Source organism: Pseudorca crassidens, chromosome 3, assembly GCF_039906515.1.
Source record: "Pseudorca crassidens isolate mPseCra1 chromosome 3, mPseCra1.hap1, whole genome shotgun sequence".
In the NCBI taxonomy this organism is placed as follows: domain Eukaryota; kingdom Metazoa; phylum Chordata; class Mammalia; order Artiodactyla; family Delphinidae; genus Pseudorca; species Pseudorca crassidens.
In genome coordinates this window covers 139,245,688-139,317,776 of record NC_090298.1, presented here as the reverse complement: position 1 = coordinate 139,317,776, position 72,089 = coordinate 139,245,688, and the positions used below count along the sequence as shown (strand labels likewise).

The following is a 72,089-nucleotide window of genomic DNA, read 5'->3' as shown; positions in this document are numbered from 1 at the left end:
CTAACACAACATTGTAAAACAACTATACTCCAATAAAAAAAAAAAGCTACAATGAGGTGTCATCTCACACCAGTCAGAATGGCCATCAAAAAATCTACAAACAACAAATGCTGGAGAGGGTGTGGAGAAAAGGGAACCCTCCTACACTGTTGGTGGGAATGTAAAGTGGTACAACCATTATGGAGAGCAGTATGGTGGTTCCTTAAAAAACTAAATATAGAACTACCATATGATCCAGCAATCCCACCCCTGGGTATATATCTGGAGAAAACCATAATTTGAAATGTTACATGCACCCCAATATTCATTGTAGCACTATTTACAATAGCCAGAACATGGAAGCAATCTAAATGTCCATTGACAGAGGAGTGCATAAGAAGATAGAGTATACATATACAATGGAATATTACTCAGCCATAAAAAAGAATGAAATAATGTCTTTTGCAGCAACATGGATGGACTTAGAGATTGTCATACTGAGTGAAGTAAGTCAGAGAGAGAAAGACAAATATCATATGGTAGTGCTTATATGTTGAATCTAAAAAATGGTACAAAGGAACTTATTTACAAAACAGAAATAGAGTCACAGATGTAGAAAACAAACTTATGGTTACCAGGGGGCAATGGGGGAGGGGACAAATTGGGAAATTGGGATTGACATATACATACTACTATATATAAAATAGATAACTAATAAGGACCTACTATATAGCACAGAGAACTCTACTCAGTACTCTGTTATGACCTATATGGGAAAAAAATCTAAAAAAGAGCAGATATATGTATAACTGATTCACTTTGCTGTACAGCAGAAACGAACACAACATTTTACATCAACTATACTCCAATAAAAATTTTAAAAACAAACTAACAAAAAAAAAGTTTCTTGTTGGAGAACATTCCAAGGACAGGTGATATTATATGCATAGGTCCTGAAGTGGTATGAAGATGATCTGTTCAATGTATAGAAAGAAACCTAGAGGCAAAGGGCAATGAGGATTTAAAAAATATTATAGTTATGTCTTATTTTTTCCCTGAATTCTGTTAAAAAATGGACAAATAAATTCTTTCCCCAAGTTCAATGGTTGTTTTGGGGGTTCACCATATATAAAGGTTCATGATGACAACCTTCTTCCTCTGAGCTATTATACATGAATTTTTAAAAAATAATTAAAATTGACAGCATTTGTCTCAGTTCAAAAGTAAAATACTTCAGTTCCAACAATAACAAGAATAAATTAATCAATAGAAGCATATCCAGAGAAGACACTGATGACCAAATTAGACAAGAGCCTTATACATCAGTTATAAATATACTATTTCCTTTGTACAGGATAGAGGAAATTATGAGCGTAGGTCAGCTGCTCCTGAGACACATCCTAAAATCTAGGGCATCTTGACTCCCCTGACTGGTTTCTGGGGGAATGTGGGGTAAGAGGTGCCCTTGACTTCTGGGTCATCATGCCAACAGGGCATCATGGTATTCCACTGAGGCTCCTGGAGACTTCCATGCCCTCAAACAGTGTGAAGTTGTTGCTAGCATCCTGTGGCAGATGGGGAACAGGGAGAGGGGGAATGAGGGTTAGGGTCATTCCATCCCAGGAAGCTCCCTGCCCATAGATGAAAACCCCAGTGGCAGCCCCCAGAGCCCTTGGTGAGCCTGGGTCTGCTTCTTCTGTCTGCTCTCTGGAGGAGAGCCACTGAAGGTCTTGGCATCCTTGGGGGATCTGGAGCTCTTGGGCATCTACCTCAGGGCACAATGGCTCCCTTCAGCACCAAGAGTTAGTCCCATGGGGAAGGGCCACTGAGCCCAGGTTGGAGTGCTACAACCACATCTTGGTATGCCAGTGACTACACTTTCCTAAGTGGCCTATCAACGTGTCCTTGGCACACACCCAAGGGACCTGGCAGAGCCCCACCAATCACCTGGGATTTCCCAAACAAGCCCAAAGATCTCGACCTCCTCGAAGGATTTTTCACCTTCAGGACTAGTGAATGGAACCCTATAGTTGGCCACACATTCAAGTGAAGTTCTCACAAAGCTCATAATCTCCCCTGGAAAGCAATATTGGACAAGTGATGCAATTCTCATATATTTTTTGCCTTATATTCTTTATTGTTAGAAAAGTGAAAATAAAGTGACATGTTTGTGTGTGTGCATGTGTGTGTGTGTGTGTGTGTGAATGACAGTAAAAGTTAAGAGGAAGACTTGTGAAAGTGGGATCGACACAGAGGAGAAGTGTTTTCTTTTTGACAAATACCTCCTAGGACATGTGCAGAAAGCAATGAAAGAGACACAGAGATAATAACATGTTATTATGTTATGTTATGATGGTCAAAGAAACTGTGAAGGAAGAAGCACCTGCTGCAACTTTGCCAAGAGGGACAGGAGGCCCAGTAATGCTCAATCAAAGCATGATGATGCCTGTAAAAATTAATAAACAGGGGAATTCCCTAATGGTCCAGTGGTAAAGAAATTGCCTTGCAATGCAGGGGACGCGGGTTTGATCCCTGGTTGAGGAACTGGGATCCCAGACGCTGCGTGGCAACTAAGCCCGCATGCCACAACTTCTGAGCTCATGCACCTCAACAAGAGCCAGCGTGCCGCAAACTACGGAGACCACATTCCCTGGAGCCCATGCACAACTAGATAGAGAAAACCCGCACACCACAACTAGAGAGAAACCCGCGCACCACAACGAAGAGCCCGCACACTGCAACGAAAGATCCCACGTGCCCCAAGCAAAGATTCCACATGCCGCAACTAAGACCCGACGTAGCCAAAAAAAAAATAAATCTTAAAAAAAATTAATAAACAGAAACCTCAACTAAAATAGAGCCAGGAGGCCAGAAGGGGGAGCTCTCACACTCTACAACCATAGTGGAACCCCAAAGGAAGACTTCCTCCTCTTGTCTGGCAAGAGCTCAGCCAACGAACGATTGTCACAATTCAGTCAATGAGAAGTCACTATACTCTTAATTCTCAATTCCTCCAAGGAACTCTTTGTTTACTAAAGCCCTCCCAACTTCCTTTTCCCCTCTCTCCTTATGTGAAAGACTTGCATGTGGCTTGCCATGGTTGCAGACGCCAAATTGCAGTTCTTTGATGATCATGAGTAAACCCATTTTTGCTGGAGAAATAACTTGGAGTCTATTTAAGGTCAATATTTTTGGCCCCCACAGGGACCCAGAGAAGACCCCCAACAACTGGAAGGTGGGCAAGCAAACAAGTGTGATACCAACCCTAACCTCATTGATGCTTGCTGGGACTCTGGGGTTTGAGGGTAATTCTTTCTCCTGGATCTGAGCTTCTGCCCTCTTTGCTTTGAGGATCTCCAGGTTTTATTCAGGATCTATATTAAGGCTTTGTCCTTTCTGATTAAAGCCTTGTTTATTTGGCACATTGACCCGGCTCTTGAAATCAGGCTGCTCCAACTGGAATGCCCTTGCCTTCAGCCTGATTCCCATTGGAACAGGGGCTCTTCTGTTGGATCTATGCTGTTAAGCATTCGGCCTGAGTCTTTCAGAACTAGGCCGTGCCCTTGGAACTGGCTGGTGTTAGGCCTGCAGGCTGTTTTAGCTGTTAGGGTTTTTTGTAATTTATCCTTCTATTCTAGAGAAAGACCTCTGGGAAATAGGATCCCAGTTATCTAAACATTTTGAAGGAGCATTTCCCCCCCATCCCTCAACCACAGGGACCCTGGCTGATTTTATGTTTAAAATCTGTGGTCCTTCCTCATGTGCATTTCTACATGGACCTGAGGCAGGAGATAGATGAGCCCCAGGCCAGACATTTACAACTAGCCTCCTGTACATATTTCTTGAGGCAGGGTATAGATGGGCTCCAGATTAGACATTTACAGCCAGCCTCCTGTTTATACTTCAAGATAGAAATAACAACAGGAATAGGCTAAGCACTGCCTGGGCAAAAGATCAAGAGGTCACATATTTCTCATCCTTGGGATCAGGGAGATCTTGACCGCACATGCGCAGATAGGATCCTTGGGGGTCAAAAAGGGAGGGGACACCAGACTATACTAAGTTTTACTAACATCCCAAAGGTCCTTGTGCTAAAATCCATCTTGGCTAAAGTATGCGTGTGCACATAGGGGCGGGCCCTGAGTCAAAGGACAAAGCAGGATGACTGGCCAGAGAAAAACAAAGACCTGTAAGACTGCCCCCTTAAAAATGATTTAAACTTCCCAGAGGCGTGACTTTTCTCTGAAATCAACCTTGCCTCTGTCGGCATGTACTCTGCTTTTCTAATATACGCCTACTTTCCTCTCTACCTTCTGTCTCCTTGTCAAAATTTTTTTCAAGGCAGACAAGAAATGGGGCTCAGAATTTATCCACTGGCCCTCATGGTCTAGTGGTTAAGATTTGGCACTCTCACCGCCGCAATCAGGGTTCAATCATGGTCTTGCTTCCAGCTGCTACTCACTGCACTCTGAAATTAGACTAACCTAACCAAAGGCAGTTACGGGAAACCTTTGAAATCCCCAAACTTACCTTTCTTAAAACCCAATTGGACAACCTTACCTATAAAACTTCTAAAACTGAACAAAACACTTATTTTTATTGGTATTTTGAGGTTTCCAAATGTTATCAGGAGCCTAAAATTGCCTCTCTGCAAAATAAGATTTTAAGATTAATTGAGGCAAACAAATGATTAAAGAAGGATAAAATAGCTTCTGAAGACTCACATTCTTCTTCTGCAGCCTCTTTGTCTCAGGCTCTGCCTTTAGCACCATCTTGTTCCCTTCCTCTGGGACCCTGTGCTCAGGCCCTGCCTTCAGGGCCATCTTTTTCCTTCCCCTTTATACTGCCTATTCCTCCTCTGTACCCTCAGTTCCTCCACACTAATTCTCTCGCTGAACTTCCCTTTTCCCCTGAAAATCTCCTCACCCCATTTTCCTCTGAATCTATCAGAACCTGTCCCTTTAGAATTTAGCTTTCTGAGGATCCAGAGGTTAAACCCTTAATTTTAAATATTCCTTGGGCTAAAACTGAACTGCGATCCATAGTTAAAGAGTTTCCCAAAGTAACCAAAGATCCTCACAGATTTGCTGAGGAATTTAATATAACAATCTTACTAATCTTGTTCTCTGACTTACATCAGCTAGGTCATATGCTTGTTGGTGAAGGCCACGCCCAGCACTGGATGAAAATTGCTGACTGGGAAAGTCCTGAAAGGTCTCTAGAATTACAACAAGGAAAGCAACCTGCTAACTTATATGGTCAGGCCAAGGCAATTGCTAGGTGACTTCATCGGGCAATTTCTAGGGCTTTTCCAAAGCCTACTGATTGGAATAAAATTCAGGCTTACACACAAAAAGCTGATGAATCTGTTCATAGCTATTACAATCAACTTCAGATTATTTTAAAGAAAATTCTGGTCTTCCTTCAGATGTTGATCCCACCCAGGTAGATTTAACTCTATTTATTAATGGTCTGAACCAGGGTCTTTCCTTTCTAGTAAAAAAGAACAGGATGGAATGGGAAATGATGTCCACTCCAGATTTAGTTAATCTTACAAACCAGCTCTCTCACACTCTAGATGAGTCACCTAAAAGGAAAACTGCCAAAATTCTTAATCTTAAACTTCAGCAAATAAAGTTCCCTAAATGAAACAAAAACCTCCTAGTTTCTGCTATTAGAGCAAAGAGCCAGGGCATTGGAAAAGAGATTGTTACAGATTCAAGCCCTTCAGTCACCATCAGCCCTCTAACCAGGCTTTCCAACTTCCTCCCAATTCCCAGTAGTGGGGCTCCAAGGAACTACAGGGGCTCTTCCCAATTCTCCCTCTTAATCAGCTTGGAGAAACATTCCTTCAGATTTGGGATGGATCTCTTCTCATCCTAATTGACACTGCAGCCACACTCTCGGTGCTCAACCCCACTACTGTAAAGCAGCCCCTGCCTCGGAGTACTAATACAGTTCCAATAGTGGGGATCTCTAATGAACCTCAAGAGGTTCCTGCCTGTGAACTGATTCCCTTTTGTTTAGGCCCTTTGAGAAACACATACTCTTTTCTCCTTAGTTCCTCTGCCGCTATCCATTTATATTAGGCTGAGACTTCTTACAGAAGCATCATGCTAAAATTTCTTTCCCCTGAAAGGGGAAAATAATTTTGGAATTAGACAGTAGTTATCAAAGCAGCCAACCAGATGAATTAAATGACTTTGACATCTTTTATCAGCTCTGTCTCTGAGCTGATTCTGGAAACACTGATCATTTGTCCCTATTGAATCAACAACCACCCCCCTTATAGGCAAAATCTCCAACTGATATTGACAAAATTCACAGTGCATCAATTCAAATAGATCCCTCAAAACCTCTCCCAGAATTAATCAATATCCTATAAGTAAAGAAGCCTTTAATGGCATAAAGCCCATAATAGGACATTACAAGTCTCAAAGACTCATTATTTCTTGTAATAGTACCTGCAATACCCTTATTTTACTAATGAAGAAACCCAAGGGCTGAGGGTGGAGCTTTGTTCAGGACCTCAGAGCAATAAACAACATTGTCATCCCTCCACACCCTGTTGTTCCTAATCCTCATACTTTACTAACATCCATTCCCACTGGATGTAAATTTTTTACTGTAATTTGATTTATGCAGTACATTCTTTAATATTCCAGTTGATGAAGATGGACTATTGTCTATCGTTTTTGCCTTCACTTGGAAGAAAAATAATTCACCGCGACAGTAATGCCTCAGGGTTTTACTGAGTTCTTATTTTTCAAAAATTCTCAAGGCTGATCTGGATAATGTAAAGTTCCCAGAAGTTCTATTTTGTTGCAACATGTGGACAATTTGCTTCTTTGCTCTCCTCAGACCTCTTCACAGGAAGACAGCACCCACTTCCTAAAGCTTTTAGCCTTAAAGGGACACAAGGTTGCCAAGGAAAAATTGCCATTTGCCCAAACCCAGGTTTGATATTTGATATTTAGGGCATGTGATATCAGAACAAGAGCTATACCTAGTTCCAGATAGGCTTCATGGTGTCCTGAGTTTCCCCAAACCCCAATCTAAGCATTGACTGCAAGGTTTTCTCAGGCTAGTCAGTTATTGCTGAAAGTGTATTCCAAATTTCTCTATTTTTTTAATTTAATTTAATTTATTTATTTTATACAGCAGGTTCTTATTAGTCAAATTTCTCTCTTATAGCCAAACCTCTGTATGTTTTACTCAACAACAACAACTCTGACCCAGTTTTATGGGAAGAGCCAAACAGCATAAACTTTCAGGCCTTAAATGAGAGCTCGATAAACCCACCTGCCCTTGGGAATCTCAGTTATCAGATCCTCTTTTTCTTTTTTGTATATGAAAAGGAAGGGAATGCCCTTGGGATACTCACCCCAAAACACAGGGACTACCATTGACCCATAGGGTATTACAGCCAGCAGGTGGACCCTGTGGCACACCTTAGAGCCATTAGAGCCACTGTCCATTTGGTTGAGGCCACCAAGAAAATCATTGTGGGATTCCCTTTAATCATCCTTGTACCTCATGCAGGAGAAGCCCTCCTGAATTCTCATCACACTCAACATTTCTCAGTTAGCCACCTCACCTCCTATGAAGTCCTTTTGTTAACTGCTCCTCATATAACTCTTTTATGTTGTAATAACCTTATCACTACTACTCTTTTCCCCTCCATCATCACCAATGAAGTCCCTCACAACTGCTTAACGCTGAAGGATCTCCTCTTTCTCTTTTTTTAGAAATTTATTTTATTTATTTATTTTTGGCTGCATTGGGTCTTTGTTGTTGTGAAAGGACTTTCTCTAGTTGCGGTGAGCGGGGGCTACTCTTTGATGCGGTGCACGGGCTTATCATTGTGGTGGCTTCTCTTGTGAAGCATGGGCTCTAGGAGCGCGGGCTTCAGTAGTTGTGGCACATGGGCTCAGTAGTTGTGGCTCACTGGCTCTAAAGCACAGGCTCAGTAGTTGTGGCACACAGGCTTAGCTGCTCTGTGGCATGTGGGATCTTCCTGGACCAGGGCTCGAACCCGTGTTGCCTGCATTGGCAGGCGGACTCAACCACTGCACCACCAGGGAAGCCCTGAAGAACCTCCTCTTGACTCCACTTGATGATTTGCAGGAAATTCCTTTGGGTAACAGTGGTTTCTCATGGTTCACTGATGGTTCTTATTTAAAAGGTGACAGTGGCAAATATCGTGCTGGGTATTCTACTGCAACTTCCTTTGAGATTGTTGAGGCAGCATCTTTACTTATGGGTAATTCAGCCTAATAAGCTTACACAGGCTTGAGCTCTTACACAGGCCTGTACTTTGGCCAAGGGAAAAACTGCCAATACTTATACTGATAGTAGATATGCTTTTGGTGCAGCTCATGCTTTTGGAATGTTGTAGAAGCAACATGGTTTCTTTACTTCCAGCTGAAATAAAATTTAAAATGGCCCCGATGTTTAGGTGTTATTGGATGCAACACTTTTACCTGCCACTTTAGCCATTAAGATTTCAGGACATTCTAAACTTGACTCTCTAGAAGCTAAGGGAAATTTATCTTACTGACATTTCCACAAGGAATGCTGCTATTAAAGGGACCAAAACCAGCCAAACCTCTGTCATGGTCCAAAGGGACATTTCCCCAAATGATAACTGAGGAAAACTGGACCAGAGAATTTCAACAATTGGCCTCAGAAAAGGAAAAACAAGATTGGAAACTCAATAATTTTTTTGATAACAAGAGAATGCTCTGGTTAGGACCAGTAACAACCCAGTCTTACTGAAGACTCTAAAATTCCCACCCTGGCTGGACCTGCACATCATCTGGTGACCTGAAAGTAAAGATTTCCCAGAATTGAAGCAGATGATGTCTGAGTTCTACTTCTCTATTTGGGGGACTTGCATGTGACTTGCCATGGTTGCAGACCCTGAATTATAATTCTCTGCTGAATAAACCTATTTTTTCTGGAGAAATATCTGGCAGTCTATTTGTTTTCAGTCAACACAATTTGGTGACATTTAGTACAACCACTTTTGCACAACCCTCACCACTATGTAGCCCCAGAACATTTTCATCATCCCCCAAAGAAAACCCTGTACCAATTACGCAGTCACTCCCCATTCATCTGTTCCCCAGCACTGGAAACCACTAATCTACTGTCTCTTGGATTTGCCTATTCTGGATATTTCACATAAATGGAATCATACGTGGTCTTTGTGTCTGGCTTCCTTCACTTAGCATAATGTTTACAAGATTCATCCATGTTGTGGCATGTATCAGCATTTTATTCTTTTTTCTTGCTGAATATTTCATTGTATGGATATACTATATTTTGTTTATCCATTCATTGAGTGATGGATACTTGGGTTATTTCCATCTTTTGGCTATTGTGAATAGTGCTTCTATGAACAGTTGTGAACAGGTTTTTGTGTGAACAAATGTTTTCAATTCTCTTGGGTATATACCTAGGAGTTGAATTTCTTGGTTTATGGTAATTCTGTATTTAACACCACCAAACTGTTTCCCACAGCAGCTGCACCATTTAACATTCCCACCATTAATGCCAAAGGGTTCAATTTCTCCACATCCTTACCAACATTTGTTATTTAAAAAATAGCCTCCTAATGGGTGTGATATGATATCTCGTTGTGGTTTTGACTTGCATTTCTTGCATTATGACTAATGATGACAGACATCTTTTCATTTGGTTATTAGCTATTTGTATATCTTCCTTAGGAAAATGTCTATTCAATTACTTTGCCCCTTTTTAATTGGATTGTGTTTTTTACTTGGATTATGAGTTAAAAAATATTTCAGACATGTGGCTTTTAGAAAATATTTGCAAATATCTTTTTCCATTCTGTGAGTTGTCTTTTAATTCTCTTGATAGTGTCTTTTGATACACAAAAATTTTAATTTTGATGATGTTCAATTTATTGAATTTTTGTTTGCTTGTGTTTTGTGTCATATCTATGAAAATGTTGCCTTATTCAACGTCATGCAGAGTTTCACCTATGTTTCCTCTAAGAATTTTATAGTTTTTAAAATAGTTTTAGCACTTACATTTAGGTTTTGATTCATTTGGAGTTAATTTTTGTATGTGTTGTGAGGTATGGGTCAGATTCATTCTTTTGCATGTGGATATCCAGTAGTCTCAGCACAAGTCATTGAAGAGACTATATTTTCCCCCATTGAATGGTCTTTTTAGTCTTGTCAAAAATCAATTGCCCATAGATATGTAGGCTCTCAATTTGATGCCACTGAGCTATATGTTTTTCTATATGCCAATACATAACAAATACAATACATAACAAAAACAATACATTGTTTTGATTACTGTAGCTTTGTAGTAAGTTTTGAATCTGGGAAGCGTTCTTCTTCCAAAAGTGTTCTTCTTCTAAATTATTTCCACTATGTGGGACCCCTTGCAATTGCATATGAATTTTAGGATCTGCTTTTCCACTTCTGCAAAAACGCTATTGGAATTTTGATAGTGATTTGCATTGAATTTGTAAATCATTTTGGTAGTATTTTAACTATACTATGTCTTCCAATCCATGGATATCAAATATCTTTCCATTTATTTAGGTCTAGGTCTAGATCTTCTTTAATATATTTCAACAGTGTTTTGTAGTTTTCAGCGTGCAAGTCTTGGACCCACTTGGTTAAATTTCTCCTTAAGTATGTTATCATTTTTGATGCTATTATACATGAAATTGCTTTAATTTCCTTTTAAATTTTCTATTACTAGCATATAGAAATAAAACTGATTTTTACATGTTGATCTTATATCCTGAAACACTGCTAAACTCATTTATGGGTTCTAATTGAATTTTGGTAGTTGTTCAGCTTTTCTATATATAAAGTCATGTCATTTGCAAATTGAGAAAATTCTTCCTTTCTAATTGGGATGCCTTTTATTTCTTTTCCTTGCCTAACTGCTCTGACTACAACTTCCAGTACAGTGTTGAATAGAAGTGGCAAAATCAGGCACCCTTGTCTTGCTCCTAATCTTAGGGGGAAAGCTGTCAGTGTTTCACTATTCAATATGATGTTAGCTGTGGATTTTTCATTACTGTACTTTATCATGTTAAGGAAATTCCCTTCTATTCCTGGCTTGTTCAGTAATTTTACATGATTGGATTTTGCATTTTGTGAAATGCTTTTACTGCATCAAGATGGTTTGTGTGTGTGTGTGTGTGTGTGTGTGTGTGTGTGTGTGTGTGTTGCCCTCATTCTACTAATGCAATGTATTATATTGATTGCTTTTCTTATGCTGCACACATCTTCAATTTCTGGGATAAATCCCACATGTTCATGGTGCTTTATCCCGCTAGATTTAGTTAACTTGGCTAGGAGTTAGGCAACCATAGGTGCCAGAGACTTCAAATTCCTCTAGTATCCTTGTTTTTGTCTCCACTATTGACAAAACACTAAACACTCCCTAAACACTCCTCCTCAAGGAGAGTCTGTACCTCTCTTTCTGCTATAATCCAGTGTTGTTGGTGTGTTGGCAAGCTGTGGGGGTGGGGGTGGGAGTAGGGGTGGGGGAGGAGGATTCTATAATCTTCCAATTAAATCTCAGTCTTAGTAGGCCTATGTCTAGAGCAAATGTTTATGGGGTGGTATAGCTTTTTCCCAAGCTCCTTGCCCTATATTCCCTCCTCTAGTTGCAGCATTCCCAATCTTTTTCCTTGAATCCCCCCCCCAACCCCATCTCTTTGACTGTTTTCTCCTCCTTAGTGAGACACGAAGGTTAGAGGGGGCTAAAGTGGGAGGAATGTCCTTACCTCAGCTAGGACAAGACTATGAGAAACTCTTTTCCCCAGGAGAGTAGGCATTTTTGGTGGAGAAGACTCTGAGTGTATTTCACAATGGTTACCCTTCCTCCACTAGAGCCCTGAGGGAATATTTCTCAGGTCACCACCACGCAAATCCAACCGGGTTTCTGGATCTAATGACAATGGAAATATGGGGGACTCTTAAGACTGTGGCCCCCCAGGAGTTTCTCACTCTCAAGACAGTCCACACAACCTTCAGCAATTTATCAAAATGAGCATTTAAATATTTCTACCAGTTTATGGCTCCAGTAATTTCTGTTCCAGGTGAGCAGATCTCAGCTATATCTTTCTGGATATGCCTGTCTCTCCAGATTTCAGTGTTGCAATTTGCCCACCAACCTCAGTTCTCAGGAAGATAAAAGAAAAGTCACTGATTTTCAGCCTGCTCCAATTTTTCTTGTTGTAAGGATACAAGCTATCACTTGCAAGCTGTTTACATGTCATAGCTGAAACAGGAAGTCCAAACAAGTTTTTGAATGCTAGAAAGTTGAAGATTATGAAATGCAAACAAAATCACAAAAATTCTTTAACTGCTCAAATGTTTAAATGCTGAAGTAATGCAACAGTTTCACAATAAGTACTCCAGTGTCAACAGAAAGAATATCACGGGTTGTCTATGCAGAATTATGCAGAAATGCAGAATATGGGCAAGATAGCCAACACCCTGCATAGAATCCATTACACTTTGATTCAACTTTGAATAAATTGTTTGCACTTTTGCACATCCACCATAATTTGCATTTGTATTATCTCTATGAAAAGCAGTACACTTATTAATTCAATAAGTGAGCAGCAGCCTTCTAAGCAAGTCTTTTTCACGAGAAGAACATACAAGCAAAGGGAATTTTTTTTTTAGTATTGTGATTACTTGCATCTTGGGCTGTGTTGTAAAAAGACAAGGCATTTTAGATCTTTAATAATCTCTGTAATAGTAAATAGAACTATTACATTCTTTATTATTGCAGCATTTTATCCTGGCACTTAAAATTTGTTTGCAATTTTAGAATCAGAAAATACTCCTGGTATGTTTGATCAGTCATTTGTGCTGAAAAGATTGATAACGATGATACACAATGTGGACAGTCATTAGAACTTCTGCTGTGATTATTTTCATCTGAATTTGTTTTAATTAGAAAATGTATTTTATCTGTTTATAGCTAAGATAATCATATATCTCTTAGGTTTAGCTGTTAATAGATACTGGTTTATAAATGACTATCACTTTTTTATATTGAATGAACAGTTTCATGCTGTGGAAAAGGTTTCAAAAGGATTTTTTTCCTCATTTAATAGATAACCAATGTTCTAAAAATTAATCATGAATTTACATTTGCATTTGGGATTCAAATACTAGATGATAGCAAACACCACAGGAATTGAAAATATTGAATTTGATAGTCTCATGGCATCATTATTATGTTTGTCACTTACGAGGCTAAAGTTATAACAGTAAATTGGGGTTGAACTGTAGAAGTTGTTACAAACTAACAATAAATTGAACTTTGATATGTGATGCGGAAAAGGTGAACTTCATGTATGGCTGCAAGTGAGAGCTGTATTTGCAAGGAAGAACCTCCCCAAAGAAAGCCACAGCTGATCTCATACAAGGTTTTGGGAAGCTTGGTTCAAGGATTGGTGGATTTTCAGAAGCAGGAGTGTTTATTGGATTGACAGACTTTCAATTATGTTAGTGTGATCACTGAAATAAGGCAGTTATTGACTGGCATACTTTCATAAGTATGGTCACTGACTTTCAGAAGTATGGTCATCTGGCATACTTTCAGAAGTATGGTCATCTGGCATACTTTCAGAAGTATGGTCATCTGCTGACTTGTCTACAGGCATGGGATCGTAACAAATTGGCTTTCAGAAGCTGAAGTCTCTTTAACTTGCTAACTGTCAGAAGCATGGCCACTGTTGATTTTCAGAGCATGTGTACTGATCCAAAGTAATCTCTAATTAATGGTGATTACTTGCTTACAACTTGAGACTTTGACAAAAAGAAATCTTTTCCTTTCTTTAATATGGAAAAGAAGACTTTCAATTCTCATTTACCTTCTCCTACCCCCACTCGGCCCCCCAACTTTGGTCTTTCCTCAGCCAAAAATATGAGAGAGACTATAAGGGACTGTTTCAGTCTTTGTGGAGATATAATTTTCAGCTAGCATTGCCACCTAAGTAATTTAAGTGCCAATTATTGAAGCAGAAAAATAGCTTCAACTGCTCGATTTTCATTATTGGGTAAAAGCACAACTGATTACAATAAGGGTGACCTGACAAAATCAATACAGGATGCAGTTCAAAATCATTCAATACGAGACATATCCAGTATACAGAGGATACCTGGCAACCCTACCTTCGAGTCAGCTTAGCCTTCTCATTCACCAACCTCATCTGTTTGCTTGTGAACACCATGTCTTATTTCTAATACATTATCTTGTCTCCTGTTCTCCATATATGCTGTCCCTGCTTGAGTTTGGACTCTCATTCACCTATCACTTGAATTACCATAGCCCAGATTTCTAGGCATCAGTCTATACAGCTTTAATATATACTAAATACACCCTCTACACATCGTTGCCAGAACAATGTTCCTTGCTTAACATTTTTAACTGACTCCATCAATTTCAGGATAAAATCCAAACTTTTCAAGGCAAATAGGCCCTTTGTAATCTGGCCTCTGCCTTTTACTCAGACTTTAACACCTGCCATTCTCCTGCTCATTAGTTTTATACTTGAGTTTCCATAAAGGTGTCATGGTATTACTCACCTCTACCTCTCCTATTTGGAATGCTTATCTCATCCTCTGGAGAGTTCTTATTATTCTTTCAAAACCTGGCTCAGGCATCATTGCCCCTGGAAAGCTTTCTCTGATGTCACAGGTTTCCTTGGTTACATTCAATCTCTCCTTCATCATGTCTAAATCTCTACAACATTCTTGCACTGCAACATATTGTCACAACCTATCTATTTGCCTGTTAAAACAACCACACTTACATACAGTGACATAATAATTTGCTTTACTCATCTGATTATCTCTTAACTCCATCCCTTTTCCTCCATTCATGGTTTCCTGAAGGCCTGTGACTTTTTTCTTAAAATTCCCAGTGTGCAGTATAGTACTTGCCCCAAAGCTGGGACTCAAACAACCAACCAACCAAACTACTGAGTTGTTTCTAAATTACTCCTTTTGTTTTCTTAAAACTGTTGGACACTACAGAACACCAAGTAGGAAAAACATACGCTTTATTTCATGAAGTGATTGATGTACCTTTCAATATTTTGGCACATATGCTAGATTCATTAAACTACTTTTGACAGCCCCTTCTGTTGTGAATTTAGAATATATGTTACTAAACATATATGTATAATATTATATTAAATATACATTTAATAGCCTTAAACTTGAAAATCACTTATTTTTCCATTTAATATACTTAAGATGACAGCTCACAGTATATAGCATGTATAATTTCATAATAAATGACTTCAGAGCAAAAAAAATAATTCTGAGAACAGAATTAAAAATTGGGTAGAAAATTTTCAATTCACAGCAATTACTAGAAGAACAAAGGAAGAGAACACTTTTATTTCTATTTTTAAATGAAATCCATGCACAAAGTTTGCCATCAAGTCAGAAAAAGGACAAACCCCAGAAAGTGAGAGGTAGTTTACATTCATTTTAATCTTTTATTTGGTCCTTTTCTCTAAAAATGTATAATTTCTTTGACCACATCTTTTATATACTATTACAATGTCAGTTATTTTTTAAAAAGTATTAAGTTTACAGTTTAACAGGAAATCCAGTGCACACTTCCCTTCATCACCCAGATGTTTATAACAATTACATATGATATGCAGCATATGATGCTGTAGAGAAAACAATTATTTTACAAATGCCCAAAGTCAATGTCTCCAGTCAGGAATTCTTCATTTTAGGTTATTATAAAGTGTCTGATAGGACTGAACAATTTCCACTTTCCTCATTATCTATTACATAGGTTTACCCTTGGAATTTATTATTTGATGACTAAACCATAGAATAGCTTTTCATATCCATTACATTTATTACATCACTTTCATGTATTCTGATGAGCTTTGGTTTCAGAATTTCACACATGCAAACCTACTTTCTAGGGGTTCTCTTCAATATGAATTTTATAATGATTAGTAAGAGATGACCTGTGATTGAAAAGTTTCCCACATGTATTACATTCATAGGGTTTCTCTCCAGTATGAATTCTCTGATGGGCAATACGTGATGAGCTCTGTCTAAAAGTTTTCCCACATGTATTACATTTGAAGGGTTTCTCTCCTGTATGAATCCTTCGATGTTGAATAAGAGCTGAACTTTGGCCAAAAGATATCCCACATTCTTCACATCGATATGGTTTCTCTCCTGTGTGAATTCTCTGATGATTACTAAGGGATGAGTTACACCTGAAAGTTTTCCCACACTCATTACATTTATAGGGTCTTTCTCCAGTATGCATTCTCTGATGTTGAATGAGAGCTGAACTTTGTCTGAAGGCTTTCCCACACACTTTACATTTACATGGTTTCTCTCCAGTATGAATTCTTTCATGAATGATAAGTGTTGAGTGGGAACTTAAGGCTTTACCACATTCATTACAATTATAAAACTTCTCACCAGTATGAATTATTCGGTGTCTGTTAAGTCGTGAAATAGAAGTGAAACCTTTTCCACATTCATTACATCTATAAGGCTTTTCTCCAGTGTGAATTCTTTCATGTTGAATAAGAGATGCACTCTGACTGAAGGCTCTCCCACATTCACTACATTTAAAAGGTTTCTCTCCTGTGTGAATTCTCTGATGATAACGAAGGGATGAACTAGACTTAAAGGTATTGCCACATTCATTACATAAATAGGACTTCTTTCTGGAATTCATTCTCTGACATCCAGGAAGGGATGTGTTGCAACTAGATGCCTTCCTACCTGGATTATATTTATAGGGGTTTTCTCCAGCATGGATTTTTTGATGTATAAAAAGGCCTGACCTTCTGCTGAAGGATTTACCACATTCCTTACATCTATAGGATTTCTCCACAGTGTGTGTTCTTAGGTGTTTATAAAGGGATGTACTGAGAGTGAAAGCTTTCCCACATTCTTTACATATATAGGGTTTCTCTCCAGTATGAGTTATTTGATGTTGAATAAGAGCTGAACTTTGGTTAAAGGCTTTCGAACAGTCTTTACATTTAAATAATTTCTCTCCACTATGGTTTTTCTCATGTTTACGAAGGGATGAAGTATTAATGAAGGTTTTCTCACACATACTACATTTATAACGTTTCCCGGCTGTGTTGATTTTTTGTTGATTAAGTAAATTGGAATTCTGTTTGAAGCTGTTTCCTTGTATTTCACATTTTGGTGGGGTTTTTTCTCTGGGAACCATCTGTTGCCTAACAAGGACTGACTTTAGGCTGAAGTTTTGGCCAAATTCAGTATTTTTATGTTTTCTTTCTACAGTGAAGATTTTTTTGTGAGTGACTGAAACTATCTGAACACTTTGGTTTTTTTTCTGCTTTTTCTCTAATCTGTCTTCATATTTGCAAGGTTTTTCTGATTTGAAGTCCCAGGGTCCATTCCTTTTGGATCTTTTCATTATCATCTCCTGAAATGAAGAACCTTGTGTTTGAGTTGACTTTGTGGTTTTATAACTGTTCTTCCATCCTGGAAGGGACAGAAAAAACTGGAGATGTTTCATGTGATACAGCATTTGGTTACTGAGACTAAATGTATAGACTGAATATTGATAGTATTTAAATAAGGTCTTGGGAGACGAGGGGAAGATGGCAGAAGACTAAGACGTGGAGATAACCTTCCTCCCCACAGATACACCAGAAATACATCTACACGTGGAGCAACTCCTACAGAACACCTACTGAATGCTGGCAGACCTCAGACCTCCCAAAAGGCAAGAAACTCCCCCACGTACCTGGGTAGGGCAAAAGAAAAAAAGAAAAAACAGAGACAAAAGAATAGGAATGGGACCTGCACCAGTGGGAGGGAGCTGTGAAGGAGGAAAGGTTTCCACACACTAGGAAGCCCCTTCACGGCTGGAGACTGCGGGTGGCGGAGGGGTGGAGCTTCGGCGCCACGGAGAAGAGCGCAGCAACAGGGGTGAGGAGGGCAAAGCAGGGATATTCCCGCACAGAGGACTCACCAGCCCAAGAGCCTTGTCTGCTCACCCGCCGGGGCGGGGCTGTGAGCTGAGGCTCGGGCCTTGGGTGGATCGCAGGGAGAGGACTGGGGTTGGCAGAGTGAACACAGCCTGCAGGGGTTAGTGCACCACAGCTACCCAGGAGGGAGTCTGGGAAAAGGTCTGGAGCTACAGAAGAAGGAAGAGACTTTTTCTTCCCTCTTCGTTTCCTGGTGCACGAGAAGAGGGGATTAAGAGCGCTGCTTAAAGGAGCTCCAGAGACGGGTGTGAGCCGCGGCTAAAAGCGCAGACCCCAGAGATGGGCAGGAGACGCTAAGGCTGCTGCTGCTGCCACCAAGAAGCCTGTGGGCAAGCACAGGTCACTATCCACACCTCCCTTCTGGGGAGCCTGTGCAGCCCGCCACTGCAAGTTTCCCGGGATCCAGGGACAACTTCCCCGGGAGAACGCACGGCGGGCCTCAGGCTGGTGCAACATCACGCCAGCCTCTGCCGCAGGAGGCTCACCCCGCACTCCGCGCCCCTCGCTCCCCCTGGCCTGAGTGAGCCAGAGCCCCCGAATCAACGGCTCCTTTAACCCTGTCCTGTCTGAGCGAAAAACAGATGCCCTCTGGTGACCTACACACAGAGGTGGGGCCAAATCCAAAGCTGAGCCCCTGGGAGCTGTGAGAAAAAAGAAGAGAAAGGGAAATCTCTCCCAGCAGCCTCAGAAGCAGCAGATTACAGCTCCACAATCAACTTGATGGAATACATGAATAGACAGCAAATCATCCCAAATGGAGGAGGTGGACTTTGAGAGCAAGATTTATGATTTTTTCCCCCTTTCCTCTTTTTGTGAGTACGTACGTGTTTGCTTCTGTGTGGGATTTTGACTGTATACCTCTACTTCTACCATTTGTCCCAGGGTTCTCTCCGTCTGTTTTTTTCTTCTTTTTTAATAATTATTTTTTATTTGAATAACTTTTATTTTACTTTATCTTCTTTCTTTCCTTCCTGCCCTCCTTCAGACAACAAAACATCCCAAATTGAGGAGGTGGACTTTGAGAGCAAGATTTCTTATTTTTTCCCCTCTTCCTCTTTTTGTGAGTGTGTATGTGTATGCTTCTGTATGAGATTTTGTCTGTATAGCTTTGCTTCCACCATTTGTCCTAAGGTTCTATCCGTCCGTATTTTTTGTTTAAAAAATTTTTTTTCTTAATAATTATTTTTTTAATTAAATAACTTTGTTATATTTTACTTCATTTTACTTTACCTTCTTTCTTTTTCCTTTCTTCCCTCATTCCTTCCTTCCTTCCTCCCTCCCTCCCTTTCCTTCTTTCCTTTTCTTCTTCCTTCCTTCCTTCCTTTCTTTCTTTCTTGCTTTCTTCCTACTTCTACTAATTCTTTCTACTTTTCCTCCCTTTTATTCTGAGCCTTGTGGATGAAAGGCTCTTGGTGCTGCATCCAGGAGTCAGTGCTGTGCCTCTGAGGTGGGAGAGCCAACTTCAGGACACTGGTCTACAAGAGACTTCCCAGCTCCACATAATATCAAATAGAGAAAATCTCCCAGAGACCTCCATCTCAATGCCAGCACTCAGATTCACTCAACGACCAGCAAGCTACAGTGCTGGACAACCTATGCCAAACAACTAGCAAAACAGGAACACAACCCCACCCATTAGCAGAGAGACTGCCTAAAATCATAATAGGTCCACAGACACCCCAAAACACACTACCAGATGTGGACCTGCCCACTAGAAACACAAGATCCAGCCTCATCCACCAGAACACAGGCACTAGTCCCCTCCACCAGGAAGCCTACACAACCCACTGAACCAACTTTAGCCACTGGGGACAGACACCAAAAACAATGGGAACTACGAACCTGCAGCATGCAAAAAGGAGACCCCAAACACAGTAAGACAAGCAAAATGAGAAGACAGAAAAACACACAAAAGATGAAGGAGCAAGATAAAAACCCACCAACCTAACAAATGAAGAGGAACTAGACAGTCTACCTGAAAAAGAATTCAGAATAATCATAGTAAAGATGATCCAAAATCTTGGAAATAGAATAGACAAAACGCAAGAAACATTTAACAAGGACCTAGAAGAACTAAAAATGAAAGAAACAATGAACAACACAGTAAATGAAATTAAAAATACTCTAGATGGGATCAATAGCAGAATAACTGAGGCAGAAGAACGGATAAGTGACCTGGAAGATAAAATAGTGGAAATAACTACTGCAGAGCAGAATAAAGAAAAAAGAATGAAAAGAACCGAGGACAGTCTCAGAGACCTCTGGGACAACATTAAACACACCAACATTAGAATTATAGGGGTTCCAGAAGAAGACGAGAAAAAGAAAGGGACTGAGAAAATATTTGAAGAGATTATAGTTGAAAACTTCCCTAATATGGGAAAGGAAATAGTTAATCAAGTCCAGGAAACACACAGAGTTCCATACAGGATAAATGCAAGGAGAAATACGCCAAGACACATATTAATCAAACTGTCAAAAATTAAATACAAAGAAAGCATATTAAAAACAGCAAGGGAAAAACAACAAATAACACACAAGGGAATCCCCATAAGGTTAACAGCTGATCTTTCAGCAGAAACTCTGCAAGCCAGAAGGGACTGGCAGGACACATTTAAAGTGATGAAGGAGAAAAACGCGCAACCAAGATTACTCTACCCAACAAGGATCTCATTCACATTTGATGGAGAAATTAAAACCTTAAAAAAAAAATTAAAACCTTAAAACCTTTACAGACAAGCTGAGAGAGTTCAGCACCACCAAACCAGCTTTACAACAAATGCTAAAGGAGCTTCTCTAGGCAAGAAACACAAGAGAAGGAAAAGACCTATAATAACAAACCCAAAACAATTAAGAAAATGGGAATAGGAACATACATATTGATAATTACCTTAAATGTAAATGGACTAAATGCTCCCACCAAAAGACACAGATTGGCTAAATGGATACAAAAACAAGACCCATATATATGCTGTCTACAAGAGACCCACTTCAGACCTAGAGACAAATACAGACTGAAAGTAAGGGGATGGAAAAAGATATTCCATGCAAATGGAAACCAAAAGAAAGCTGGAGTAGAAATTCTCATATCAGACAAAATAGACTTTAAAATAAAGACTATTAGAAGAGACAAAGAAGGACACTACATACTGATCAAAGGATTGATCCAAGAAGAAGATATAACAATTGTAAATATCTATGCACCCAACATAGGAGCACCTCAATACATAAGGCAAATACTAACAGCCATAAAAGGGGAAATTGACAGTAACACATTCATAGTAGGGGACTTTAACACCCTACTTTCACCAATGGACAGATCATCCAAAATGAAAATAAATAAGGAAACACAAGCTTTAAATGATACATTAAACAAGATGGACTTACTTGATATTTATAGGACATTCCATCCCGAAACAAGAGAAAACACATTTTTCTCAAGTGCTCATGGAACATTCTCCAGGATAGATCATATCTTGGGTCACAAATCAAGCCTTGGTAAATTTAAGAAAATTGAAACTGTATCAAGTATCTTTTCCGACCACAACGCTATGAGACTAGATATCAATTACAAGAAAAGATCTGTAAAAAAAACAAACACACGGAGGCTAAACAATACACTACTTAATAACAAAGTGATCACTGAAGAAATCAAATAGGAAATAAAAAAATACCTAGAAACAAATGACAATGGAGACACAACGACCCAAAACCTATGGGATGGAGCAAAAGCAGTTCTAAGAGGGAAGTTTATAGCAATACAATCCTACCTTAAGAAACAGGAAACATGTCGAATAAACAACCTTACCTTGCACCTCAAGCAATTAGAGAAAGAAGAACAAAAAAACCCCAAAGTTAGCAGAAGGAAAGAAATCATAAAAATCAGATCAGAAATAAATGAAAAAGAAATGAAGGAAACGATAGCAAAGATCAATAAAACTAAAAGCTGGTTCTTTGAGAAGATAAACAAAATTGATAAACCATTAGCCAGACTCATCAAGAAAAAAAGGGAGAAGACTCAAATCAATAGAATTAGAAATGAAAAAGGAGAACAACTGACACTGCAGAAATACAAAAGATCATGAGAGATTACTACAAGCAACTATATGCCAATAAAATGGACAAACTGGAAGAAATGGACAACTTCTTAGAAATGCACAACGTGCCAAGACTGAATCAGGAAAAAATAGAAAATATGAACAGACCAATCACAAGCACTGAAATTGAAACTGTGATTAAAAATCTTCCAACAAACAAAACCCCAGGACCAGATGGCTTCACAGGCGAATTCTATCAAACATTTAGAGAAGAGCTAATACCTATCCTTCTCAAACTCTTCCAAAATACAGCAGAGGGAGGAACACTCCCAAATTCATTCTACGAGGCCACCATCACGTTGATACCAAAACCAGACAACGATGTCACAAAGAAAGAAAACTACAGGCCAATATCACTGATGAACATAGATACAAAAATCCTCAACAAAATACTAGCAAACAGAATCCAACAGCACATTAAAAGGATCATACACCATGATCAAGTGGGGTTTATTCCAGGAATGCAAGGATTCTTCAATACACGCAAATCAATCAATGTGATAAACCATATTAACAAATTGAAGGAGAAAAACCATATAATCAGCTCAATAGATGCAGAGAAAGCTTTTGACAAAATTCAACAAACATTTATGATAAAAACCCTGCAGAAACTAGGCATAGAGGGAACTTTCCTCAACATAATAAAGGCCATATATGACAAACCCACAGCCAACATCGTCCTCAATGGTGAAAAACTGAAAGCATTTCCACTAAGATCAGGAACAAGACTAGGTTGCCCACTCTCACCACTCTTATTCAACATAGTTTTGGAAGTTTTAGCCACAGCAATCAGAGAAGAAAAGGAAATAAAAGGAATCCAAATCGGAAAAGAGGAAGTAAAGCTGTCACTGTTTGCAGATGAAATGATACTATACATAGAGAATCCTAAAGATGTTACCAGAAAACTACTAGAGCTAATCAATGAATTTGGTAAGTTGCAGGATACAAAATTAATGCACAGAAATCTCTGGCATTCCTATATACTAATGATGAAAAATATGAAAGTGAAATCAAGAAAATACTCCCATTTACCATTGCAACAAAAAGAATAAAATATCTAAGAATAAACCTACCTAAGGAGACAAAACACCTGTATGCAGAAAAATTATAAGACACTGATGAAAGAAATTAAAGATGATACAAATAGATGGAGAGATATACCATGTTCTTGGATTGGAAGAATGAACATTGTGAAAATGACTCTACTACCCAAAGTAATCTACAGATTCAATGCAATCCCTATCAAATTACCACTGGCATTCTTCACAGAACAAGAACTAAAAATTTCACAGTTTGTATGGAAACACAAAAGACCCCGAATAGCCAAAGCAATCTTGAGAATGGAAAACGCAGCTGGAGGAATCAGGCTCCCTGACTTCAGACTATACTACAAAGCTACAGTAATCAAGACAATATGGTACTGGCACAAAAACAGAAAGACAGATCAATGGAACAGGATAGAAAGCCCAGAGATAAACCCACGCACATATTGTCACCTTATCTTTGATAAAGGAGGCAGGAATGTACAGTGGAGAAAGGACAGCCCTTCAATAAGTGGTGCTGGGAAAACTGGACAGGTACATGTAAAAGTATGAGATTAGATCACTCCCTAACACCATACACAAAAATAAGCTCAAAATGGATTAAAGACCTAAATGTAAGGCCAGAAACTATCAAACTCTTAGAGGAAAACATAGGCAGAACACTCTATGACATAAATCACAGCAAGATCCTTTCTGACCCACCTCCTACAGAAATGGAAATAAAAACAAAAATAAACAAATGGGACCTAATGAAACTTCAAAGCTTTTGCACAGCAAAGGAAACCATAAACAAGACCAAAAGACAACCCTCAGAATGGGAGAAAATATTTGCAAATGAAGCAACTGACAAAGGATTAATTTCCAAAATTTACAAGCAGCTCATGCAGCTCAATAACAAGAAAACAAACAACTCGATCCAAAAATGGGCAGAAAACCTAAATAGACATTTCTCCAAAGAAGATATACAGACTGCCAACAAACACATAAAAGAATGCTCAACATCATTAATCATTAGAGAAATGCAAATCAAAACTACAATGAGATATCATCTCACACCAGTCAGAATGGCCATCATCAAAAAATCTAGAAACAATAAATGCTGCAGAGGGTGTGGAGAAAAGGGAACACTCTTGCACTGCTGGTGGGAATGTGAATTGGTTCAGCCACTATGGAGAACAGTATGGAGGTTCCTTAAAAAACTACAAATAGAACTACCATATGACCCAGCAATCCCACTACTGGGCATATACCCTGAGAAAACCATAATTCAAAAAGAGTCATGTACCAAAATGTTCACTGAAGTTCTATTTACAATAGCCCAGAGGTGGAAACAACCTAAGTGTCCATCATCGGATGAATGGATAAAGAAGATGTGGCACATATATACAATGGAATATTACTCAGCCATAAAAAGAAACAAAATTGAGCTATTTGTAATGAGGTGGATAGACCTAGATTCTGTCATACACAGTGAAGTAAGTCAGAAAGAGAAAGACAAATACCGTATGCTAACACATATATATGGCATTTAAGAAAAAAAAATGTCATGAAGAACCTAGGGGTAAGATAGGAATAAAGACACAGACCTACTAGAGAATGGACTTGAGGATATGGGGAGAGGGAAGGGTAAGCTGTGACAAAGCGCGAGAGAGGCATGGACATATATACACTACCAAACGTACGGTAGGTAGCTACTGGGAAGCAGCCCACATAGCACAGGGAGATCAGCTTGGTCCTTTGTGACTGCCTGGAGGGGTGGGATAGGGAGGGTGGGAGGGAGGGAGACGCAAGAGGGAAGAGATATGGGAACATATGTATATGTATAACTGATTCACTCTGTTATAAAGCAGAAACTAACACACCATTGTAAAGCAATTATACCCCAATAAAGATATTAAAAATAAAAATAAATAAATAAATAAATAAGGTCTTGGTATATGGCCAAAAATAGTAAGAAGAAAAATTCAGGAGATTTAAGTGGTACAGAGAAACAATCAACAGGAGTTGAGAAGAACAGAGTGAAGAAAAGATTAAACAAACCCATTTAAAGAGGGTGAGTGCAAGAGCGATCAGAAGAATTGGCTAATGGAAAATGGAGAAGAGGGATTCAAAGGGGATCCATGAATTGGAAAAGGCAGCCTGGGATCAGAGTCCAAAGCCCATGATAGAATCCTAAATTTTCTTCATGACATTTTTCTTCTTTCTGTAATCATTCCTAATCTGGAAAGTCTTCATCCCTTTTCCCTCATGCCAAATTCCTTTGTATCCTTCAGATTCAGTTCAAAAGTTAACTGAGTCCTTTCTTGACTGTGAGTTTCCAGAGTGCATTTCTCTTATTACAGGCACTCACCAGTGTAAAAAAAAAATATATATATATATTCTATATATGTAATTATATTTATCTATATCTAAATATTTTTCACCTTCCTTTTCTACTCTAATGTTCTCTGCAAGCAGATTAGCATGCCCTATTAACCTACAGATCCTCCTAATGGCATCTGAATTATACACAAAATGTTTGTTTTGTTAACCTTCCTTAATAACTTACATATACCTAATTTGAACAATGTCAAATAATCTCTATTATTTTTATATTAATTTCATACACACACACACACACACACACACACACACACACAGGATTCAAGCACTTGTATGAGAAGTTGCCTTCCAGGACAGTACATTATACAAGCAATGGAAGGGTTTCAGAGCCAGTTCAAACAGGAAGTAATTACTGAGGTGCCAACAGGTAGGCATGAAGCCAAAAGTTGCAAGATAAGAAAGCAGCCTTGCTCATGCATCAAGCAGGAGATGCTATGCAAGTGGCATAGAAAAGAGTCAAAGATCAATAAGACAGGAATAAACATAAAAAGGTAAAAAGGGCTAACATGATAAGGTGGTAAAAAACAGAATTAAATTCAATAAATTTTATAATGGGGTAAGGACACAATTCATTGAATATTAAATTCTGTCAGGGAATAGGTACACATATAGTTTGGCATTTTCTCCTGGGCTAGAGTAACCATTTAAAGGGCTCCTTTGCAACTCACTGTATTTTGAGATTCCTATCTGACATTCACTATCTCACCTGTATACAGATTCTCTCTGCTTGGTGAACATAATATATTCTGCTTTTCTCTTTTCTTCTACAAGTGTTAACTTCTCAGTTTCCTTCATGGGTAACTTTTTCTATTTCCACTTTAAAAATTGCTTTCCCTAAGGTTTGGGGGTTTTTCCCCCCACTCTACACACCCTCTCTTTTTTTTTTTTTTTTGCGGTACGTGGGCCTCTCACTGTTGTGGCCTCTCCCATTGCGGAGCACAGGCTCCGGACGCGCAGGCTCAGCGGCCATGGCTCACGGGCCCAGCCGCCCCGCGGCATGTGGGATCTTCCTGGACCGGGGCACGAACCCGTGTCCCCTGCATCGGCAGGCAGACTCTCAACCACTGCGCCACCAGGGAAGCCCGACCCTCTCTAATTTTATATGCACCCATCTTTACTATTTTTTTTTAAGGCACTGATATTTGCCAAACAGAGCAAGTGAGAATAAGACTCATTTTAAAATACATATATAGATAAGTATCAGTAAATCACTCATTAAATTAGGAACCACATCTTCTGGAAGAGCCCATAATGTGCATTCGTGTAATAGCTCTTCTTCACTTAGCCAATCACAAAACCTATCTGCTCTCTAATCTTTACTATTTGTTGTAACAGAAAGAGGAGTTTTTTATTTTCTGTTCAACACCTTTCAATTTCCTTGTCCATCTAAGTCTTGCTTAAGTGATCCAAATTTCAATAACATTATTTGGGCAGAAGTGTGGGAGGCAGTGGCAAAAATGGAGTACTTTCCCTGTGAACATCAGTCACTGGTTCTACATGAGCTGGGAAGAAGATAGCAAGATTCCGAAATTTTGGATTGTAGTTTATAAGGCAAAGTTAGAGACCCTGCCTTAGGTCTGTATGTAAAGACTGCAGTTTTACAACCAACAACTTTACTAGAGCCCTGAGCACTGGGCTCGGGTACCTAAATGGTACTCTGTTTCTCATGCTTTACTGTTCCACCGTAGTCTCCTAACTAGTCTCCCCACCTCATATCTTGCTGTCGATTCAGTCTCCACACTGTAGCCACAGTAATCTTTCTAAAATCCACATCTTACCATGTTGCAAACTTCTGTAAGATCCTCCAACTTATCTTCAATGATTTGTATATAAGTAAGGTCCTGAGTACTTAACATGGTCAACAAGGTGTTTCATGATCTGACCTTCATTCACCTCGGTACTCATCTCCCTACCCTGGTTTCTTGCCAGGTATGCTGAACTGCATGCAGTTTCTGGAGCACTACATGTTTTTATCTTATTTCGTTATCTTTGCATATGCTGGAGACATCCTTTCCATTCACAAATATTTATTAACTGCCTACTATGGACCAGGTAATGTTCTAGGGAATGCAGAGAATGTGATAAGACAGAGTTCCGGTCTTTGAGGAGCTTATACCTTGGTTTTGTGTATGTGTATTGTGTGTGTGTGTGTGTATGTGTGTGTGTATGAGGGAGGGATGGACTGACAATAAGTAAACAAACAACCATATGGATGTGTGAAGCAAGAGCTTCCTGGGCAAAGAAAACAGCAAACACAAAAGTGTGGTGACTTCTGAGGAACAGCAAAGAGGCTGTGTGGCTAGAGTGCAGCGAGCAAAAGAGAAAATAGTAAATAACATTGGAGGAATAGGTAGAGGCAAGTCATATAAGGCCTCACAGGTCATGTAAGGACTCTGGAATTTTATTCTAAGTATCATGGGAAGTCACAAGGCAATTACATGCTCACTCAAGTTGGCTACTGTGTAGAGAACAGACTGTTGGGGCACAAGTGGAAGCAGGGAAGATTAGGAGGCTCCTGTAGTTAAGTAGATGAGAAATGGGTTAGAGGTATATGGTGACTGCATCCTTATCACATACTAACAGAACTGAAATTGCTGGAGGACTCTATGTGGGGTGCTGAGAGGGAATAAAAGAGTTAGGGATCACTCCTAGGTTTCCAGCCTGAAAATGATGAATGCTGGCACAAGCTACTGAGAAGAAGACTAGGAAAAGGGCAAGTCTCAGGGGTTATTCTGTTTCAGATATGTTCATTATGGCTGAAATGCCTTAAGAGACACTGAAGAAGATACTGAAACATTTTTTATGTATTATTTTGGAGATATTTTTAGATTATTTTGGAAAAGGTTAAAGCTACATTCAGGTGTTTAGGAGTCATCAGTAGGTAAGTTTTATTTAAAGCTGAAGAACTGGGCTTCCCTGGTGGTGCAGTGGTTAAGAATCCGCCTGTCAATGCAGGGGACATGGGTTTGAGTCCTGGTCCAGGAAGATCAACTTAGTTGCTCTAAGGAGCAACTAAGCCCGTGTGCCACAACTACTGAGCCTGCGCTCTGGAGCCTGTGATCCACAACTGCTGAGCCTGCGCACCTGGAGCCCGTGCTCCGCAACAAGGGAAGCCACCACAATGAGAAGCCTGCGCACCGCAACAAAGAACCCCCGCTTGCCGCAACTAGAGAAAGCCCGCGCGCAGCAACAAAGACCCAACGCAGCCAAAAAAAAAAAACAAAAAAAAACTTAAGAACTGAAAAAGTCACTTAGGCACTGTAATACTAGAGGGCAAGAAAAGGAAGAAAAGCAGAAGAGTATGGTGGTTCAGAAGCCAAAGGAAGAAAGTACTCCAGTGAGCAGGCAATGATCAACTTTGTTAAACAATTTAAGAATTAAAAACTTAACCCTGATTGTGCCAAGATGGAGACTGTCTGGGATTTAATAACTGCTTTTCATGGAACAGTAAGGAAGAAAGCCCCACTGGAGTGCACAGAAGAAACAATGGGAGGTGAGAACATGGAGACATCAAGTATAGAAATGCTTTTGAAAAGTTCTGTTTAAAGGAGAATAGAGAAACAGGACATGGGGAGTTTTCATTTTTTAATGGAAGTAATTATAGCTACAAGGGTCCATACCAATACTGTGAAACTCACCTCAACTCTACTTCAAGTGCCAATGCCTTAGTCCAGAATGGGACTAATAACTTAAAACAGTCATGTTTCCCAATGAAGGGGACATGAGTCCTGGATTATGGACATCCTAACTGTTCTTTATGGTCTGCTTAAAGTTTTCTGTAGGTCTAAGATATGTCTCCTGAAGTGCAGTTCAACTTTTGCTCTCTCCCAGAATCAAGCCTGGGCCTGAGCTAACTCATGAACAAGGTTATGACTTAGGTCAGAAGTTTAGAGACCAGGTGATCTTGCCAATGACCACCACCCTGACTAGTTCCTGTCATTAGGTCTAGATTCTCCTCCCTTGGTGCTTATGAAACTCTGTGAGTCTCTCTTCAACCTTCTCTCCCTAGATGATTTCATCCACTCCCACACCTCCTATCTGAATGACTATCCTGACCCTCAAAACACTTTACAGAGGTATTTCCAGCTGCCTGCTAGACTCTTCATTTGAGTATTTTTCTTCAAATTCAGCTTGTCCAAAGCCGAATCCAGTGCGTTCCTTTCAAACTCTTTTTTGTGTTTCCGAGTTATGAATTATATCATAACTTCTTCAGCTCCTTTGCCATGAATTCTCAGTTTCATCTCAGAATCTTCTCTCCCCTGCATTCCAAGTCTAGTCAGTCATCAAATTCCCTTGAATCTCTTCACTAAGATGTCTCTAACAACCATCATTAATACATCCAAGTTCAGGATCTCCTTACTCAATAGTGACTATTGCTATTGACCTTCAATTTGATACTTTGACCCGTTTCTCACCTTTCTAGCATTACTTCCCACTGAATTTAACCTTCTTACTGTACAGAACTCCTCTTATTATTTCAAAAAGCATTGACTGCTCCTTATTTAATTCATTCATCAAATACTTAAAAAGCACCTACAATATGTCAGCCTCTAACCTAGGCATGTGATCCACAAAACATTCCAGATCTGGTAATGAAAAGAAACAGTTAACTTCTTTAAGGAGCTCGCAGTTTGGCATAAGAGACAAAAAAGGAGAAGTGTGATAATTTATACAACAAAAACACAAGACAGAAATGGATGAAAATGTGAGCTTACAACAACATCCAAACTACCCTCAGATAGTAGCAAGTGCAAGCTGGGAAGCCGTACAAGTGTGGCCAGAATTTGGGGGAAGGAATGTCTAAAATGGGATTTTAAAGGATTAGCCATAGATTAGATGGAGGGATAGTGTGAGGGCTAAAGGCAGCATCAAAATCTTTGAACCCAAGCCAACTTTCCAGACCTATATCCTTCCCACCTTATCCTACAGGTGGTCAGATTCAAAATTATTCCTATAAAAATGTCACATGCATTTGCAGTCTCATAAGGTTTTCTAGAGTCAGAGAATTGAGGGAGCTATATGCTGAGAATTACACACAACACCACCATGGGGGCAGAACTACACATCTGTAAATGTATTCCAGAATGCCTGTGTTGGTGAAAAAGAGAAATGCTGTTTTAGAAATTCTGTTGTTAGTAATTCTGATTTTTAAAGCTTTTTATTATGGAAAATGTTCAGCATGTACAAAAGTAGAATGAATTGTACAATGAATTGCCAAGCCAGCATCAACAATCACTAATGCTGTTTCATCTATTACCTTATTATGGGTTGAACTGCATCACCCAAAAAAGATATGTTGAAGTCCTAATTTCCAACTACTTAGAATATGACCTTATTTGGTAATAGTAACTTTGCAAATTCAATCAAGTTGAGATGAGGTGATTAAGGTAGGTCCTAATATGACTGGTGTCTTTATAAAAGGGAAATTTGGACACAGGCAAGCACAGAAAGACCATGTCAAGATACCCCAGGGGAACACCAAGTGACAAGAGAAGCAGAGACTGGAGTGATGCAGCTGCAAGCCAAGGAACAAGGACCACTGGCCACATCCAGAAGGTAGGGAGAGGCAAGGAAGGATTCTACCTGGAGTTTCAGAGGGAGCATGGTCCCGCAAAACTGTGAGACAATAAATTTCTGTTGTTTAAAGCCACACAGTTTGTGGCACTTTGTTGGAGCAGGCTGAGAAAATTAATACAACTCCCTTACGTCTCTTTCATTAGCATATGCTAAAGTACGCTAATTCCATATTGTATCATTTCATCAATAATATTTCAGAACACATTTCTCAAAGATAAGAACTCTATTTGTAAACATAACCACATATTTTTATTATACCCACCAAAATCAACATTATTTTTGAAGTTATTTTTGCCTTACAGGTACTAATTACATGTTCTTCACCCAATTCCAATGTGGTGGGGGGGGGGCGGTTTCCACATCAATAATAAGCAATTCTTGGATACCAACTGGGTGTCCTACAATTCAGCTCAACTCTGACATTATCTACCTGGAGATAGCATCATATCCCACAGGTTAAGGGTTCAGTCCTACAAGACTGCCCCCTGCCTCCCTCAGACACCAGTCACAAGCCCAGGTTATCATCTGTACTTCTGACCAACTGGCTATAAATCAGAGGTTCCCACGACCCCCTTCTTAGGTTTGGTTAATTTGCTACAGTGGCTCATGGAACTCAGAGAAACATTTTGCTTACTAGATCACCAGTTAATTATAAGAGGATATAACTTGGGAACAGCCAGATGGAAGAGATGCACAGGGCAATGTATGGGGAAAGGGCATGGAATTTCTAAGCCCTCTCTAAGTACACCACTCTCCCCAGATCTCCACATATTCACCAACCCAGAAGCTTTCTGAATCTGTCCTTTTGGGTTTTTATGGAGGCTTCATTATACAGGCATGATTGATTAAATCATTGGCCACTGGCAACTAATTCAACCTCCAGTCCCCCTCCCCTCCCTGGAGGTCAAGGGGCGGTACTAAGTTTCAACCCTCTAATCACATGATTGGTCCTGGCAACCAGGCCCTATCCTAAGGTAGGGTCCAAAAGAAACCTCATTAACATAACAAAGACACCTTTGTGGCTCTCATCACCTAGGAATTCCCAGGGTTTTAGGAGCTCTGTACCAAATATATATTTCTTATTATAAATCATAATATTTATATAAATCACTAAGGATCTTTATTCAAGCTGCTGTGATTTAAAAGCATTTGAGATAATTTTTCTCTATGTGACTAAGCCAGCAACCTGAAACAAAATTAGGGTCATTTGTTTCATTTTGCTTTCAATATTTATGGAACACTTTTTCATTTTTGTTTAATCTTGTTTTATAATTTATAAAACATTTTTATGGTTCCAAAGTCAACATTATAAAAACAATGTACCTTAAAAAATTCTGCATTCTATCCTTGTTCTCTCAATCCTTTTTCTTTTTCTTCCTTCACCTTATAGGTAACCATTTTTATAGATCTGCTTTTATCCTTTTTTTTTTTTTTGGCTTCTCTATTTTTTTTTTAATATAAGCAAATATACACTTTTTATTTTTTGGTATTTCCTCCTTTCTTTGATAAAAGTCCTACTCTCACTGTTCTGTTCTGCACTTTCCCCTACTTAGTAATATTATCACCCCACAGTGGAATTTACAGAGTTCTTCCTCATTCCTTTTTACAGTGAGAATTCCACTGTGAGAATGTCCCTCAGCTTATTCAACCAGATTCCTTTGATGGACAGTTGGATTAACTCTAACTGTAATACACCAGGACATCATATGGGTACACGATAAAGGTACAGCTTTAAACCAATATCCATATTGCTAATTAGAAGTCATAGCATTTATAAAATTCTAGCCCAAACTGGACCCACTGGGCTAACATTATCCAAAGCCACATACAACCAAAATCATCTCTTCTGCCAGCCAAGAAGAGAGCCAGCTGAAGGCTGTAGAACTACTCCTTAGAATGAAGAAGCTCTTTATGTACTGACATGGAAAGAGTTTCAATATATATCAAGTGAAAGGGGCAGAATAATGTGTGCTGTATAATATAATTTGAGTGGACAGAGGAAAAAAAAGAAATATTTGTTTATATTTGCATAGGAGAGCTCTCCAGCTACTGCCTCCTTGTCACATCTTACTTTGTCGTACCCCACACGTATTCATGTCCTCCTGCTCACTCACCCCTCATGGGCTCCATTCTGGCTTCTGTCCTTACCACTACTCTCTCTAAGGCAACCATGACCTTCATGTGACAAAGGCAAGATGCTCTCTTCAGTCCCCACCTAACTTACCTCTCAGCAGCATCTGATAGTGACCCCTCATTTTCCTTCAGATGCTCACTACCTAAGCTACAGTGACCCTGAACTTGCCTCCAAATTCTTCTCATGTTCCACCACCTTCAATCTCCTTTGCGGCTTTTCAATCTTCTTTGTGCGCTCATTTTCCTCTACCTGATCTTTAATCCTTGGAGTTCCATAGGGTTGAGTCCTAGGCCCCTGATTCTTTTCACTCTGTACCCTTTCCACAGGCCAGCTTCATCTATAAACATACTCTAGGCAAGACTTCTCTCACTCTCCATACCTAATTATACAACACCCTGCTCAAAACAGCAACTTACATGTTTCAAAGACAGCTCAACTGAATTTATGATTATTTCCTCCCCCAACCTGTATAACCTTTTTGTCTCTGTAATTGGCACCAGTTCTGAATCGAAACTTTAAAAGGCATCCTTCACACCTCTCCCTCCGCTAATCAATTACCAAGACTTGTTTGTTCTGCCATCTAAATATGTCTCAAGTTCATCTACTTTTACCTACCTCTACTGATACCATCCTTTATGAGACTTGACTTCAATGACACTAGACTCCTGAGTTTCCTTCTACAGTACACCTTACCTTGTCTTCCCTACGGGTTCATTTCTCTCTGCCTAGCCATGAAATGCCAGAGTTCCTCAAGACTGAGTCCTAGGCTCTTTCTTGCTCTTGCTGTACTCTGAATCCACTTCACAGGCTAACTCAAACTCAACCACTGTTTCAATTATCTTTAGTGACAGGGTCTCCCAAATTTACATTTAATGCCCAGGGTATATTATAAGGGGTGGAACTCCAAATCAAACAGGCTATTTGACATCTCCACTTGAATAACTGGGTCAACCAAAGACAACTTAATTTAATTCATCCAAAACCATATTTATACCATCCCCCAAATCTGATCTCCTAGCACCACTATCTCAGTGAATGATATCACTGTCCATCCCAGAACAAGCCACAAACCAAGCACGCATCCTTGACAACTCCATCTCCTCTATCTTCCACATCTAAACCATCTCCAAGTCCTGTTGCTTTTATCTGCCAAATATCTCTGCAACTGGTTCCCTTTTTTCTGTCTCCATCACGACTACCTAACCAAGTCATTCGTACATTCACTAACTGGAAGCTGACTCTGACCAGGCACTATTTTAGGTACTGGGGACATGGGAACAAATGAAACAGACAACCCAGCATGAGGGAATTTACAATCCAGAGAAGAGCTGATAATAAATATGTACTATTTTGCAGTAATAAGTACTCTGAGAGAAAATGAAGCATGGTGAGGGGATAAAGAATGTGGAGGACAAAGGACCTGTGTCCTGTGGAGGACAAAGGACAAAGGATGAGCTGTGTCTAACTGACAAAGTGCCATCTGAGCAGAAACCTGTATAGTGTGAGGAAGTGAGTCAAGTGGGCTCCAGGCCGTCAGGAAGAAGAATGGTCCAGGAGAGGAAAAAGCAAGTGCAGAGGCCCTGAGGTGGGAGCCTGCTTGGCCTTCCTGATGAACTACAAGGAGGCCAGGGTGATTAGAGTTCTCCTATGAAGGGCAGAGAGGAAGGAGGTGAAGGCGAAGAGGTAGCTGGGGCCAGACCACAAAGGCCTCTGAGGGCCACACTGGGGGCTTTGGATTGTGTTCTATGTGATAGAAGCCACTAGAGGTTTTGAGCATGGGAGTGAGATGACCTGATCTATCTTTTAAATAGACCATTCTGGCAATTACAAGGACAGTAGATGTTGGTGGCAGGAGAGGAGCGCAGGGGATGAGAACAAGACTAAATCAAACATAGTAAATAGGGCTACAGAGCATTTGGGCTCAACTTTCACCTTGTAAGAAATTCACTCTTTAAAATTACTGCATGTTATTTCATTAGGCTGCCGCTATAACCCCTATAGCACCTTTCTGCAAATTAGAAAAAGACCCCTACTCTCTGTGCAGATGCAGCCCCAGCAAATCTCGGTGAGTGGAAGGCAGCCCACAAGCAACCCCTCAGCTGACCACCCTTCCAGGTTCAGTCTGCCCTGAATTCTTGTATAAATATAACAAAGGAAGAGAAAAAGACAAAGAAAGAAAAACACCTTTACATTGGAGGTAACTGTTAACCTAGATCATCCCTGGATTTTTAAATTTTTGAATAAAAGAATATTTTCATGTTAGGTGTAAACCAAACTCATGAGACGTTCAAGTTGACTTAATCACATTATTCTTATTTTATATATATATATATTTTATATACATAATATGCCAGAATAGTGATTAGACTTTGGACTCATTTCTTAAGTAAGAGACTCAGATGAGACTGAGGGAAGTGACTGTTCAAAGGGTCGGTTTTTGGTTCTGGTCTAGAGTTAATGATCAAGGTGCTTCCAAGAACATCCAGGTCCTTCACCTGAGCTCACAGGGAAGTGAGCTCCCCTTGGAAGGGAAACTGTTCCGAGGGCACTTTAGTCCAGGTAGATGGGAGATTCGCCAGGGGTGCAGGAGAGACACAACCACAGGCCAGCACTCCCAGGACGCTCCATCTGACTGTCACCTTTGACCAAAGAGAGGAGGTTCATCCCATCAAGAGAAACACACACACTGGTTGGCTCTGATGTCCTTACTTCCTCCAGATACCCACTCAGAGTTTTCCTTCAGGGACAGCTTCCCAAACCTGAGAAGGACTTGACGTCACCACTAGGTGCCTTCAGGGTCTCTCTGGACAGCTTTCGACTCCAGTCATACTTTCTATTCAGTTTAATCCAACTAACACTTCATCAGGAAGGGGGATTCCTCATGGATCAGAGGCTCCCAAGGCTCTGATTGAAATGGAAAATGGAAGGGGAACAATTCTTCCTTTGATCTTCCACGCCATACTCAGTCCACACCTGACGCCCCTCCTAAACTCTCCACTGGTTCCCTGCTGCCTGTGTTCTCTGTTTACTTTGTGGTGGTCTCTAGCAATTCCCACAAAATCAGAATATTTCTCCCAAGGGGCAGTTAAAAGATATAAGGAGAGATAAGTGTGGTTCCCACCTCAAAAGATCTCATCTTATACGGGGAAGAATGAGCTCTACTAAAGGTGTGGGCGCTTTAGGGATCGAGACAGCCTGTCCCACAGCCCTTCTGCTGGGCCCCCATTGTGTGGGGGCATCACTGACTCGTCTGGACCCAACAGCAACCTCAGACAAGTCCTACCACGTCTATGACAGGTGGCTCCACATTGGTTGCAGGCTGATCCTTGCAGAATATAAACCTGGGCCCGTGGCCAGGGTACTTCAACTCCTCAGAGGCTGTGCCTGGCTCTCAGGTCCCGGCCCCCTCTCCCCGCTCCCGTCTCCACACGCCGGCTTCCTTTGTCTGGACTCTCGGACATGCTCTTCCTGTGCCTGAACGCTTTTCACAACGTGGGATCTGGCCCTTCCTCGGGAAGCCTTGCCCACAGCACCCCTCCTGTTCCACGTTCTCACAGCACCTGCGGCTCTTCCCCCGAGGTCCTCACCAGTCTGTCATTCCACAGTCCTGTGTGCGCTTAGCCTCCCCCTCCACTGAGCTCCGCCAGGGCAGGACCTGCGTCCTTCTGTCCAAGGTTGCACTGCTGTTTATCACGGGACAGGAAAGCAGTGGGCGAGGGTTAGAACCTGGCTCCCCCAGAGCCTTGGCCTCCCCAATTCAACAGCTCTCAGTCCTCAACTTCCATGACAGCCGAATCTGCCAGTTTTCTCCTCTGGTGACTTCTTCTCAGGCTCAGCCACAGATTCTTCCTTCTTAACCCACCTCACAAACACTGAGGTTTCCTGGGACTCTGTCCTCTCCTCCGTTCCCTCATCTTCTCAGCTCAAGGCTTCAAATGTCACCTTTGCACTGATGGCTCCCTGACCTCCCTGTTGAGTTCCAACCCTGTATACCTTCTACAGCTGTCCACTGGTGACCTCTACCCATATTTCACTAACATTTCAAATGAAATCCATCCCACACCAAACCTGTCCTATACCCTTAATGAAGGGACCTCTCCTCTTTCCTGAACTCACTGCACATGCCTTCCTCCAGGTAACGTCTTGCCTACATTATGCAATAATCTCCAGAAGGTTCCCACCTCTAGTTTTTCCTCACTTCAAATCTAAGACCAACAGTGTTTCCAAAGTGACCATTCTTATTTAATTGAAATTGCGTAATAAGGACTTCATGAATATATTCTCCGTGAAAATTTTAATAACATTGCATGTAACTAAAGTCCCCTTTCATCAATGCCCATTCTCAATCCCAATCCAAATGTAACTAGCTACCAGTTCAGGTGTCCCCCGACCTTTCTCTCGGCACTTACACGCATATTATGCATATAGACAAACACCCACATAATTTTCTTTACACATAAATGGCAACATGTCATAATAATGCACCGTAACTAGCTTTAGTCCTTCACGTAGCTTGGAGCTCCGCCCACACCAGTGCTGCTGCTTTCTGACTGTGGTGCTGTTGTGCCAGTGTAGGGACCCACCTCAGCTTCTTTACTCTTTACTGAAGGACGTTTAAAGTATCTCAGACTCAGACTATTTTTTCTAAAATATCAACAACCATACAACTCTTCTGCTTGAAACTCTTGAATTATTTCCAGTCATCCATGGACAGTTCCCATCCCTAAGAACTGTACCAAAGCACTTCATAGTGTGGCCCCCACCTGGCTTTCTAATCTCATTTCCTTCCTTATCTCTCTCTTTTCCCATATACCCTGAGCTTCAGTCTGAATGAATTATCTGCAGTTCCTTAAATGCACTAAGTTTGCTGAATGAATGCATGACAATGTAGCCCTCCTCTGAAACAACAGGAAATAACAAGGAAAAAGATCCTGAGAGATTCACCTGTGCAGTAATTATCAGAGAAGAAGAGGAAGCTTGTGACTCGGGGCCTTAGCGTCCCTTCTCCACAACTTCTAGAGGACTGAAAACCTGCAGAAATTTCCCTGACCAACATCTCTGAGTTGCACATGCACTCATTTACCAGACTGCTGCCTGCAGAGATTCCCCACCCACTTACCTAGAGAGGAGCCTCCAGGGCTTTCTTTCACTACCTTCCAGGGATCTTCTCCTTGCTGCAACAGGGAGATCACCTCGGGTTTGGAAAATGGGAGTCCTGCTCATAGACCAAAAAGAAGAAAAAGAAAAAAAAGACTTGATTTTGCCTTGACACAAAGAGGTATCTGAGATCTGAGCGGAAAACTCAAAGGATGATACAGAGAACTTCTGTGGGATGCTCAAGTTGTGCCCCCACAATGTGAGGGGTGTGTTAGGGTAAAAGCAAGGGGCAATACAACATTTAGTTGTATGTTAGTGAAGTATGATAAACATGCAGACTTGATTAACAGGGTGCTAATAGCTTTCTATACAAGAGGGAATATGTATACACTGTTAAATGTACAGATTAAATTAATATTTGTAACAGGTATCTGTGGAAAGGATTATGTACCAAGTAGCTTGTTTAAAATGAGAAAACACTATCTGACTCCCTTTGAAAGGTGGCAGCAATCAGCAAACTATGGGTCATAGGCCAAATCTAGGCCGCTGTCTATGCATGGCCCTTGAGCAAAGAATGGTTGAAAAAAAGAAAAGGAATATGTTACAGAGACTATATGTGGCCCACAAAGCTGAAAATATTTACTCCCTGGCCCTTTACAGAAAAAGTTTGCTGACCCCTGTAAAAGAGAATTGAAAAAAGCCAGTGCTGGGTCAGAGAAAAAGGTTGAGGGATACTCTCTGTTAAGAGATGAGCAAACACATCATAGTTCAATCACAGTGGGAAAATGTTGCCTGCAGTCACTGCAGTCACATTTCTAATGTGCAGCTCTGTAGATTGTCCCATCCATGGGGCAATTCCATACCTACGAGGGAGAAAAAGGTTTTCAGGTTTATTTATGGAGATCCAGTTTGTACACTGCTAAGACAAAACTCAGCTAAAGTTTTTAATGACCCAGGGCTTTTATCCAGGAAATCAGATGCTGAGGTATCCCAATTTCTGAATTCTGTATCTACAGGGGAAATTTCCTTACCCAATGAGACAAGGTTACTATAGTTCTCCAGCATCACATCTTGGTACAAGTTTCTCTGTGAAGGAGCCAGCTTTCTCCACTCATCCCGCGTAAAGAGCACAGCTACATCTTCGAACGTCACTGACAGCTGTAGAGACAAACATCCCAGCTCACCCAGGACCATCCATCACACAGGGTGAAAAAGGCGGCAGTGGGGAGTAGACGGGCTACCATGAAATGCTTCTATATTATTCTAGGTTCTGAAGGTTCCAGGTCATTTGTTTAATGAACAATTGACCAATGACAAATATATATTGAGTAGCATGAAGTATGAACCAGGCCCCGAGTTAACTGCTACAAGAGATGTGTGGAGGTATTAAGGCCATTAGTGGGAGTGTTAATTAGAATTATCTTCCTGTTGGCAACTTGATAACATACATTACAAGCTTTAAAACGTGCATACTCTTTAACTCTCCAATTACTATATTTGTTTTATAATGAACAGTGAACAAAAATGCCCATGCAAGGACATTTATCATGGTGTTAGTAACAGCAAAGAAATGGAAACAACCTCAATAATCACCGAGAGAGACTAGTGTAAATAAGGCACTCTGTGCTCCCTAAAGCTTGAGGACAGTAATAATGGAAATTAAAATAGCTATAATTTATTGAATGCTTTTTTCAGGCTAAGTACTATTCTTAGAGCTTTATATTAAACTTTAGTGTATATCTTTACTTTATCTTCACAACTACCCCATGAAGAAGGTACTATTATTGTGTCCATTTTACACAAAAGAAAACGAAGAGAAATTTATCCAAGTCACACAACTGGTATGAAGGAAAAACTCACTCCTCCTGCATGTCTCCTCTACTCTTAATACAACACTACTTCACTTCTGACACCAGATGTGGGGTTTTTCACACACCAAGCAATTGTGGGACACCAGCTGAGTGTCCTACAGTTAAACTCAATTCTGACACCTGAAGATAGTGTCAGATTCCCACAAGACTGGCCCTCTTTCAATGTCAATCACAAGTCCAGGTTGTTACCTGTGCTGCTGACTGACTGGCTATAAATTGGAGGTTTCTACAACCCTCTCCTCAGGTTTGATTAATTTGCCAGAGTGGCTCACAGAACTCAGGAAAACATTTACTTACTAGATTACTGGTTTATTATAAAAGAAGATATAGGAACTGGCAGATGAAAGAGAGGCACAGGGAAGGGGTGCACAGTTTCCATGCTCTCTCGGGATTCACCATTCTCTCCGACTCTCTACATGTTCACCAACCTGGAAGAACTCTGAACACTTCTGGGTTTTTATGGAGGTTCATTACATAGGCATGATTGATTAAATCACTGACCATTGGTGACTGATTCAACTTTCATCTCCTAGGGTGGCGACAGATGGATAAGAGGGGTTATCGGGGGGCAGGACTGAAAATTCCAACACTTTAATCAAGGTTGGTTCCCCTGGCAATTAGCCTGCATCCTTAGGTGGGGTACAAAAGTCACCTCATTAACATAAACTCTGGTGTGGATACAAAACACACCAATTTTGCCTTCATTGCTCTGAAGTAATTTCAGGGATAAAAATCATATGTTACTAACCACTTAGGAAATCACAAGGGTTTTGGAAGTTATGTGCCAGGAACACGGACAAAGACCAAATATATATTTAATATTATGAATCACAATATCACAGCTGGTCAGTGGTAGAGGTAGAATTGCAATCCAAGGAACTGCCTCTCAACGCCTATCTCATACGGTTAAGAAATAAATGATAATCCATACAATGGAGATAAAGAGTAGTGATGGTAGCACAACACTGTGAACGTACTTAATGCCAATATACTCAAAAATGGTTAAAGTGGTAAATTTAATCTTATGTATATTTTATCAAAATAAAAAGTTAAAATGATAAAATAAAAAATACATATGTACACATGTACATAAATAAATAACAAATAAATAAAGATGCACAGAAAATTATTCTGAGGGCTGCATACCAAAGGTATGACCGTGATTATCTCAAGATGTTGGGGTAAGAGTGATTTTACTTTTTTATTCTCTGAAATTTTTAACATTAACATGCAGTGCATGTATAAGATAATTTATTGGCACACGGCGGGGAATACAAGAAATGATCTTTGCCCTCAAAAGAATTTACAATCCAACTGGCAGACAAGAAAAACGCATGAAACAATCTGAACAAGAAAAGTGGCGCTGGACAGGACCATATACCATTTCCTGGTTCAATCCTCATTTTAGAGATGAGAAACACAATGTCCAGGGCAGTTAAGATACCAGGTCACATACTTTTTCAATGGCAGAGACAAGACGATAACTGAAGTTTTCTTTTAACCCAGCACTTGGTGGGTATATTCTCTCTCTGGTCTTAAATGTCCTGTCACTGAGTTTTACACACAAGTCCACATGGTACTGATGTATCGGCAGCAGGTGAGGTTAGGGAGAAATGTCACATAGGACTCACAAGCAGGGATGGAGAAGATTCTGGGTAAGAGAGCAGCCTGGCTCTGTTGGAATGGAATGGGAAAGGCTTAGAAAAAAGTAGCCCAAATATGCAGAGGCAGGTCCTAGCCACAGTCTCAGAAGATCAACCACTACCACATTTCATGGGTCCAAAAGATACACAACATCACATTGCAGAGAACTCTGGTAATTTGGGGGCCAGGCCTGTCCCGTGTTCTGAAAGATATACCAGAGGAAAGGCTGGATGATAACTAACATAAATTTAGAGGCCAGACATACCTGGGTTTGATTTCAGGTTACCTGACTTCGTTGAGCCTCAGTTTCAAGTGTAAAATGGGGGTAATAACTTCTGCTTCGCTATGAGAGTGAGAACAAAGGTGAAGCCCTCAGGATATTCCCCAGCGACGTTAACTACTATTGTTAGATGAGGATGAGTAAAGGAAGGACACTGTACAGTCATTTCTATCTACCAACAGTAGATAGATAGACATCATGAACTAGAATAATTTCGTTTAGCTACCACAAGCACCACATATTGAACATCTACTATGTGCCTGGCCCTGATATGAACGCTTTCCATGTACTAACTCCCAGGATCCTCTCATCTACCCTTTGAGGTAGGCCTGGTTGTTGTATTCATTTTACAGGTGAAGAAACTGAGGCACACAGAGGTAAGAAACTGAAGCACAGAGAGGTGGACTTATTTGCCCAAGACCCATTAACAGCAACAGAGGAGATGGGCAAAAACCTGGCCATCTGGCTCAAAAGCCCCACTGAGTAATCACCGTATACACTGCCTCTCCACTACCAATATCCCATGAAACTCTCACTGCTGCTTCCTGAGGAGTCTTCTCTCTGCTCTTGGGAGTCAAGAGACCTCTCCATCTATGTCCCCACCAACATGGCTATCCTTTGTTCACACAGTGGCTCACCTGGATGGGGTCCCATCCTCATTCTCACAACATAAAAATGAAAATGGCAGGTCAATATCAGTTTTCAAGAGAGTGACAGAAGCAAGGCACATGATCCAGAAAGTTAAGATGGAGAAAAAACTAAAAACTATGGACTGGGAAAAGCCTGGCAAAGGTATCATGAGGATTTCTCACGGGCGGAAAGAAAAAGAAAAGCATTCTGGCCAAGGGTAGGGAGGGGGACATGACTGAGCAAAGGAGGCAGGCCAGAAAGGAACTCTGCCAAGTGCGCACGTTTGTTTGTTCTGACCCTAAGTGGTATAAGACGTGTGGCATCTTATCTATCAATTCAGTAATCATACAGTGAATTGAGATTAATGAATAAAAGAGTGTCTATTAGAAAAAAAAAAAGAGAAACACAGGCCATGGATTGGGGGGTTGGAGGCAAGCATTCCCTACGCAATCTACCATCCACCAGGGTGGACCAACTCTTCCAAGGGAGAAGGACATTGGCTCCAAATTCTGGCGAAGACTGTACTGGGGAGAAAACGTCAGTTTAAGGGTAAAAAACCAAAAAAACCCATCTGTCTCTAAGACCTGAGATGGCAATGAACTCACCTGAGACCTTGCTTCCCTCTGTTCAGTAGCCATGTCCTCTTTCTGGGCAGTTTCCCCTTAGGATGGGAGAAGTCTCCAGAAGCCAGATCTGAGAGAAGAAAAAGGGAGCCAGGAGGAAGCCCCTTCTGCTTTCCACCCCTCAGAATCAGCAGCTCTGAAACCTTTATATCACTTGAAAATGATGCCAAGTGCCCTCAGAGAAGGAAGTCAGAAGGAACGAGGGGTAGACAGGACCAGAGAGAAGGGCTGGGTCATCCTGGTCCAGGCCCAGCTCTTTCCCTGGCTCAGAGGAAAAGGTCCTAGGACTCCATCAGCAGTAGCAGCAACTCCCTGAGCCTCACCGCGTGCCAGGCACTACCTATCAATACATCATCGAGTCCCACAGCACAGTTGGCACTGTCAGCACCCCATTTTATAGATCAGGAAACTGAGGGCAGAGTGGGAGCAACTTGCCCCAGTCCACACAGCCAGGGAGGGTGGCACCAGGATTCCAAGCACCGCAGGCTCCAGAGCACCTGCTCTAACTTCCCTGCGTGCATGTGACAACTTTTCTCCACCTCAAGCCTTCCCACCCAATTCCTCCCTCTCCTGTCAAGTAAACAATTTCCAGATTTCTAGAGAAAGCTGTTTCGGAAAGGGAAAACATCAGCTCTCCTATGGCGGGGAGAGGGCTGCTGTCTTGAGGAAAGGGCACAGAAAACCAAAGACCTGGGTCCAGTCCTGGCTCTGCCACTGGGGGAAGCCGGCGACTCACTTCTCGCGCAAAACAAGCCTGTCACTCGGGAGTGCAGGGGTGATGATAAAGGGAGGAAATAATTTTCTCACGTTCACTGCCGGCCCGAAACAAATTCAAATGCCCGCAGGCGCTGGGCAGGTAGCGCGCTGGGAACTGGTCGGGAAGAAGCAGGAGGGTGGCTGGGTCCAGCCAATGGGGACGAAGTGCCCGACCTGTCTCGTTCAGGGGCACGTCAGTGGGACGGCTGGGGGCGACAGGCGGACAGAGCCAGGGGTGCCCGGCTCTCGGCCCGCCGGCCCCCACAAAGGCCCGGCTCGCGTCTCTTGGGCCTGTGCCCCATGCCCCGGCGACGCATCCTCCCGAAGCCCGGTCCTCCCTCCCACATCCTGCCTACCCCCCGCCGCTCACCTCGCCCAGGCCTCGGGGGTTCCTCGGGCCGCAGGCTGGAGGCTCCGGAACTGCCACGGCCGGACAGCAGCTTCCGCTGGGGACTCCCCGCGGTGCCGCCTGGGCGGACCTCTGGCGGGTAATCAGCTCGCGCCAGCGGCAAACGCCCGACGCCCCACGTAGGTCCGGGAGGGGCGGGGCAAGGACAGTCGCGAGCCCCTCTGGGAAATGTAGTCCAAGCGAGAACAAAAGATCCTGGGAAATGTAGTTCTTCGAGCTTGTCTGCGAGGAGAGCCCCGGCTGAGCCTGTCACTTGTCCAGACTCCATTCTGGGTTCGTGGTCGAGCTCCCTGGGCTGCTGGCTCCTGGGTTCCCAGTTCTTCCAGGAGGAAACAGAGGTTCCTACAGGGCAGTGACTTGTAGCTCTGCATCTGTGTAAATGATAGCAGGGCAAGTAGACAACCGCCAGGAACAAACCTATTTCCCTTTAAGTCTTTCAACAAGAGTGTATGGAGGACTTCCCTGGTAACGCAGTGTTTGAGAACCCGCCTGCCAATGCAGGGGACACGGGTTCGTGTCCTGGTCCCAGAAGATCCCACATGCCTTGGAGCAACTAAGCCTGTGTGCCAGAACTACTGAGCCTGTGCTCTGCCGGCGAGCCACAGCTACTGAGCCCATGTGCCACAACTACTGAAGCCTGTGCTCCTAGAGCCCATGCTCTGCAAGAAAGAGAAGCCACCGCGATGAGAAGCCCACGCACCTCAACGAAGAGTAACCCCTGCTCACACCACAACTAGAGAAAGCCTGTGAGCAGCAACGAAGGCCCAACACAGCCAAAAATAAAGAAAGAAAAATTTATATTAGAAAAAAAATGTATGGATCACCTGCTATGTGCCAAGCCCCATTGTAAAGGATTTGAAATACCTCAGTGGGCAAAAGAGAGATCATTGCTCCGGAGAACTGTTTTGGGAGGTGGGGGTGGGGGAAGGAGGTAGAGAGCAGACAATAAGCCATGAATATAATTATATAACATTTTAGGAGATAAGTGTTATGGGAAAAAGTGAAAGGAGAGCAGTGTGGTGGGGATTTGGGGCTCATTTGGGAAAGTGAGTAGGGTGGGTCCTCATAGGCCTCACTGAGAGAGTGAGATTGGAGGGAAGAGTCAGAGGCAGTGCAGGAGAGGAGGGCCATTTCAGGCACTGAGAAGCCAACAAATTTTTTTTTTATTTGTAAAGAAACACATGTCCCATTTAGAAGGTTTGATAAATAAAATAAAGAAAGATGCACTTGATACCACCACACAAAAATAAATGGTTAACATTTTGGTGAACATCTTTTAGCAGCCCTTTGAACTCCATATTAATCTCTCTGATAGTCACACCAATCTGTTTTTAACAAAATGGAATATTGCAGATAGCAATTGTAACCTATGTTGGTTACAATTATGTGTGGGTTTTTTTCCCCACTTAAGAATATTCCTTGAATATTTGAACTTGCCAAAAAATATTATCCGTCAGTAGCGTTTTCAGTGACTTCAGTACATTCTATTGCATTTAAATAAATTTTTTGTTAAACATATTTAAACTTATTTATTTAAATGTATTTACCTAATATTTTACCCCTACTGTTAGTTATATTTTTCCTAGTTTTTTGCTCCATTAATATCCTTATAGCTATATCTTTGAAAATTATTTTCTTTTATTTATTTATTTATTTTTGGCTGTGTTGGGTCTTTGTTTCTGTGCGAGGGCTTTCTCTAGTTGCAGCGAGCGGGGGCCACTCTTCATTGCGGTGCGCGGGCCTCTCACTATCTCGGCCTCTCGTTGTGGAGCACAGGCTCCAGACGTGCAGGCTCAGTAGTTGTGGCTCACGGTCCCAGTTGCTCCGCAGCATGTGGGATCTTCCCAGACCAGGGCTCGAACCCGTGTCGCCTGCATCAGCAGGCGGGCTCTCAACCACTGCACCACCAGGGAAGCCTGAAAATTATTTTCTTAGTTTAAATTCCCTGAAGTTGAATTGCTGGATCAAGGACTGGTAGATTTCTAAGTACATTGCCTAGTTGCCTTCCAGGAAGATTTAACAATTTATATTTCCATAAGCAGTTTCTGACACTCATGCCCACTCTGGGTTTTTTTCTTTTTAATGATTAAAAAATATGCTCTTTTTTATTTAATAGAGCAAAATTTTTATATTTAATTTGAAATTAAATATAATATCATATTTATTGAACCATTCAGGTATATTAATTGCCTGTATGGGTACTTTGGCCATTTCCTATTGAAATGTTAAAATTTTTGGTATCATTTTGAAATACTGTATATGCACAATTTTTTAAAGAGAAAAGTGCTTTGTTGTTTATCCTGTCTATGAAAATAATGCATTCATTGTTAAAAAAATTTACACACAGTCTATGGAATAAAGAAACACGTAATAAAGAAATAAATCCAACAGAAACATTGATTACGTTTATATGCTATTCATATATGCTGTTGTATGTGCATACACACATTTGTGTGTATGAAACAAAAATAGAATCATATTTCTCATACTTTAAAAAATGTAAACTATACATACAGAAAGCTAATTAGAACATATAATCCAGTGTAACACATGATTATAAAGAGATCACCCCTGTAAACATCTACCCAACTTGAGAGGTAGCCCCCTACTAACACTCAGTACCTTCTTCCTAATCACCTACTATCATGACTTTTGAGATAGCCCTTTTTTTGCTTTTCTTTATGGTTTTACTACCTACTCATACATCCTTACGTAATAGTTTTACTTGTTTTTAACTTTATAAAATAGAGTCATATAATCGTATTTTTTGTGTGCTTTGTTCTCCAAACATTTTGTCAGCTTTATCCCCATTATTGCAGGTAACTTGACCTATTATACTGTCAATGGACATTTATGTTGTTTCCAAGTTTTATCTTTTAGGAACCGTGATAAAACAAATTTAGTAATATGTTATTGGTAGAATCTAGGTGATGATATATGGGCATTCACTGTAAAATTCTTTCAACTTTACTTTGTATTTGAAAATTTTCATAATAAAATGTTGAGGAAAACTCCATACCTGGGGTTTGACCCAAAATGGAGTAGCCCCATTCCTCGCATGTCATCCCTTTTACAATTAAAAATCCATGGACATAACACAACAAACAAGCACAGGAAGACTCTGAAATGTGGAAGGAAGAAGGCAAACTGAGAACTTTAGAGCCAGGGAAGGACATGTGGTAAATTCCCTTGTTTTCCTTATCACCTCCTGTATCTCTCAGCCAGGATGTTGCAGAAGCTTCCAAGCCAGAACCAACAACAGACCTAGACAAGAAAAAAAAAACAAAAACAAAACTCTAAGAAAAGCCTATTTCCCTTAGTTGAAACTGGGGAAAAAGGTGGCCTAACACAGAGAACTTTTTTGGTAACACCCACCTTACTGTAACCAAACACCAGTGGGAAACCGCCCCCCCACCCATCTGAACTGTGGAAGCCAAAGGGAGCAGCATGTTTTTCTCAAGTGGAAAGAAAAGGAACTGTCAACCATGAATTCTATATCTGGTGAAAATACAATTCAGGAGTAAAAGGGAAATAAAGACATTCTCAAAGGATAACCAAGAATATTCATTGCTAGCAGAACTACCCTTAAAGAATAACTAAAGGAAGTATTCTAAACAAAGTAAATGATAACAGAAGAAGGCTTGGAACTGCAGAGAGAAAAAAAAAAGAACATCAGAGTGGTAAAAATAGGGATAACTAAAATAGACTCTCTTACCTATGAGTTTCTTAAAACATAAGTGATGGTTGAAGCAAAAATGATAGCATGATTGGTGCCCAATGTATACAGAGGAAAGACTTAAGACAATTATATTTTAAAAAGTGGGGAGACAGAGGGACCTCAGTGGAATTAAGGTTTCTGTACTTTGCTAAGTTATGTGTGTATACCTAGAGCAACCACTAAAAAATTATACAAAATGATATACTGAAGAAGACTATATAAATCAAGGTGGAAGTCTAAAAAATGTTTAAGTAACCTACGAGAAGGCCAGAGAAGAGAAGCAGAACAAGAAACATGAAACAGAAAACAAGGTTAAACAAAATCCTTTCTCTCTCATTAATCAAATGGCTCACAATAGACTATCTCAAGCTTTATTTGTTTTTCATTTTCAAGTAAGAGTAATAGTAGCTTTAAAAAACATGCTGCTGTAATAAACCAGTCACAGAAAGACAAATACTCTATTATTCTACTTATATGAGGTACTTTGAATAGTCAGAATCATGGAAACAGAAAGCAGAATGGTGGTTGCCTGGGGCTGGGGGGAGGTGCTGCGGGGAATTATTGTTTAATTGGTACAGAGTTTTAGATTTACAAGATGAAGAGTTCTGTAGATGGATGGTGGTGATGGTTGCACAACACTGTGGATATATTTAATACCACTGAACTGTACACTTGAAAATGGCTAAGATGGTAAATTTTATGTGTATTTTACCACAATAAAATTTCTTGGGAAAAAATGCTGCTATAAATATTCTGTACATGCTAATGTACCTCTTCACATGAGTTTTTCTAGAGTTTGCAGATACCTGTGAATAATTAAGACTTTTCCAGGAGTGCTTAGTTACTGATAGTTGTAAGGGAATGAATGTCTAGGCCACAATTTCCATTTGTGTTCTCCTGAGCAAGGAAGGTTCTCTCCTCTTTTCATTCCCTTCAAATAACCCTCTTCCCACTCACCAGAGGACTCTTAAAATGGTGCAGTGCCCAATGGTGTCAAACTCTCTGGAGTACCACAGTCTAGGACTACTGAAACGAGTCTTTTCTAGGAAGACTTCTTTTCTGATTAATGAAAGACCCCACACATGGGGCTTCCCTGTCTTTAGTAACATTTCTGTTAGAAATGGGATACATAGGCCCTTAGCAGGCTCTGAGACCAGATACTTCAACCATTTGAGAGTCATGGTAGTTTAACTGTCCCTTATCATCTAGTCAACAATCTGTCAAATAATGTACTGCTTTCGAGAAAGAGTGTATGGTGAGAACAATGCAATTAGGGCTCTGGTAAAGAAAATATTGAATGATTAAAATGGCACACACACACACACACACACACATTTTTTTTTTTAAAGCAAGCACCATTCTGCAAGAGATGATGTGAAAAGTATTTCAAAATGGATGCCAACTGGAGAAACTTAATGGGCTTACTCACTGATGTGTCAACTTTGTCTTCAGCTCTGCTCCATATTCATCCACAGGAGGGCGCATTAAATGTCCAACCTGTATTTTATCTAACACCACCAAGCTGTTAACTGAATGTGACACAGTTTACCTGGAGATGATATCAGAGGCCACAAGTTAAGGCTTCAGTCCCACAAGACTGTCCACCACCCCAAATCCCACCCCCACTTCAGACACCAATCTCAAGTTCAGATTGTTACCTGTGACTCTGACCTACTGGCTATAAATCAGAGATTTATGCACCCCCTCCTCAAGTTTGATTAATATTCTAGAGAAGCTCACAGAATTCAGGAAAACATTTTGCTTACAAAATCACCAGTTTACTATAAAAGGATATAATACAGAAACAGCCCAATGGAAGAGATGCATAGGACAAGGTATGGGGAAAGGATGCAGAGTTTTCTTGCTCTCTCTGAGCACCTCTCTCCCAGCACCTCCACAAGTTCACCAACCTGGACGCTCTGAACCCCAGTCATTTTGAGATTTTATAGAGGCTTCATTACATAGGCATGATTGATTAAATGATGATTGATGATTGAACTCAATCTCCAGCTCTCCAGCCCCTCTTCCCTCCCCTGATATTGGGGAGTGGGGATGGGGCTACTTCAACCCTCTAATAACATGGTTTGTTCCCTGGCAACCTGCCCCCATCCTAGGTGTTTTCCAAAAATTATTTCATTAACATAAGGTCTGGTGTGGTTGAAAAGAGCTTGTTATGAATATCAAAAGACACATTTATCACTCTTACCACTTAGGAAATCCCAAGGGTTTTGGGAGCTCTGTGCCAGAAACTGGTTGAAGATCATATATATATTATTATAAATCACAATATCACAAACTGGCCAAAACAGCAACTTGAAACAGTCATGTTAATGATGCTTCTTGTCTTTTTATTTATTCTCTTTTTTAAATGCAGATTTTTAAGTGTACATTTTCGTCAATTTTGATAAATTTGTTTGACCCCAAATAAAACATGGAACATTTTCATTATCCCAGAAAGTTCCCTCAGACTACTTCCCACTCAAAACCACCCATCCAGAAGCAACCACTGTTCTGATATCTTTTGCTATAAATTAGTTTTGCCAGTTCTAAAACTTCATATAAATGGAATCTTATAGTATGTACTTTTTTGTGTCTCACTTCTCTCCCTCAACATATTATTTATGAGATTAATTTATTATGGTCTGTGTATCGATACTTTATTTAATTTTATTTTTTGCTGCATCGGGTCTTAGTTGTGGCACGTGGGCTCTTCATTGTGGTATGTGGGCTTCTCTCTAGTCGCTGTGCGCAGGCTCTCTTAGTTGCGGCGTGCAGGCTCAGTAGTTGCACTGCACGGGCTTAGTTGCCCTGCTGAATATGGAATCTTAGTTCTCCATCCAGGGATCAAACCCACGTCTCCTGCATTGGAAGGTGGATTCTTAACCACTAGACCACCAGGAAAGTCCCACTGTGTAGTATTTCATTGCACAAATGTACAACAGTGTTTATGCATTCACCTGTTGATGGACGTTTGGATTGTTTCTAAGTTATTATGAATAAAGCTGCCATGAACATTGGTGCACAAATCTTTTGGTGGGCATAGATTTATTTCTCTTGGGTAAATACCTAAGACTAGAACAACTGATTGTGGGGTAGGTGTATTACTCTGCTTGGGCTGCAGAGTAATACAAAATACACAGACTGGGTGGTTTAAACAACAGAAATTTATTTCTCACTGTTCTTGAGGCTAAAAAGTCCTGGGAAGTTCTGATCTGAGAAGTGTAAGATTAAGGCACCAGCAAGGTAGGGTTTATTCTGAGGCCTCTTCTCTTGGCTTGTAGGCAGCTGCTGTATTGCTGTGTGCTCACATGATCTCTTTATGAGTGCAGGAAAGAGAGAGAGAGAGAGCAAGATCCCTGGTGTCTCATTTTATAAGGGCCCTAATCCCATCAGGAGGGCCCCACCCTCATGACCTCAACTAGCCCTGATTACTTCCCAAAGGCCTCATTTTCAAATACCATCCACTGGGGGTTAGGACTTCAACATATGCATTTTGGGAGGAACACAATCATTCAGTCCATAACAGTAGGTGACGTTTAACTTTATAACAAACTATTAAATGGCTTTCCAAATTGGTTTTATCATTTTACACTCCCAGGAGCAATGTAGGAGAATTCCCACATGTTCACTAACTCTTGGTACTGTCATCTCTTTCATTTTAGCCTTTTATTGAGTGTATAATGGCATCTCATTGTACTTTGTACTTTCAATTCATATTTCCCTGAAGACTAATGATTTTGAGCCCCTTTTCAGGTGCTCATGGGCCATTTGTATATGTTCTTTTGTGAAGTATCAGCTCAAGTTTCTTTCAAGTCACTATCACAGTTTTCAAGTTCTCTGTGAAATATGATTTACTTGGTACCAAAGGGTACAAGCAGATCTGAAGGGAGTCAGGAATTTCAGTGATGTGGGATGTCCTCCATCAGAGCTATTTTTCTTATTCTCCCAGCCATAAATTAACTTTTACTAAACCTCTAGATGCTGTAAACTGTCCCTTAGCCTTTTGGTCACAGTAACTTAATTTAGCTGCTCTTAAACATTCCTTGGTGAATTTAGTTGTGTCAAACAATGGTTCTGTAGGTAGGGAGTGCCTCTGGAAGGACTGGCTGAATTTTATCAAACTTAAATTGATAAAATTCATATCAAAGCTGATATGAAACTCAGTTCAGTTATTTCATGCTGTTAAGAACTTTTATCCTGGACTTCCCTGCTAGCACAGTGGTTAAGAATCCGTCTGCCAATGCAAGGGACACAGGTTCCAGCCCTGGTCCGGGAAGATCCCACAGGCCACGAAGCAACTAAGCCTGTACGCCACAACTACTGAGCCTGCACTCTAGAGCCCACAAGCCACAACTACTGAAGCCCATGTGCCTAGAGCCCGTGCTCCACAACAAGAGAAACCACTGCAATGAGAAGCCAGGGCACTGCCATGAAGAGTAGCCTCCAGTCACCGCAACTAGAGAAAGCCCACACACAGCAATGAAGACCCAGCACAGCCAAAAATAAATAAAATAAAATAAATAAATTTTTTTAAAAAGAACTTTTATCCTGAGCACAGACTCTACATTCTCGCTATATGCTATGTTCATCATTGCTCAGCTGTGTACCGGAGCTGTGGCAAAGTTTTGTGTCTTCAGATGACCCCAGTTGGAAGCACACTGCTTGCTCTACCACCAGTAGACTTTAAGGGGTCACACTGCCTGTCATCCCCATGGTTCCAATCCTTACATCATCTTTAAAATTTTTCCTATAAGAGGTTTAATTAATGAATTGTCTAATACATGACAACATGTATGTGTAATCAGTACTGCATATCATTATACCTATACCAATTAATAACATTGAAACCCAAATCTTATCTTGTCCTATAGGACTAAAATCACTGGCTAGGTTTAAGGAGCACATATTTTGAAACATTTGAAATTGATCCAGTTCTAACAAGTAATCCACACTTATTCTATTCTCACTCACATTATTTATGACATTACATTAATACTTTCTTTCATTTCTTGGCTCAGCAATACATCAGCCCAAGAAATGTGACTTAGTGGTGCAAATATCAGCAAACAATTCTAGTCGTAAATCACCTCTAATAATCTTATGGGTGGCAGAACAATATCTTAAAGAAGAAAAATTCACAAGAATCTTAAGAGCCCCCTTCACAAAAATCAAGTAGCAATAACTTGTTTAGCAAACATCAAGTAGCAGCAAATTGTGGCATATTAATCTCTTGCTACCGTAGAATATATTTTGTAAAGATTTCAAGATACCCCTTACAGATATCCTCCTGTGTCTAAAGCACTATGCTCATAAGGCATGTGATTCTGTGTGTTCTCAAGGCCTCCAGACACCAGGTAACAATGGCCCACACAGAAGGACAAACCTGAGAATAATCTTTAAGTTGAAGTGCACATTTTCTGTCCCAAAAGGGAAAGGTAAAAAATTATGATTAATAAACGTACCCATACATCTTAACATACAGAAAAATTTAGATCTTATACCTTCTATTCAAGAATATGTAGCTAAGATTAGATAGGTGTAACTTTTGGGCCATTATCCTCCACATCTTCCAAGTGTCCAGAAGTATCTTCTGGCCCAGCAGCCATAATTTCAGCTGGCTTCACACCATTTAATTGTTTCATTTATGTTTTGAAGGAGTGCAGTGTGCCAGCTGGTCTTTGTCAGTTATTTCCCTTCAGTGGGAGTGGTCTTTTCAGAGGTGCATACAACTATTCAGCAGTTGTCTCCTCAGATGTTTCAGATGATAGCTCAGGTACAGGGAAGCAAGACTCATGATGGCTTTGAAGCCCTAGGCCCTATCAGATCTAATGTATCTTGTAACAGCCTATGAGAATAGCTTAGTTTCCAAGGTTCCTGCAAGGGACTTGCCCAGTGTAAATACACGTTACCAATCAGGAGTCATTTTTATCTTAAGCAATGTTGCCTCATTATGCAGCCGATGGATCTTTTGAGCATGTTACCAAGGCAGTCAGAACCATAAATAAGATTGTTCAGAAACACAGTTTACATACTTTCTTGGGTGGTTACCAGGGGAACAGAGCTAAAATGCTATTCCAAGGTCAAATTCTTTCACAGAGAAAAGAAAGGATTTCCTTATCTTATTACCTATCACCTGTCCCCTTGTTCTTTGGTTAATTTTTTTTTTCATTAAACTGTATTTTGAGATCATTACTGATTCACATGCGCTTGTCAGAAATAACACACAGGGCTCCTGTGTATACTTTACCGTTTCCCCAGTGGCAACATCTTGCAAAACTATAGTACAATAATGTGCTTGTTAGCTTTTTTAATACAGAAAAGAAGACAAGTTAGTATATACTTGGTCACCAGGACTTATATTGTAAAATAGGCCGTTAACAACCAATTTATTTATTCAATAATTAGGTGATTTTTTGATCAAAATGACTTTTTAGTATCCATAATATTTTTATAGGAAATTTTCTACCAAATAATAGTATGACAGTATTTAACACATCAAACGTAGTGTTATGTCACAGAGTTAATAGTATCTCTTTCATCCTCTCAGCAAGTGTCTCTTTTAGGTATCTCAAACTTAGTATGTTTTAAATTGGATGTTTTATCTTCTCTCCCAAACCAGTTTTACCAACATTTTTAGCAGACTTTATTTTTTTAGATCAGTGTTAGGTTCACAGCAAAACTGAGTGGAAGGTACAGAGAGCTCCCATACACCTCCTACCTTACCCACATACACAGCTTCCACCACAATTTTTTTTTATATATACTGCAGGTTCTTATTAGTCATCCATTTTATACACATCAGTGTATACATGTCAATCTCAATCTCCCAATTCGTCACACTACCCCTGCCCCCCGCCACTTTCCTCCCTTGGTGTCCATACGTCTGTTCTCTACATCTGTGTCTCAATTTCAGCCCTGCAAACTGGTTCATCTGTACCATTTTTCTAGGTTCCACATACATGTGTTAATATGCAATATTTGTTTTTCTTTTCTGACTTACTTCACTCTGTATGACAATCTTTAGATTCATCCACGTCTCAACAAACGACCCAATTACATTCCTTTTTATAGATGAGTAATATTCCATTGTATATATGTACCACATCTTCTTTATCCATTCATCAGTCGATGGGCATTTAGGTTGCTTCCATGACCTTGCTATTGTAAATAGTGCTGCAGTGAATATTGGGGTGCATGTGTCTTTTTGATTACGGTTTTCTCAGGGTATGTGCCCAGTAGTGGGATTACTGGGTCATATGGTAATTCTATGTTTAGTTTTTTTTTTAATTTCTTTTACATCTTTATTGGAGTATAATTGCTTTTACAATGGTATATTAGTTTCTGCTTTATAACAAAGTGAATCAGTTATACATATACATATGTTCCCATATCTCTTCCCTCTTGTGTCTCCTCCCTCCCACCCTCCCTTTCCCACCCCTCCAGGCGGTCACAAAGCACCGAGCTGATATCCCTGTGCTATGAGGCTGCTTCCCACTAGCTATTTACCTTACGTTTGTTAGTGTATATATGTCCATGTCTCTCTCCCGCTTTGTCACAGCTTGCCCTTTCCCCTCCCCATATCCTCAAGTCCGTTCTCTAGTACGTCTGTGTCTTTATTCCTGTCTTACCCCAGGTCCTTCATGACATTTTTTTTTCCTTAAATTCCATATATATGTGTTAGCATACGGTATTTGTTTTTCTCTTTCTGACTTACTTCACTCTGTAGGACAGCCTCTAGGTCTATCCACCTCATTACAAATAGCTCAATTTCGTTTCTTTTTATGGCTGAGTAATATTCCATTGTATACATGTGCCACATCTCCTTTATCCATTCATCCAATAATGGACACTTAGGTTGTTTCCATCTCTGGGCTATTGTAAATAGAGCTGCAATGAACATTTTGAATGATTCTTTTTGAATTGTGGTTTTCTCAGGGTATATGCCCAGTAGTGGGATTGCTGGGTCATATGGTAGTTCTATTTGTAGTTTTATAAGGAAACTCCATACGGTTTTCCATAGTGGCTGTACCAATTCACATTCCCACCAGCAATGGAAGAGTGTTCCCTTTTCTCCACACCCTCTCCAGCGTTGTTTCTAGATTTTTTGGTGATGGCCATTCTGACTGGTGTGAGATGATATCTCACTGTAGTTTTGATTTGCATTTCTCTAATGATTAATGATGTTGAGCATTCTTTCATGTGTTTGTTGGCAATCTGTATATCTTCTATGGAGAAATGTCTGTTTAGGTCTTCTGCCCATTTTTGGATCGGGTTGTTTGTTTTTTTGTTATTGAGCTGCATGAGCTGCTTATAAATTTTGGAAATTAATCCTTTGTCAGTTGCTTCATTTGCAAATATTTTCTCCCATTCTGAGGGTTGTCTTTTGGTCTTGTTTATGGTTTCCCTTGCTCTGTAAAAGCTTTGAAGTTTCATTACGTCCCATTTCTTTATTTTTGTTTTTATTTCCATTTCTGTAGGAGGTGGGTCAAAAAGGATCTTGCTGTGATTTATGTCATACAGTGTTCTGCCTATGTTTTCCTCTAAGAATTTGATAGTTTCTGGCCTTACATTTAGGTCTTTAATCCATTTTGAGCTTATTTTTGTGTATGGTGTTAGGGAGTGATCTAATCTCATACTTTTACATGTACCTGTCCAGTTTTCCCAGCACCACTTATTGAAGAGTCTGTCTTTTCTCCACTGTACATTCCTGCCACCTTTATCAAAGATAAGGTGACCATATGTGCATGGGTTTATCTCTGGGCTTTCTATCCTGTTCCATTGATCTTTCTGTTTTTGTGCCAGTACCATACTGTCTTGATTACTGTAGCTTTGTAGTATAGTCTGAAGTCAGGGAGCCTGATTCCTCCAGCTCCGTTTTTCGTTCTCAAGATTGCTTTGGCTATTCGGGGTCTTTTATGTTTCCATACAAATTGTGAAATTTTTTGTTCTAGTTCTGTGAAAAATGCCAGTGGTAGTTTGATAGGGATTGCATTGAATCTGTAGATTGCTTTGGGTAGTAGAGTCATTTTCACAATGTTCATTCTTCCAGTCCAAGAACATGGTATATTGCTCTATCTATTTGTATCATCTTTAATTTCTTTCATCAGTATCATAATTTTTCTGCATACAGGTCTTTTGTCTCCTTAGGTAGGTTTATTCCTAGGTATTTTATTTTTTGTTGCAATGGTAAATGGGAGTGTTTTCTTGATTTCACTTTCAGATTTTTCATCATTAGTGTATAGGAATGCAAGAGATTTCTGTGCATTAATTTTGTATCCTGCAACTTTACCAAATTCATTGATTAGCTCTAATTTTCTGGTGGCATCTTTAGGATTCTCTATGTATAGTATCATGTCATCTGCAAACAGTGGCAGCTTTACTTCTTCTTTTCCGATTTGGATTCCTTTTATTTCCTTTTCTTCTCTGAATGCTGTGCCTAAAACTTTCAAAACTATATTGAATAAGAGTAGTGAGAGTGGGCAACCTAGTCTTTTTCCTGATCTTAGTGGAAATGCTTTCAGTTTTTCATCATTGAGGACGATGTTGGCTGTGGGTTTGTCATATATGGCCTTTATTATGTTGAGGAAAGTTCCCTCTATGTCTACTTTCTGCAGGGATTTTTTTTTTTTTTTTTTTTTGCGGTACGCCGGCCTCTCACCGTTGTGGCCTCTCCCGTTGCGGAGCACAGGCTCCGGACGCGCAGGCTCAGCGGCCATGGCTAACGGGCCCAGCCGCTCCGTGGCATGTGGGATCTTCCCGGACCGGGGCACGAACCCATGTCCCCTGCATCGGCAGGTGGACTCTCAACCACTGCGCCACCAGGGAAGCCCTGCAGGGTTTTTTTTTTAATCATAAATGGGTGTTGAATTTCGTCAAAAGCTTTCTCTGCATCTATTGAGCTGATCATATGGTTTTTCTCCTTCAATTTGTTAATATGGTATATCACATTGATTGATTTGCCTACATTGAAGAATCCTTGCATTCCTGGAATAAACCCCACTTGCTCATGGTGTATGATCCTTTTAATGTGCTCTTGGATTCTGTTTGCTAGTATTTTGTTGAGGATTTTTGCATCTATGTTCATCAGTGATATTGACCTGTAGTTTTCTTTCTTTGTGACATCCTTGTCTGGTTTTGGTATCAGGGTTATGGTGGCCTCGTAGAATGAGTTTGGTGTGTTCCTCCCTCTGCTATATTTGGGAAGAGTTTGAGAAGGATAGGTGTCAGCTCTTCTCTAAATGTTTTATAGAATTCGCCTGTGAAGCCATCTGGTCCTGGGGTTTTGTTTGTTGGAAGATTTTTAATCACAGTTTCAATTTCAGTGTTTGTGATTGGTCTGTTCATATTTTCTATTTCTTCCTGATTCAGACTTGGCATGTTGTGCATTTCTAAGAAGTTGTCCATTTCTTCCAGGTTGTCCATTTTATTGGCATAGAGTTGCTTGTAGTAATCTCTCATGATCTTTTTTATTTTTGCAGTGTCAATTGTTACTTCTTTTTCATTTCTAATTCTATTGATATGAGTCTCCTCCCTTTTTTTCTTGATGAGTCTGGCTAATGGTTTATCTATTTTGTTTATCTTCTCAAAGAACCAGCTTTTAGTTTTATTGATCTTTGGTATTGTTTCCTTCTTTCTTTTTCATTTATTTCTGATCTGATTTTTATGATTTCTTTCCTTCTGCTAACGTTGGGGTTTTTTTGTTCTTCTTTCTCTAATTGCTTTGGGTGCAAGTTTAGCTTGTTTATTCGAGATTTTTCCTGTTTCTTAAGGTGGACTTGTATTGCTATAAACTTCCCCCTTAGAACTGTTTTTGCTGCATCCCATAGGTTTTGGGTCATCGTGTCTCCATTGTCATTTGTTTCTAGGTATTTTTTATTTCCTCTTTGATTTCTTCAGTGATCACTTCGTTATTAAGTTGTGTATTATTTAGCTTCCATAAATTTGTATTTTTTACAGATCTTTTCCTGTAATTGATATCTAGTCTCATGGGGTTGTGGTCAGAAAAGATACTTGATACAATTTCAATTTTCTTAAATTTACCAAGGCTTGATTTGTGACCCAAGGTATTATCTATCCTGGAGAATGTTCCATGAGCACTTGAGAAAAATGTGTATTCTGTTGTTTTTGGATGGAGTGTCCTATAAATATTAAGTCCATCTTGTTTAATTTATCATTTAAAGCTTGTGTTTCCTTATTTATTTTCATTTTGGATGATCTGTCCATTGGTGAAAGTGGGGTGTTAAAGTCCCCTGCTATGAATGTGTTACTGTCGATTTCCCCTTCTATGGCTGTTGGTATTTGCCTTATGTATTGAGGTGCTCCTATGTTGGGTGCATAAATATTTACAATTGTTATATCTTCTTCTTGGATCGATCCCTTGATCAGTATGTAGTGTCCTTCTTTGTCTCTTCTAATAGTTTTTATTTTAAAGTCTATTTTGTCTGATATGAGAATTGTTACTCCAGCTTTCTTTTGGTTTCCATTTGCATGGAATATCTTTTTCCATCCCCTTACTTTCAGTCTGTATTTGTCTCTAGGTCTGAAGTGGGTCTCTTGTAGACAGCATATATATGGGTCTTGTTTTTGTATCTATTCAGCCAATCTGTGTCTTTTGGTGGGAGCATTTAGTTCATTTACATTTAAGGTAATTATCGATATGTATGTTCCTATTCCCATTTTCTAAATTGTTTTGGGTTTGTTATTATAGGTCTTTTCCTTCTCTTGTGTTTCTTGCCTAGAGAAGTTCCTTTAGCATTTGTTGTAAAGGTGGTTTGGTGGTGCTGAACTCTCTCAGCTTTTGCTTGTCTGTAAACGTTTTAATTTCTCCATCAAATGTGAATGAGATCCTTGCTGGGTAGAGTAATCTTGGTTGCAGGTTTTTCTCCTTCATCATTTACAGTATATCCTGCCAGCCCCTTCTGGCTTGCAGAGTTTCTGCTGAAAGATCAGCTGTTAACCTTATGGGATTCCCTTGTGTGTCATTTGTTGTTTTTCCCTTGTTGCTTTTAATATGTTTTCTTTGTATTTAATTTTCGACAGTTTGATTAATATGTGTCTTGGCGTATTTCTCCTTGGATTTATCCTGTATGGGACTCTCTGTGCTTCCTGGACTTGATTAAGTATTTCCTTTCCCATATTAGGGAAGTTTTCAACTATAATCTCTTCAAATATTTTCTCAGTCCCTTTTTTTCTCTTCTTCTTCTGGAACCCCTATAATTCAAATGTTGGTGTGTTTAATGTTGTCCCAGAGGTCTCTGAGACTGTCCTCAGTTCTTTTCATTCTTTTTTCTTTATTCTGCTCTGCAGTAGTTATTTCCACTATTTTATCTTCCAGGTCACTTATCCGTTCTTCTGCCTCAGTTATTCTGCTGTTGATCCCATCTAGAGTATTTTTAATTTCATTTATTGTGTTCATCGTTGCTTGTTTCATCTTTAGTTCTTCTAGGTCCTTGTTAAATGTTTCTTGCATTTTGTCTATTCTATTTCCAAGATTTTGGATCATCTTTACTATGATTATTCTGAATTCTTTTTCAGGTAGACTGCCTATTTCCTCTTCATTTGATAGGTCTGGTGGGTTTTTATCTTGCTCCTTCATCTGCTGTTTGTTTTTCTGTCTTCTCATTTTGCTTATCTTACTGTGTTTGGGGTCTCCTTTTTGCAGCCTGCAGGTTCATAGTTCCCGTTGTTTTTGGTGTCTGTCCCCAGTGGCTAAAGTTGGTTCAGTGGGTTGTGTAGGCTTCCTGGTGGAGAGGACTAGTGCCTGTGTTCTGGTGGATGAGGCTGGATCTTGTCTCTCTGGTGGGCAGGTCCACATCTGGTGGTGTGTATTGGGGTGTCTGTGAACTTATTATGATTTTAGGCAGCCTCTCTGCTAATGGGTGGGGTTGTGTTCCTGTTTTGCTAGTTGTTTGGCATAGATTGTCCAGGACTGTAGCTTGCTGGTCGTTGAGTGAATCTGGGTGCTGGTGTTGAGATGGAGATGTCTGGGAGATTTTCGCCATTTAATATTATGTGGAGCTGGGAGTCCTCTTGTGGACCAGTGTCCTGAAGTTGGCTCTCGCACCTCAGAGGCAGAGCGCTGACTCCTGGCTGCAACACCAAGAGCTTTTCATCCACAAGGCTCAGAATAAAAGGGAGAAAAATTAGAGAAAGAATTAGTAGAGGTAGGAAGGAAGGAAGAAAGAAAGAAAGAAAGAAAGAAAGAAAGAAAGAAAGAAAGAAAGAAAGAAAGAAAGAAAGAAAGAAAGAAAAAGAAAGAAAGAAAGAAAGAGAAAGAAAGAAAAGAGGGAAGGAAGGAAGAAAAAAGGAAGAAAGAAAGAAAGCAAAGAAGGAAAGAAAGAAAGGAGGGAGGGAGGAAGGAAAGAAGGAAGGAAGGAGGGAAGGAAGGAAAAAAGAAAGAAAGAAGATACAGTATAATAAAATAAAGTAAAATATAATAAAGTTATTAAATTAAAAAAATAATTATTTAGAAAAAAAAAGGAAGGATAGAACCTTAGGACAAATGGTAGAAGCAAAGCTATACAGACAAAATCTCACACAGAAGCATACACATACACCCTCACAAAAAGAGGAAAAGGGGAAAAAAAATAAGAAATCTTGCTCTCAAAGTCCACCTCCTCCATTTGGGATGATTCGCTGTCTATTCATGTATTCCACAGATGCAGGGTACATCAAGTTGATTGTGGAGCTTTAATCCGCTGCTTCTGAGGCTGCTGGGAGAGATTTCCCTTTCTCTTCTTTTTTCTCACAGCTCCCAGGGGCTCAGCTTTGGATTTGGCCCCACCTCTGCGTGTAGGTCACTGCAGGGCGTCTGTTTTTTGCTCAGACAGGACGGGGTTAAAGGAGCCGCTGATTCGGGGGCTCTGGCTCACTCAGGCCGGGGGGGAGGGAGGGGCGCGGAGTGCGGGGCGAGCCTGCAGCGTCAGAGGCCGGCGTGATGTTGCACCAGCCTGAGGCGCACCGTGCGTTCTTTCGGGGAAGTTGTCCCTGGATCCTGGAAACCTGGCAGTGGCGGGCTGCACAGGCTCCCTGGAAGAGGGGTGTGGATAGTGACCTGTGCTCGCACACAGGCCCCTTGGTGGCGACAGCTGCCTTAGCGTCTCCCGCCCGTCTCTGGGGGTCCATGCTTTTAGCCACGGCTCGCGCCCGTCTCTGGGGTCCGCGCTTTTAGCCGCGGCTCGCACCCGTCTCTGGAGTCTGCGCTTTTAGCTGCGGCTCGCGCCCGTCTCTAGAGTTCCTTTAAGCAGTGCTCTTAATCCCCTCTCCTTGCGCACCAGGAAACAAAGAGGGAAGAAAAAGTCTCTTGCCTCTTCGGCAGCTCCTGACCTTTTCCCGGACTCCCTCCCGGCTAGCCGAGGTGCACTAACCCCTGCAGGCTGTGTTCACGCCTCCAACCCCAGTCCTCTCCCTGCGCTCCGACCAAAGCCCAAGCCTCAGCTCGCAGCCCCGCCAGCCCTGGCGGGTGAGCAGACAAGCCTCTCGGGCTGGTGAGTGCAGGTCGGCACCGATCCTCTGTGCGGGAATCGCTCCGCTTTACCCTCTGCACCCCTGTTGCTGTGCTCTCCTCCGCGGCTCCGAAGCTCCCCACTCCGCCCCCTGCAGTCTCCGCCCACGAAGGGGCTTCCTAGTGTGTGGAAACCTTTCCTCCTTCACAGCTCCCTCCCACTGGTGCAGGTCCCATCCCTATTCTTTCGTCTCTGTTTTTTCTTTTTTTCTTTTGCCCTACCCAGGTACGTGGGGAGTTTCTTGCCTTTTGGGAGGTCTGAGGTCTTCTGCCAGCATTCATTAGGTGTTCTGTAGGAGTTGCTCCACGTGTAGATGTATATCTGGTATATCTGTGCAGAGGAAGGTGATCTCCTCGTCTTACTCTTCTGTCATCTTCCCCTCCGCCCCCATGTTTAACTTTATAGGAAATTGCTAAATACTTTTCCAGAGTGGCTGTACCATTTTGCATCTCCACAAGCGACATGTGAGAGCTCCATTTGCTCTACATCCTAGCCAGCACTTGGTATTGCTGGGTTTTTTGTTTGTTTTTTGTTTTTTGTTTTTTGCGGTACGCGGGCCTCTCACTGTTGTGGCCTCTCCCGTTGCGGAGCACAGACTCCGGACGTGCAAGCTCAGCAGCCATGGCTGACGGGCCCAGCCGCTCCGTGGCATGTGGGATCTTCCCAGACCGGGGCATGAACCTGTGTCCCCTGCATCGGCAGGCGGACTCTCAACTACTGCGCCACCAGGGAAGCCCGGTATTCCTGGGTTTTTTGTTTCTTGTTTTTAGACATTTTAGTAGTAGCTCATCCTAGATTTAATTTATATTTCCCTATTAACTAATAATGCACATGTTTTAATGTGCTTATTTGCCATCCAAGTATCTTCTTCAGGAAAGTGTATTTTCAAATCTTTTGCCTGGTTTTATTGAGCTGTTTGTTTTCTTACTCCTGAGATTTGAGATTTTCTCATACATTGTGTATACAAGTCCTTTGTCAGGTGGGTGATTTGGAAACAAACTTCTCCTTGTTTTTGACTTTTATTTTGGATTATGATTTTGGTGTCATGTCTAACCCAGTGGTTGGAAAATATTTTTGTAAAGGGCCACATATACAGTGTTGTGTCTGTTACATGTTGCATTTTTTTCATTTTTTGTTTTGTTTTTATTTGCTTTTACAACCCTTTAATAATGTAAGAACAATTCTTTGCTCACAGACTGTACAAAAACAGGCCATAGCTATATTTGGTCAGTAGCCCATACCTCCTCAAACCTGGTCTAAATTAAGGCAACAAAGATTTACTCCTATGTTTCTTCTAGAAGTTTTGTAATTTTAGGTTTTACATTTAGGTCTGTAGTCCATTTTAAGTTAATTTTCATATGTGGTATGAAATATAGATGGAAATACTTTAAAAAAATTTTTTTTGCCTTATGGGTATTCAATTGTTCCTGTACCATTTGTGGCAAAAGCTATCCTTTCTACACTGAATTGCCTTTACAGCTTTGTTAAAAAAACAATTGCTCTTATATGTGTGAGCTTTTTTTCTGGACTCTGTTCTGTTTCATTTATGCATCTGTCTCTCTTCATGCCCATACCGTACTGTGTTTTTGCATTAGTGTAAGCCTTGAAGTCAGATATTGTTAATCCTGCAAATTTTTTCTTTTGGCCCTTCTACGTTTCTATATCCATTTTAGAATTAGCTTGTCAAATCCCACAAAAAAACTGTTGGAATTTTGATTATGATTGCATTGAACCTATAAATAAATTGGGGAGAATTGACATCTTAACAATAATGAGTCTTCCTAATCATGAAAACAGTATATCTCTTTATTTACTTAAATCTTAAATTTCTCTTGGCATTAGTCTGCAGTTTACAGGTCTTATGCATCTTTTGCCAGATACATCCCTATGTATTTCATACTTTTTATGCTATTGTAAATTGTCCCATTTTTTAATTTCACTTTCCAATTATTTGTTGTTGGTCTATACAATTGATTTTTAAAATATTAATCTTGTGTCCCACATGACATTGCTAAGTTCTAGTACTGTTTTTGTTTTTTGTAGATTCCATAGTCTTTTTCATGTCGGTGATTGTCATTTATGAAAAGAAGACAATTTTAGTTCTTCTCTTCCAATCTGGCTGAATTTTATTTCTTGTCCTTTCCTTAATGAACTGGCTAGAATATCTAGTACAATGTTGAATAGAAAAGATGTAAGTGTATGTATTTGCCTCATTCCTGATCTTAGGGAAAAAGCATTCAGTCTGTCCCATTAAGTATGATGTTAGCTGTGGGCTTTTCAAAATATTGCTAAGAATGTTTATATCTATGTCCAGGAGGGACATTGGGCTCTACTTTACTTTTCTTCTAGTATCTTTATCTGCTTTTGGCATCAGAGTAATGTTGACCTCATAGAATGAGTTGCGAAGTACTCCATCTTCTCTAATTTTCTGGAAGAGTTTATTGATGTTATTTCTTCCTTAAATGTTTGGTAGAATTCACCAGTGAATCCATATGGGATTGAAGTTTTCTTAATGAGAAGGATTTTAACTATGAAGGTAATTTATTTGGACTTTAAATTTTTTCTTGAGTAAATTATAGTAGTTTGTGTCTTTTAAGAGGTTTATCATGTGATGTAAGTTAAATTTATTGGTATAAAGTTGTTCATAATACTATGTGATTATCCTTTTACTATCTGTAGAATCTGCAGTAACAGCCTCTCTTGTTCTGGATATTGTCAATTTGTGTCTTTTCCTCTTTATTCTGATTAATCAGCTTAGATTTTCTAGTTTCTTAAGGTAGAAGTTGAGGTCAGTCATTGATATGACCCCTTTCTTCTTTTCTATTAGAAGTGTCTAGTGCCATAACTTTCCCTTTAGGAACTGCTATTTTCTGTTTGATTTTTTTCGGTGACCTATGGGTTATTTAAAAGTATGTTATTTTGTTTTCAAATACATGGGGATATTTAAGATATCATCATGCTATTGATTTCTAGTTCAATTCCATTGTAGTTAAAGATCAGAATTTGTATGGCATGAATCCTTTAAAATTTGAGAATGATTTTATGGCCCAGAATACGGTCTATCTTAGTAAATGTTTCATATGCACTTGAAAAGAATGTGTATTCTGCTTTTTCGATGGAGTTTCCTATGAATGTCAATTAGGTCTAGTTGATTGATATTTGCTGTCTAAATGTTCTATATCCTTATTAATTTTCTGCCTACATATTCTATCAATTATTGAGAGAGGAGTATTGAAATCTCTGACTATATATATGGATTTGTCTAGTTCTATTTGCAGATCTACCAATTTTTGCTTCATTAGATATATAATACTTTAATATCTTCTTGTATTCTGGATTAACTGGTACTTTTATCATTATGAAATAAAATTCTTTTTTTTTTTTTTTTTGCGGTACATGGGCCTCTCACTGTTGTGGCCTCTCCTGCCCCGGAGCACAAGCTCCGGATGCGCAGGCCCAGCGGCCATGGCCCACAGGCCCAGCCGCTCCGCAGCATGTGGGATCTTCCCAGACCGGGGCACGAACCCACGTCCCCTGCATCGGCAGGCGGACTCTCAACCACTGTGCCACCAGGGAAGCCCTGAAATAAAATTCTTTACCCTGACAATATTCTTTAATCTTAAATCTAATTTGTCTGATATTAACATAACCACTGTAGTTTGTTTTTTAAAAAATTAGGATAATTTTAGATTTACAGAAATTTGAAAAGGTAGTCCTTTTATATAGTCCAGACTGGACTATATATAGTCCAGAGTTCCTATATACCTCTCAACCAACTTCCCTAATGTTAACATCTTACATAACTACTGTACATTTGTTAAAGATAAGAAATTCTCATTGATCCAATATTATTAATTAAACCAAAGACCAGTTTTCCCACAAATGTCCTTTTCATTTTGTTTTGTTTTGACAGTTTTTAGTCAAGTATTTTGTGCTTAACTCAAGTAGTCAAGTATTTTGTAAAATGTCCCACAATTTCAGTTTGTCTGATGTTTTCTCATGATCAGATGGTAGTTATAAATTTTTGAGGAAGAGCACCATGGAAGTAAGATCCCTTTTTCAGCACAGCATATAAACGGTATAGAATATCAACCTGACTTATCACTCGTGATGTTAACATTGATCACTTGGTTAAAGTAGTGTCTGCTAGGTTTCTCCACTGTAAAGTTACTATTTCTTTCTGTGCATACTTTATTCTTTGTAAGTGGAATCCATTTGACTAAATCCATTTGACATTCAAGGGGAGAAGAGTTAAACTTCACCTCCCTGAGGAGGATAGTATCTAAACATATTATTGGGAATTCTTCATAAGGAAGATTGGTTCCTTCTTCCCAATTCATTTTTTATTTAATGATTTATTAATACCAGTATATAATCATGAATATTTATTTTAGGCTTATAATCTAATTCTGTCATTAATCATCTTGTGGCTCAAATTGTTCCAGCTTTGGCCAATTGTGAACTATTTCAGCTGGCTCCTATATCCTTTTGACATGCTCCATACATTTTTTTTTTTTTTTGCATTTCTATACTTTGTGGCACTACAAGATGCTTCAGGCTGATCATCTATTTTTCTTGCCCTACCCCTAGAATCAGCCATTTTTCCAAGGAGAACAGGATTTAGAAACCAATATCTGAGCACTGGATATGCTTACTGATACTGGAATGTCACTGCTTCTAGACCCTATTAGTAGACTGAACAAGGAAATAAATGTATGTATACTAACCAATGTTATCTATCCATCTATCTAAATTTAAATTAATGTGAGTTCATGCTGGCATCTCTATTTTAATCCAGCACTATAATGTTTATTCTAGCCTTCTCTCAATGTCTGTTTATTTATAACTTCTTTGACAGTGAGAAACCTTATTTCCATTATCTATAATTAATTTACTTATTGTTCAAGCCTAATATATGTGTAAAGTAGTTTCAGAATTGCTAAACTGTCACCCTGTAAGAAACAAATTTACTATTTGCAATTCAATGTTAATGTACAAATCCTTTGTCTTTAGTGTTATAATATCCAGTTAAAATACTTTTTTCCAAATTTACTTATGACAGCTCTTTGTCTCATCTCTCTTCAGTGAGGTTATATCATATATATGTAAAACACTGAGATTCACATGTCAGAGTCTGCATTCCATCCTGGAATCCTCTGTCGTTCTGGTTATTTTTTTAAAAACATACTTACATATAGTAAGTGTTTTTTTTTTTTTTTTTTTTTGCGGTACACGGGTCCCTCACTGTTGTGGCCTCTCCCGTTGCGGAGCACAGGCTCCGGATGCGCAGGCTCAGCGGCCATAGCTCACGGGCCCAGCTGCTCTGCGGCACGCAGGATCCTCCCAGACCGGGGCACGAACCCGCGTCCCCTGCATCGGCAGGTGGACTCTCAACTACTGCGCCACCAGGGAAGCCCGTAAGTGTATTTTATTTTTTGCTAGGACTGCCATAACAAATACTACAGACAAGGTGGCTTAAGTTCTGGAAGTTAGAAGTTCCATTCTCAGGCCTCTCTCCTTGGCTTATAAATGGCCATCTTTTCCCTTTCTTTTCTTGTGATCTTTCCTCTGTGAATGCGCACACCTGTGTCCTAATCTTTTCTTATAAGGACACCAGGCATATTGTATTAGGGCCCACCTATATGTCCTCATTTTACCTTAATTACCTCTCTAAAGGCCTTATGTCTAAATACACTCACATTCTGAGGTACTGGGTGTTAAAACTTTAACATATGAATTTGGAGGATGGGCACAATTCAGCCCATAACGGTAAGGTTCACTGTTTGTGTTGTATATTCTCTAGGTTTTTGATGAATGCATAGTTATGTCTTTGATTGTTTTTCAGTTGATTTGGTAGAAGGTAAGGGTCCAATTTATTTCTTTGACGTATGAATATATAGCCATCATTTATTGAAAAAGTCTGTTATTTCCTCATTCTTGGAACCCTTGTAAAAAAACAAAAAAAATCAATTGACTATAGGCAGGTTCTAGAGAAGGGCAAAAAGGGCCAGCCTTATTTTGGCTGCTATACCATGGCAGCCAGTGTGGGTCTGATAGGGGTAAGTAGTCTGATGGGAGACGTACAAGTTGCTGAGGAGGCAGTGGCCCAGGAGAGTGATTGGGTGCAGAAGGCAAAAAATTTTAAAAGTAAAAATCAATTGACTACTTTTATAAGGGTTTATTTCTGGGCACTTGTTACCAAGTCCAAGCTCTTACTGTTTGTTGCATGACAGGCCAATAAATCAAGAGACAGGTGTTGGAGCAAGGAATAGTGACTTTATTTGGAAAGCCAGCAGACTGAGAAGATGGTGAACTAGTGTCCAAAGAACTGTCTCACCTGAGTTAGAATCCAGGCTTTTTTTTATACTAAAAGGGGAGGGGTTGTGGCTGGTTGTTGCAGACTTCTTGGTGTCACCCAGAAGGGAATGTGGTCTGCTCATGATGTTCCTGTAAACCTCCAGAGACATATGTTATTTTCTGTTCTGCAACTTTTTATCTCTATATGAATAAGAAAGTGTTATGGCTTTAAAGGTCAAGCCTGGGAGGCAAAGCCTTGAGAAAGGTCCATTATGTATATTTCAGGCTATAGGCAACATTCCTTTACAAAGGTGCAGAGCCAGCGTGACTAAGCATAGGCAACAGCACAAAGGTTAGAGTTGAAGGAATAGATCCAATATGGAGTCAGGTTTGTTCTTCTCTGTTACAATATTAAGTCTCTCAATTCATGAACACAGGATATCTTTCCATTTAACTCTTCTTTAATGTTTCAGATATGTCTTATAGTTTTCAGTGTACAAGTCTTTCCCCTCCTTGGTTAAATTTATTCCTAAGCATTTTATTCTTTTTGATGCTATTGGATATAATTTTATTTTCTTTTCAGACTGTTCATTGCTAAAGTATAGAAATAAAACTGATTTTTAGTGTTAATTTTGTATCCTGCAACTTTGCTGAATTCATTTACTATCTCTAGCAGTGTTTTGTGGATTCTTTCAAGATATCTGCATATAAGATCATGTTATTTATCATCAAAGATAATTTTACCTCTTTTTTTATGATTTGGATGACATTTATTTCTTTTTCTTGCCTAATTGCTCTCGCTAGAACCTCTAATATACAGTGGTGAAAGTGGTATCCTTGTATTATTCCTGATCTTAGGAGAAAACATTTTAGTCTTTATTGAGAATGATGTTATCTGTAGGGTTTTCATATATGGCTTTTTAATGTCGAAGAATTTCTCTTTTATTCTTAGTGTTTTTAGTATTTTTTTCCAGGAAAATGTATTGGATTTTGTCAGTTTTTTTCTGAAACAATTGAAATGAACATGTGTTTCATTTTTCCCCTTCATTATATTAATGTGCTATTTTACATTGATTGGTTTTTATGTGTTGAACTACCCTAGCATTGAGAGGATAAATCTCAATTGATCATGGTGTATAATCATTTTTATATGTTGTGGTATTAGTTTGCTAGCATTTTATTGAGAATTTCTACATCTATACTCATAAAAACATTTGTCTGTAGTTTTCTTATTGAGTCTTTGTCATCAGTATCAGGGCCACACAGAATGAAATAGAACATTTTTTTTCTTCAGTATTTTGGAAAGAGTCTGAGAAGGATTTGTGTTAATTCTTCTTTAAATAATTGGTACAATTCACCAGTGAAGCTATATGATTCTGGGCTTTTCTTTTCTGGAAGTTTCTGTATTCTGATTAATCTCCTTGCTTGGTATAGATCTATTCAGATTTTCTATTTCTTTTTGAGACAGTTTTACTAGTTTGTGTGTTTCTAGGAATTTGTTCACTTCATCTACGTCCACTTTGTTGGCATTCAATATTTCATACTATTCTATGATAATCTCTTTTATATCTGTAAAATTGGTCATAGTGTCCCCATTTTCACTTCTGATTTTAGTAATTTGTGTCCTTTTAATGATTTATCTTTGTCAATCTAACTAAAGATTTGTTGAAACCATGCCCTGTACCTTACACACTGAAGGTCCATGAGGTAGGAAAAAAAATAGCAACAAAATGATACATCAAGAACACCAAACTTGTTTTGCAGAGTACCAAGGAAACTGCAGATATGGAAACAACTTGCTGATAGCCCTTTCCCCTGAGCATCATGCAGGCTCATTCAGAGACTAGGATGACTGATAGTGAACTTCAGACATCACAGGCCCAAAATCCACCACATGCAACATATACAACCCCCAGAAATTGTACATGTGACCCATGAAGAGGCATGAAGTACAGTCAAGCGTATACAGAGAATTCTTGAAACTTATAAATTGCTCTCCCCTAGTCATTTCTGAGCCCCTCCCCCTCTTGCTCTCTACTTTCACTATAAATATCTTACTAACAGCTGATCAGGAAGACAGGTCACAGCATTGCCTCCTGTCTCCTTGCTTGGCTGTCCTGCAATAAAGTCTCTTTTCAAGACCATTGCCTGAGTACTTGGTCTTTCCATAGCAGAGTGGGCAAAAAGCTCACTTGTTTGTTTACATTGTCAATTTTTTTGATCTTTTCAAAGAACAAACTGTTGCTTTTGTTGATTTCCTTTATCATTTTTAAATTTCTTTATTTTCCTATAATCTTTGTTATTTTCTCCCTTCTGCTAGCTTTGGATTTAATTTGCTCTTCTTTTTCTAGTTCTTTAAGGTGTATCATTAGATTATTGATTTGAAATCTTTCTTTTTTAATATAGATTTTACAGCTATCAATTTCCCTCTTATTACTGCTTCTTCACTGCATCTGGTAAGTCCTGGTATGTTCTGTTTTCATTTTTATTCAACTCAAAGATATTTTCTAATATCCCTTATTTCTTCTTTGACCATTTGGTTGTTTAAGAGTGTGTGGTTTAATTTCCACATATCTGTGACTTTTTCAGTTTTCTATCTTTTTCCAATTTTGATTAGAAAAGATCAAAATGATTTTTTCCCAACTTATTAGAGCTTGTTTTGTGGTCTAACATATGGTCAGTACTGAAAAATGTTCAATATGCACTTGAGAATAATGTCTATTCTGCTGCTATTTGGTGAAGTGTTCTATATATGTCTGTTAAATCTGATGGTTTATAGTTTTATTTGAGACTTCTATTTCCTTATTAATCTTCTATTTTGTTGTTCTATCCATTATTTAATAGAAGGTATTGAAATCTCCAACTACAGGCAATTCAGAGATACTGTGGGTTTGGTTCCAGACCACTGCGATAAGGCAAACATCATAAATTTTTTGTTTCCCAGTGCATATAAAAAAGTTATGTTTATACTATACTGTAGTCTATTAAGTGTGTGATAGCATTAT

The 72,089-nt window shown here is 40.0% G+C and overlaps 1 protein-coding gene across 3 annotated transcripts; it reads right to left on the bottom strand.

Moving 5' to 3' along the window:
• Positions 1 to 15,372: 15,372 nt before the first annotated feature.
• ZNF354A (zinc finger protein 354A) lies at positions 15,373 to 44,676 on the bottom strand. 3 transcript variants are annotated; one of them, XM_067732631.1, is made up of 5 exons: positions 44,527 to 44,667; positions 43,383 to 43,470; positions 39,384 to 39,510; positions 38,375 to 38,470; positions 15,373 to 17,513 (listed from the first exon to the last, which is right to left on the bottom strand). In XM_067732631.1, the coding sequence occupies exons 2-5, from the start codon at positions 43,413 to 43,415 to the stop codon at positions 15,949 to 15,951; spliced, it is 1,821 nt and encodes a 606-aa protein (XP_067588732.1). In that variant the 5' UTR covers positions 43,416 to 43,470; positions 44,527 to 44,667; the 3' UTR covers positions 15,373 to 15,948. The 3 variants fall into 3 exon arrangements, with proteins under 3 accessions (XP_067588732.1, XP_067588734.1, XP_067588733.1); XM_067732633.1 differs by lacking the exon at positions 43,383 to 43,470 and having other exon boundaries at positions 44,527 to 44,676; XM_067732632.1 differs by lacking the exon at positions 44,527 to 44,667 and having other exon boundaries at positions 43,383 to 44,502.
• Between the last annotated feature and the right edge of the window lie 27,413 nt (positions 44,677 to 72,089).

Bases quoted from the DNA above. Each gene is read 5' to 3' on its own strand.
- ZNF354A (XM_067732631.1), bottom strand. From the start codon at position 43,415: ATGGCTACTGAACAGAGGGAAGCAAGGTCTCAG. The intron at 38,471-39,383 runs GTAAGGAAATTT...GTCTATGAGCAG, and splicing joins TAGTAACCTTGTCTCATTGG to GACTCCCATTTTCCAAACCC. The intron at 17,514-38,374 runs GTAAGTGGGTGG...TGTCCCTTCCAG, and splicing joins CCCTGGAGGCTCCTCTCTAG to GATGGAAGAACAGTTATAAA.